Source organism: Aegilops tauschii, chromosome 2, assembly GCF_002575655.3.
Source record: "Aegilops tauschii subsp. strangulata cultivar AL8/78 chromosome 2, Aet v6.0, whole genome shotgun sequence".
NCBI classification, from domain to species: domain Eukaryota; kingdom Viridiplantae; phylum Streptophyta; class Magnoliopsida; order Poales; family Poaceae; genus Aegilops; species Aegilops tauschii.
In genome coordinates, this window is record NC_053036.3 from 601,024,390 (window position 1) to 601,096,478 (window position 72,089).

At 46.0% G+C, this 72,089-nt stretch overlaps 3 protein-coding genes across 3 annotated transcripts; 2 read left to right on the forward strand and 1 right to left on the reverse strand.

The window, feature by feature from the left end:
- The first annotated feature begins 32,060 nt into the window (after nucleotides 1-32,060).
- LOC109772246 (phosphatidylinositol/phosphatidylcholine transfer protein SFH6) lies at nucleotides 32,061-38,447 on the forward strand. Its single transcript, XM_020330932.3, has 15 exons — nucleotides 32,061-32,390; nucleotides 33,704-33,800; nucleotides 33,891-34,215; nucleotides 34,328-34,427; nucleotides 34,551-34,817; nucleotides 34,952-35,029; nucleotides 35,105-35,206; nucleotides 35,276-35,325; nucleotides 35,425-35,524; nucleotides 36,002-36,100; nucleotides 36,442-36,555; nucleotides 36,675-36,849; nucleotides 37,075-37,463; nucleotides 37,914-37,988; nucleotides 38,084-38,447. The coding sequence occupies exons 2-15, from the start codon at nucleotides 33,794-33,796 to the stop codon at nucleotides 38,102-38,104; spliced, it is 1,902 nt and encodes a 633-aa protein (XP_020186521.1). The 5' UTR covers nucleotides 32,061-32,390; nucleotides 33,704-33,793; the 3' UTR covers nucleotides 38,105-38,447.
- A 12,968-nt stretch (nucleotides 38,448-51,415) lies between these two features.
- Nucleotides 51,416-52,145, forward strand: LOC141041808 (uncharacterized). The gene has a single exon (XM_073509168.1). The coding sequence runs from the start codon at nucleotides 51,609-51,611 to the stop codon at nucleotides 51,891-51,893; it is 285 nt and encodes a 94-aa protein (XP_073365269.1). The 5' UTR covers nucleotides 51,416-51,608; the 3' UTR covers nucleotides 51,894-52,145.
- Nucleotides 52,146-55,422: 3,277 nt separating this feature from the next.
- Nucleotides 55,423-59,853, reverse strand: LOC109772247 (AP2-like ethylene-responsive transcription factor AIL5). The gene is made up of 9 exons (XM_020330933.2): nucleotides 59,643-59,853; nucleotides 59,127-59,496; nucleotides 58,730-58,812; nucleotides 58,551-58,559; nucleotides 58,377-58,465; nucleotides 58,172-58,245; nucleotides 57,939-57,989; nucleotides 57,763-57,839; nucleotides 55,423-56,664 (listed from the first exon to the last, which is right to left on the reverse strand). Exons 1-9 carry the CDS (start codon nucleotides 59,701-59,703, stop codon nucleotides 56,036-56,038), a joined length of 1,443 nt encoding a protein of 480 aa, XP_020186522.1. The 5' UTR covers nucleotides 59,704-59,853; the 3' UTR covers nucleotides 55,423-56,035.
- Between the last annotated feature and the right edge of the window lie 12,236 nt (nucleotides 59,854-72,089).

The window sequence follows — 72,089 nt, forward strand, 5'->3', positions numbered from 1 at the left end:
AAAATCTGATTTTACGGAGTACGTACCCACTAGGGTTTATAGGGCTCATCTAAAAAACATTCGTTTTTCCATTTTATAAGTCTCAATTCTACTACTAGTAGTAGTACCATCACATGCTGGATTTCGAGGTGCGTTAGATCACCCGATGCAAGTAGTGTCAAGAGAAAACTCACCAATGCATGTAGAAGTTCATGGAAATTTAGTGGTCATTCATGCATTCGTTCGAATTAATGCCTCGGTAAACATAACTTCTTGAAAAAAATGAGCGTACTAATTACTTGTGCAAACTAGGAGTATGAAATTAATTCGACCACTCACCATCTACCTTGGTTGGAGAGATTTTGAAATTGAGCCATAAACTGGAAAGGAAGGAGTAGTAACTTTTGTCTCGATTACTATTTGTGGCCTTGTATAGATGCAAAATGTATTTTTTTTATAGTGGCCTTGTATAAGTAAATGGAGGGAGTACTAAAGGATATATATATTCCAAACAATATGATAATCTCTCTAACCAAGGTAGTAGGGACGAGGAGTAAACGGAGGGAGTAGTAAAATTTTCTCCTCGTCCTACGAGCCACTGCGCGCGTAGGCGAGGGAGCGGGCGTAAGGCGTACATTACTACTACTAGTAAGCAAGCTTCACCTCATCCTGCGAGCCACCGCGCCCGTGGGCGGGGGAGACGGCATACTAAGCAAGCTTCTCCTCGTACTGCGAGTTGACGGGACACATCAAAAGTACTTCAGTGTATAGAGCCTTGCCTCTAAGGTAGGCCCCACATGGTTTGCCTCTTTTTTAACATAACGCGTCAAGTCGCAATTTGTTTGTTCACCCGTGGTAGACGATCCTCCCTCCACCAAGTGGAAAACCAGTACACATGTCAAATTACCACGTGGCCTGCCTTTTCATACAGAAATGAGCTCCACCGTGTACCTGCGCGGGTGTGGTTGGGAAAGAGACGGGAGTATGTGCGCCGTGCGTGCACCTCTTCTCTTCGTGCACGGCCCCCACCTACGTGGGTGTGTGTGAGAGAGATACAAACCTAGACATAATGCGGCGTCCATCCCCATGCCTTCGCCCAGTCCGACCACCAGTCACCACCACGCCCCACTCCTCCTCACCTTATCTCTCATCTTTCTCCCTCCATTTTTATATACAAGGCCACTATCAAAATTACAATTTGCAGATATACAAGGCCACTAACACTAATGGATGCAATATTAATGGTGTTTGCCTCGTAGTACTAGCAAAGGAGGACATTAATTATCCCTTGCATGCATGCGGGAGTGTGAGCATTGGCTTGATGTGCATGAAAGAGAAGAATACACATTAATTTACACGGCAAACAAGGAAACAAGGTGGCTTGCAACATTGACTTAGAAGACATTAATTTTTGCCTTGGTACCTGTAATATGGGTTTGTGGCCTTGTATACAAAAATGGAGTAAGATAAAATTCTCGAGATACCATTTATTCGATAAAATTCTCGAGATATCATTAGTTTTTACAAAATGGGATTACTCCTGCATGGGTCAATCACAACAGGTGTTTTGTAAAAAAATGAATCTTGATGTTCTGTGCAATGCACGGGCATCTTGCTAGTCCATGAAAACAACACATGGAAAAATTCCACGGTGAACGAGGGATTTGAATCTGTTGGGAGGGGCTGTTTGGATCTTGCCCGGGGTAGCCAAAATATTGGCGACCCTTTTGTCCACCAGTGCCTTTGCCACCGATGAACGAGGAATGGCTCGGGTGCTCATGCATCCTCTAGCGCATGTTGGAGACGAGCTCGCACGAGCTGTGTTCTTTTTGTCCCACCACGCCACCCGAGCCGCCTGCAGACCGACCGGCGACCCGCAAATTACGCCATCCAACCGTAGCGGCACACATTATGACAGCAACTCAACCAACCAGACGAAATTCACGCAAACACGGCAATATTTCATATAACCAACGACGGAAATCATATAAGATACCGGATTTTCATACAAACATGACGGATTTCATTACATTCAAATGAACTACGCGGTGCTAGTTCTGGACAGCACAGGTATATAATACCTGGCCTAAATGGTCGCCCACCGATCGATTTGTGTTCCTCATGTCCGGCAGCACGATCACCAGACTGCCGGGAGCCCCGGAGGTATATGCTTTAGCGCAAAGGACGGCTCGCTTCCCCACTGTCCAACTGATATCATTGGCTGATGCCGAAGATGATGGTGGAAGGGGGCTTCCCCGCTTCCGTGGAGCCCATGCGGGATCGACGAAGGTCCTCGCAACAAAAGGGTCCGGCAAGACACCTGCTGTGTACGCCGGCGTTGCCTCCGTGGTGGCCTTCATGGGACCCAAGCGGTGGCGGCCTCCCGTGTTCTACTTCTCCTCGATGATGGCGGCGGACGCGAAGGCGCTGGCCACCGACTCGTCGCTCTCCGCGCACCTGGCTTCTGTCGGTGCTTGCATGGTGCGGCCGCCGGCATGGGAGTCTCGGCCACAGAAACGGGAGACGCGGTACGAGGCGGCAGCGTGCATGGCAGCAACGACGCCCGTGCGCCGCTCCTCGTCGAGCTGGCCTGGAGCGGCGAGTTGCTGAACCGCGCGCCGGCTTGGGGCGGCAACTGGCTCCGTCGTCGACGGGAGGGAGGTGGATTAGCGAGCTGCATAGCTCGTATCCGGCAGGCTCGGCGGGCCACCCAGCCGGCTCGGATGCGGAATAACTACTCTTCGTAAGCCATTGTAAGAGTGGACAAAATGGTGAAGGAGGAGATAGGGGAGCGGCGGAGGTGTGCGATTCTTGGCCGGCGTTTGGCCTCGTTTAAATAGGAGATTAAATAGACGACGGACGGGAGGAGCTCGGCCGGCGTTGCGTTTAATGCCGGCCCGGTCATGAACGGACGTGTGTCCAGAGTGGGTTTCTCAGCTTCCACACGGGCCGGTTTCATGGAGGCGTTTGAATGCGGCAAGGAGGCATGTTCAGCCGGCGTGCAGCGAGTGGCGCCCTCGACTCTGACGTAGGACACCGCGCCATTCTTCCACTGACGTGTGGGCTCTTTGTGTACATGGCATGCATGTCAGTGAGCCAACGCAGGAAGCTCACAGCAGAGGAACCTTTGGTGGGCCAGGGCGGTCAGAAGCGGGCATTTCATAAACCGATGATTGTTCATTGAGTGTGACGTCATCTTTTTCATGTAGATAAGCCTACTATGTTGATAGCCCGTTCGATACGTTGTGAATCATAAAGACCGCTCCAAACATCAATGTTCTTCTTATCACAGATAAGATTGATTAATACCCATAACAATCCATGTCCTTAACAAAGGGTGCATGCACGTATAGGTTGAGCGTGTGTCTTGCGTCGTGTGCTGTGTGCATGCAGGCGTGCGAGTGTTGCGTGCGTGCAAGGGTACGTTTCAGTGTTGCATGCATGTGTGCGTACGTGCGTGTGTTCGTGAGTGCATGTGTACGTGTCAGTGTTGCACGCCTGCATGCGTGCGTGTGTTCGTCATAAACCGATGATTGTTCGTTATGCGTGTCTTGCGTGCGTGCATGTGTACATGCGGGGTGAGGCTACACGTCAGTCGACTGACTTTTTCATCTCTGGTCATTAGATTTTCCAGCCGTTGGATATGAAATCAAGGGCCTGTAGTTTATCATCAAACTCCACCCCCCTGAGCCGCCAGCCCCCACCGGCCGAACCACCGGCCCCCGCCGCCCGCCGCCGGCCCGCGCCGCCATGTCGTCCCTCCCGCCCCGAAACCACTCCCCACCGCCGGTCCGCCGCCGCACCGGCCATCCCTCTAGGCCCCCCCGAGCCAACCTTTTTCTCCGGCGATCCCCACCCCACCACCCAATCAACGCCCCCCCCCACCGCGGGGGACTGCCAACTCGAGGTCTCACGACTTCGAGTACCCACCGACCACTAATTTATTACCATTTCTGTCCTTCATATACGCGCTGACAGGTGGGCCCTATGGTAATGTGCGCTGCTGAATGTGGACCATTTGACTAGTCAATTGATCGTGTCATCGACAAATTACGGAGCTGTATGGTGAGCCAGTGACCGTATGATCACCCTAAAATGTATTTTATTAACACAGTACAGACTCAAACTACCATTTCTTTCTTTCATATACGGGCTGACAGGTGGGCCCCACGGTTACGCGCCCCGATGGTGCAATACTAGTTGCGCCACATGGAACGTTTGACTGGTCAATTGATTGTGTCATCAACAAAATACGGAGTTGTATGGGTGAGCCACTGACCATATAATCATGACATGTATTTTTTTAACACGGTACAGATGCAAGGGCTCATATATACGTGCAAGCACTCACCGCTATAAGCGCACACACGCAGACCCTACCCCTATGAGCACCTTTGAGAGAGTGAGCCAGCATATGATCTTGAGATTTTACGAAGTCACCATAGGTGCCTCGTAGTCGACTGGAACGTCTCCTCCCACTGAACGCACATCACCGAAAAATACTGAATTAACCCAGGATAAATGCGAGCACCGGGACTTTAACCCTGGTGGGCTCGAGAAACCACTGTCCTCCTAACCATCCAACCACATGTTGGTTAGCAGACAAAATGTATGTGGTGACCGTGATGAGCTTATTCTGAAGTCCAGTGACCATATCGTGCTTTCGCTTCAAATACAATGACCGTAAGTGTCGTCAACAAAATACGGAGCACGCATCAAATGCAAAGTCCGTCAGTGTCATCAAGAAAATACGGAGACGTATCATGAGCTAGATACCGTATGATCACCACGAGAATGTATACGGTGACCATAATGAGCATATTCTGAAGTCCAGTGACCGTATAGTGATTTAGCTTGAAATACAGTGACCGTCACGCGTGAATGTGTCGTGGGCATGCATACTCTTAGAGGGCCGAGAGATAGTTTGTGTGCGTACGTGAAAGTGGTGTAGAAAGAGGGGGTGTCCGGTGGAGACAAGGAGAGATATGCCCTTCGTTTCTCTTTCCCGTGACTAATGTTTTAGGAGAATATATAAACATTCACAATGCAGAACAAATATTTTTGGACGCACCATGCAATTAACTTTCATATATAACATTGTACTATTGTATATGTTTATTTTCTTAGTGGCCGATTGCGTGTGTGGTGTGGTGGGCACATCATTTCTAGTTGTGGTGGGTCAACATGAGGACTCATGGGTCGGTTCCATCCTGCGCCACATAGGTTGGACCGAGACGCGTTATACGAAGACCCATGTGGAGGACTCGGCGTACAACACGAAGCTAGCTACAAGAGTCGCGGAGGACTCTATCCCCACTGGTGATAAGCCGACTATATATGATTTGTAACCCTAGGCCCCCAGTATGTTATAGAAGGTTGGGGCTAGTTCGTCGATAGTATACACACACGCACAATGCCTGGTATTCATGTGTACTTTGTACACACCCCTATCACTAATATACAGTACCAGGAGTAGGCTTTTTCCTCAACTGCAAGGGTCCGAACTAGGGTAAAACTTTGCCTCGTATTACCATCCAGCCTAACAGTCAGGGATATCCTACCAAATGATATGATGGAATCATATCTGCCAACTACTAAGAGAGAGGTGTGTCTGGGGGGGGGGGCAATGTGTGCGAGAGAGGCCTAAAGATAATGTGCGTGTGGGAGACACGTAGGCACATATATGTGCGTATAGAGGGCTAGTAGAGACCGTGCGTGTGTATATATGCATGTGAGAGAAATAGTGTTTTCCAACTGAGATTAGTGAAAAGAGTGGTACATAGTAGTCAGAAAGAGAGAGAGAGATACATAGAGAGCATGTGCGTGAGACACCCCGACACCCCGAGAGAGAATGTGAGCATGTGTGAAAGAGAAATGCCGATGCATATAAAGTGTGTGCACTTATGCGTTAGATAGAGAGATATATAGCGCGTTTGTGAGAACGGGCCGAGACATAGTGCATCTACGTGTAAAAGCCGGTTCTACGCATTAAATTAAAATATAAATGGCATTATTATTTTTGGATGAGATCATGAATTTTGCAAATTGCGTATGGAAAAAAATCGGTCTATCACACACCCATACTCTATTGAATTCTAGCATGTGCATGTGTTTATTTCATATTATCTATCCATAGAGTGAGAGCGGTTTGAAATACAGGCAATGGATGCTTTTGCAATTCATATGTAAACATTAATTAGTGCACTCCATGTTGTTAGTGTGAAGCACTTTATACATTTGTCACTTGCATGGATACATTCCAAATTGCTAGCTACGAAATAGAATACATGTCGAATTCAACATAAAGGGGGTTTCGAAAATTCGAATTCATAGGAAGTGCATTCATCCATTTGAACCTGAGATAATGGCATTTGTAAATCAGATGTAAAAGGGGGCATCAATCTTTGTTGTGCGTTTGAACATGCTATATATATTCATACGCATGTCTAACTTTTTTTTGCAACCAAGGAGATTATATGTAGAACCATGCATGAACTGAGGTAAGTTGCATATTTTTTAATATATACTCGTGTACAATGTATATTCAAATGTACCCCCTCCATTCCAAAATAATCGTAGCTTTAGGATTTTCAAGAGTAAAGATTTGTGAAGTTTGACAAATCCTGAAAGTTCAATTCAAGAGAACCGAAAACGTTAATGCTTCTGCTCTCAAATATTGAACGAAGCGCCTAATAGGACTCTGGTCACCCGAAACCGCGCGAGACTAATGTTTGGTGGTAGGAAATTACTGTCCTGACTTTGGCCCGTGTAGCCTATCGGCCCGATGTCCAAAGGTCTAAAGGGGGGTAGGTTTGTAACTTCACCAAGACGCCAGTCTCAACCACCTCCGAGAAGCATTCATACGCCGTGGGCGCCTAAACACCCATGCGCTCGGCCGAAATCTATCCCGCCCACATTTGGGACACCTGAGATTATTGTCCTACCCCCAACCCGCAATATGTCCGAAATTTTAGATGGGGGCAAAGTTTGTAACTTTCCCCAAATTTCAAACAAGCGCGTCCCAAACCGAAATATTGTTCCCCCTTAGTTCCCCGCCTCCCTCCGTTTCCCCATTCATACTCCATGGGCGCCAAAACGCCCTCTCCACCAGCCGCGAAACCCCAGCCTCCTCTGTCCTCCACCCCATAGCGCCCAATCCACCGCCACCCTCCTCCATCACGCCGGAGCCGGTACCCTGACGTCGTCGCCCAACGTAACCGCAACCGCAACGCCCTCAAGGACTTAGCAGCTGAAGCCGAGGCAGAGCTGCCTCCACGACGCCGACGCCGACGTGCGCCGTACCAGAACCACTCCGACCACGCCGTCCTGCGCCTCACTGTTGCCACTCCACTATCGTAACCGTCCACCGCACCGGAGCTGTTCCCACTACGCCGTCGTTCGCCGCCTCGGATCTGGTTCCCCGCCGCCGACAGAGGGCCACCGCACCACACTTAACAACTTGGCCATGGGATCATCCAAGGCTCCACCGTCCTCCACAACTTCTCATTTCCAGCGAACCACAAGAAGATCATTGGAAAAACAGAAGGAGGACACAGCACTGCCAGCAGAAAGAGGTACTCCTCTTCCCTTATTCGTGCAAATCTTACGTCTCTGCTCACATTGTATTCATCCCACGAAAGAAACTAGTTGAGTGCTTCTTACTGCATCTTCTTCATGATACTAAATGCACAAGGTTTCCTCCCTTTACTATTTCACCTTTGCTATAGGTCAGTAGCCCGCTGTCGGTGTCAAAACCGGCGGATCTCAGGTAGGGGGCCCCGAACTATGCGTCTAGGATCGATGGTAACAGGAGACGAGGGACACGATGTTTACCCAGGTTTGGGCCCTCTCTATGGAGGTAATACCCTACTTCCTGCTTGATTGATCTTGATGAATATGAGTATTACAAGAGTTGATCTACCACGAGATCGTAATGGCTAAACCCTAGAGGTCTAACCTGTATGACTATGGTAATGTGTATATCCTCTCCGGGCTAACCCCTCCGGTTTATATAGACACCGGGGGGATCTAGGGTTACATAGAGTCGGTTACATAAGAAGGAATCTTCATAGTCGGTCGCCAAGCTTGCCTTCCACGCCAAGTAGAGTCCAACCCGGACACGGGTACAGTCTTCAGCCTTCATGTCTTCACAGCCCATCAGTCCGGCCCATGGATAATAGGCCGGACGCCCGAGGACCCCTTAGTCCAGGACTCCCTCGTTAGCCCCTGAACCTGGCTTCAATGGCGAGGAGTCCGGCGCGCAGATTATCTTCGGCATTGCAAGGCGGGTTCCCTTCTATCCGAACTTCAAGGTAGTCTTCGGATGCGATGATAGTATCCGGACCAGTTCACACACACCATACACAAACGCAGAGAGAATATATTTTTGCACGAGTTCCATCCGCTGACAGCTTTTTACAACGTGACATCACGTCTGTCCGGTCATAATTTCAAACCGTTTTTGCTGGTCTGTCGCCCCACATCTCAAGACATGGTTTTATTTGCATGTCTTATCCAAGCGGAGATCGTGCCTCCCTTTTTGAGGGGATTCCTGTCAACCCGGACGTGGGTAACCCAACCATCGCTTGGGTACAACTCCTTGGAAACAAGCAAGTTTTTTAGGCCTAGGAGGAGACGCTTGATATTTGCAGCCTTTATATAGGGGTACAAACCCATCTTTTTCTTCCACGCTTGCTTCTTCCTCAACCCCTGCTACCCCGAGTTCCAACACCCGGGTTCTAGTCGCCACAAGCCCCAATCATGTCCGGATCCAGCCATCAAGGCCGGTGGGTAGCTTCTTCTGTCACAGAGGAAGATATTGCAAAGCTTCGGGCGGCGAGGTACCTGACCGCAGAAATCCATCATCGGCTTCCTGCCGAGGGGCAGGTTATTCCCACCCCCAGATCCGGCGAGAGGGTCGTGTTCGTGTCCCACTTCCTCCGCGGGTTAGGGTTTGCACTTAACCCCTTTGTCCGAGGGCTCATGTTCTATTACGGGCTAGATTTTCATGATCTGGCCCCGGACTCTATTCTTCTTATCTCGGCGTTTATCATCACGTGCAAAGCCTTCCTCCGGACTCCCCCGCACTTCAGCTTGTGGCTCAAGACCTTCGATGTGAAGCCGCAAGTGGTAGAGGGGGAGCAGGCCGAGTGCGGGTGCTACAGTGAGCAAGCTTGTTAGCGCCGTTTGGCTGAAAGGATCCTTCGCCAAGTCTTCCGATCTATGGCAGCAGGGGTGGTTCTATATCACCAAGCCCCGCAGCTCCAAGTGGGCAACTGCGCCTGCATTTCGACCCAGCCCCCCAATTCAGCTTGCATCGTGGATTAATAAGGGGTTGGACTGGGGATCAACGAACGAGGTGTGAACTCTGCAAAGTCGCATCCAAAGCCTTATTGAGAAGGACATCGATATAGCCAATGTCGTTCAAGTAATGCTAGTACGTCGGACCCTGCCATGTCAACGACGGCCTCTCCGCATGTGGGAGTTTAATCCAGAAGGGCCGCGGACTCTTCAGCACTTCTTCGGCACTACGCGCGAAGGAATGTGGAGATTATTCTTCGGGAAACGAAGGCAATGGACGGACACCACCGAAGATGTCGGCCTAGACTGTAACAATCCGGATACCCCGGTAAGTACCCGTTTGCCGAATACCATTTAATCAGATACCCAGTGGCAAGATACCGACAGTATCATCCTTTTTTCAGGGCTGGATAAAGAAGGTGGAACGGATTAGCTGTCCGGCTCCCCTTCCCGAAGACCTGTGTTAACAAGGATGCTGGCCTCGGCACCATACCAGGCACCGGCGGGGGAGGGTGAGAAGACCCAAGATGACCTTGGTTCCGGAGGTAAGTCGGACACTGATTCCGGAGGAATCGGCCTTTCCTCGCCCGAAGATAGAAGCGGAAAAGGACCCAGTATCCCTTTTCCAAGCAGGAGGAAAAGGGCCGCCTCCGAAGATTGGGAGTGGCGGTCTTCCAAGAAGGGAAAGACGCCACCGTCAAGCGGCTTGGGTTTTGAAGGCGACGTCGTTGAACAGCTCCAACAAGCGGACAAGCCCTCGGCCAAACCGTAAGAGAATCCGGAGCACTTTGATAGCGTCCCACTCCGTTGCTGTTACCGAAGATATACGTAACACATTCATGCATTTTTACAAGTCAGCACAAAGTTTTTCTGGGCGATCCTTGATACGTCTCCAACGTATCTATAATTTATGAAGTATTCATGCTATTATATTATCCATCTAGGATGTTTTATATGCATTTATATGCTATTTTATATGATTTTTGGGACTAACCTATTAACCTAGAGCCCAGTGCCAGTTTCTGTTTTTTCCTTGTTTTTGAGTTTTCCAAAAAAGGAATACCAAGCGGAGTCCAATTGATGTGCCAATTTTTGATGATTTTTCTGGACCAAAAGAAGCCCCCGGAGTAAAAGAGTTGGGCTAGGAAATTCCCGGACTGCACACGAGGGTGGGGGGCGCGCCCACCCCTCCTGGGCATGGGCCCGTGCCTCGTGGACAACCCGGAGACCCCCCTGACGTGAGACCTACGCCAAAAAAATCCTATAAATACTGAAACCTCCAGAAAATAACCTAGATCGGGAGTTCCGCTGCCGCAAGCCTTTGTAGCCACCAAAAACCAATCGAGACCCTGTTCCGGCACCCTGCCTGAGGGGGGATCCCTCACCGGTGGCCATCTTCATCATCCCGGCGATCTCCATGACGAGGAGGGAGTAGCTCACCCTCGGGGCTGAGGGCATGTACCAGTAGCTATGTGTTTGATCTCTTTCTCTCTCTCGTGTTCTTGATTCGGCACGATCTTGATGTATCGCGAGTTTGCTATTATAGTTGGATCTTATGATGTTTCTCCCCCTCTACTCTCTTGTAATGGATTGAGTTTTCCCTTTGAAGTTATCTTATCGGATTGAGTCTTTAAGGATTTGAGAACACTTGATGTATGTCTTGCATGTGCTTATCTATGGTGACAATGGGATATTCACGTGATCTACTTGATGTATGTTTTGGTGATCAACTTGCGGGTTCAGTGACCTTGTGAACCTATGCATAGGGGTTGGCACACGTTTCCGTCTTGACTCTCCGGTAGAAACTTTGGGGCACTCTTTGAAGTTCTTTGTGTTGGTTGAATAGATGAATCTGAGATTGTGTGATGCATATCGTATAATCTTACCCACGGATACTCGAGGTGACATTGGAGTATCTAGGTGATATTAGGGTTTTGGTTGATTTGTGTCTTAAGGTGTTATTGTAGTACGAACTCTATGATAGATCGATCAGAAAGGATAACTTTGAGGTGGTTTCGTACCCTACAATAATCTATTCATTTGTTCTCCGCTATTAGTGACTTTGGAGTGACTCTTTGTTGCATGTTGAGGGATAGTTATATGATCCAATTATGCTATTATTGTTGAGAGAACTTGCACTAGTGAAAGTATGAACCCTAGGCCTCGTTTCCTAGCATTGCAATACCGTTTACGCTCACTTCTATCATTAGTTACCTTGCTGTTTTTATATTTTCAGATTACAAAAACCTTTATCTACCATCCATATTGCACTTGTATCACCATCTCTTCGCTAAACTAGTGCACCTATACAGTTTACCATTGTATTGGGTGTGTTGGGGACACAAGAAACTCTTTGTTATTTGGTTGCAGGGTTGTTTGAGCGAGACCATCTTCATCCTACACCTCCCACGGATGGATAAACCTTAGGTCATCCACTTGAGGGAAATTTGCTACTTTCCTACAAACCTCTGCACTTGGAGGCCCAACAACGTCTACAAGAAGATTGTGTAGTAGACATCAAGCTCTTTTCTGGCGCCGTGGCCGGGGAGGTGAGTGCTTGAAGGTATATCTTTAGATCTTGCAATCGAATCTTTTAGTTTCTTGTTTTATCACTAGTTTGGTCTATTAAAGAAAACTACAAAAAATGGAATTGAGGGTGCCTCATATGCTTCATCTTTTTAATGTATTTCGAGAAAATAAGGCTTTTGATAATTGTGCTCAATTGCTAGAGGAAGAATGCATTAGGATGTTTGGCACTAAATATTTGAATGATGAGCAGATTGCAATGTTGTTAGTATGAATTCTATGAATATCCATGATGCTAATGATATGCAAATCCACAAGCTTGGGGATGCTATGTTTGATGAAGATGATATTTTTAGTCCCCCAAGTTTTGATGTGAACATTTATTATGATGAAAGCATGCCTCCTATCTATGATGATTATTGTGATGACATGTATGCCATAAAGAGTAATGATAACCATGAAACTTGTCATCTTGATTTTAATTTTCATTTGGATTATGATTCACATGATAGTTATTTTGTTGTGTTTGCTCCCACTACTATTCATGAGAAGAAATTTGCTTATGTGGAGAGTGATAAAAATTCTATGCTTATGCATCATGAAAAGAGTGCTTTATGTGATAGTTATATTGTTGAATTCATTCATGATGCTACTGAAAGTTATTATGAGGGAGGAATATATGCTTGTAGGAATTGCAATAATATCAAGTTTCCTCTCTATGTGTTGAAAATCTTGAAGTTATGCTTGTTTTGCCTTCCTATGCTAGTTGATTATTGTTCCCATAAGTTGTTTGCTCACAAAATCCCTATGCATAGGAAGTGGGTTATACTTAAATGTGCTTGCCATGTGTTTCATGATGCTCTCTTTGTGCTTCAATTCTTATCTTTTATGTGAGCATCATTGAAATCATCATGCCTAGCTAGGGGCGTTAAACGATAGCGCTTGTTGGGAGGCAACCCAATTTTATTTTTGTTCCTTGCTTTTTGTTCCTGTTTAGTAATAAATAATCCATCTAGCCTCTGTTTAGATGTGGTTTTATGTTTTAATTAGTGTTTGTGCCAAGTGGAACCTTTAGGATAACCTGCGGTAATAGTTAATTTGATATTGCGGAAAAACAGAAACTTTTGCACGCACGAGATTAGTTTTCATAAATCACAGGAACGTGATTCTCAGTTGATTCTTTTTTCAGAATATTAATAAACAAATTGCTTAGGACTTCCTAATTTCTCGGAATTTTTGGAGTTCCAGAAGTATACGTTTGATACAGATTACTACAGACTGTTCTGTTTTTGACAGATTCTGTTTTCTATGTGTTGTTTGCTTATTTTGATTAATATATGAGTAGTATCGGAGGGTATGAACCATAGAGAAGTTGGAATACAGTAGTTATTACACCAATATGAATTTAGAATGAGTTCACAACAGTACCTAAGTGGTGATTTATTTTCTTATACTAACGGAGCTCATAAGATTTTCTGTTGAGTTTTGTGTTGTGAAGTTTTCAAGTTTTGGGTGAAGTTTCGATGGACTACGGAATAAAGAGTGGCAAGATCCTAAGCTTGGGGATGCCCAAGGCACCCCAAGGTAATATTCAAGGACAACCAAGAGCCTAAGCTTGGGGATGCCCCGGATGGCACCCCCTCTTTCGTCTTCGTTCATCGGTAACTTTACTTGGAGCTATATTTTTACTCACCAGATGATATGTGTTTTGCTTGGAGCGTAATTTTCTTTTGTTAGTATTTGCTTGCTGTTATTTAGAATAATGTTTGCATCTTTATTTTCAATAAAAATGTCAAGGATAGCTTTTACCATGCTTATTTTGCAAGTATACATGTTGCTGTTTCAAAACAGAAAGTTTACCGCTGTTGCAAAAATTCCCTAGAAAAGTCAGAATATGATAAAATGTTGAAACTTTTTGCATAATAAGCTCTGATAAATTTTCTACAGTGTGGTAGAATTTCATAATGTTTGGATTTAGGGAAGTATGATGAATCTTGCATTCTTTACAGACTGTACTATTTTGGCAGATTGTTGTTATGTTTGCAAATGTTTGCTTGTTTAATGATTCTATTTGAGGATAGGAGTATTAAATATGCAGAGACATTTAGTATGCAATGTTGAATAATAATTTTTGTGATTTGCTACAGTAGAGAATGATAAGGTTTTTGCATTGGTTTATACTAACTTATCTCACGAGTTCTTGTTGAGTTTGGTGTGGATGAAGCTTTCGAGATTTAGGAAACCGTGATATGAGAGGAATTAAGGAGACACAAAAGCTCAAGCTTGGGGATGCCCAAGGCACCTCAAGATAATATTTCAAGAAGTCTCAAGCATCTAAGCTTGGGGATGCCCCGGTAGGCATCCCACCTTTCTTCTTCAACAATTATCGGTTAGTATCGGTTGAGCCTAAGTTTTTGCTTATTCACATGATTAGTGCTATCCTTGAAATGTCGTTTTACTTTGTTTTGCTTGCTGTTTGAATAATATCCCAAGATCTGAAATTCTTAAATGAGAGAGAGTCTTCACAAAACTACATAATTATTTAACTACTCATTGATCTTCACTTATATCTTTTTGGAGTAGTTTGTCATTTACTCATGTGCTTCACTTATATCCTATGAGTAAATAGTTGAATGATTTGAATGTCATAAATCTGAAATTATATATGTTTCATATGCTTATTCCATGGGGGGTAATGACTTCACATATAAGAAGTAGAGGTGGTAAATTTATTGAAGGTTAGCAAACATTGTATTGGTCACTTGAACAATTCATGAAATAATATTGAAGGAAGAGATATTTCACATATAAATATACTATCTTGGACATCTTCTATGATTGTGAGCCCCATTAATTATTGTCAAACCTGAGCAAATTAGTTGAAGTTGGACAAGGAAGACAACATAATGAGTTATGCTTGGGTATATTTGTATAGATGTTATATTGTTATGGATCCTCTAACATGTGGTGCTTGCTATTTAGAATCCTTTGCTAGCCAAAATATCTGTACTAAGCGGGAATACTGCTTGTGCATCCAAATTCCTTGAACCAAGTTTCTTCCATGAGTGTCCACCATATCTACCTATATGCGGTATTTACCTTCCGTTCCAAGTAAATTTGCATGTGCCAAACTCTAAACCTTCAAATAATAATCTATTTTGTATGCCCAAATCGCTCATGTAGCGACTAGGGGCTGTCAGTATCTTCCATGCTAGGTGGGTTATTCTCACGATTAGTGGACTCCGCTCATCATTCACGAGAAAATGGCTGGTAACTGGGATGCCCAGTCCTATGATCAAAAGATCAAAAACAAATTCGCAAATAATTTAAACAAAACTCCCTCAGGATTGTTGAAAGTTGGACGGCACCCGTTGTTTCGGACAAGCCGTGGAGTGTGATTGTTGGTGGAGGGGGAGTAAAATCTTTACCTTTCTGTTTGGGAACCGCCTATAATGTATCTAGTACGGAAGATATTGGGAACTCTTGGTCGTTATGTTGACAATGAAAGCATACCTCTCAAAATTATTTTCATCTCTGGCACCTGCAAATCCCTGCTTCCCTCTGCGAAGGGCCTATCTTTTACTCTTATGCAAGAGTCAGTAGTATTCCTTCTCATTCCAACCTACTCTTTAGTTGGCAAGCATCATGTGATGGAATATCTAAGCATATATGGTCATTCAAATATATTTGATCATGAATTATTATTGTTGACAATTATCTATATGATAAATAAGTTGGGAGGCGAAACATTAAGCCCCTATCTTTCTCTGTGTTCGATGGATGCTATTTGTTCTAAAAATATGCTTTGAGTGGTAGAAATCATGGAAGACTATATGATAGTTGAGTATGTGGGATTTGCTAAATCAAAGCTCTTACATAGACCCTTCCTGAAAATAAGATGTATTGCAATTGTTTGATGACTGAGAATATAGTTTGTTAGTTTTCAAGAAAGTTTATGGTCTATGCTTTAACATGTGAATAGTTGTTACTTGATCATGAAAAGTTTTATGATATGAGCTACTGTTATGATATATAATGATGCTAGAAAAAGTGATTGGAACTATCATTGATCAAACTTATGCACTTGCTAGCATTCACACTTCATAAATTATTTCTTTTATCATTTACCTACTCGAGGACGAGCAGGAATTAAGCTTGGGGATGCTGATACGTCTCCAACGTATCTATAATTTATGAAGTATTCATGCTATTATATTATCCATCTAGGATGTTTTATATGCATTTATATGCTATTTTATATGATTGGGACTAACCTATTAACCTAGAGCCCAGTGCGAGTTTCTGTTTTTTCCTTGTTTTTGAGTTTTACAGAAAAGGAATACCAAGCGGAGTCCAATTGACGTGCCAATTTTTAATGATTTTTTCTGGACCAAAAGAAGCCCCCGGAGTAAAAGAGTTGGGCCAGGAGAGTCCCGGGCTGCCCACGAGGGTGGGGGACGCGCCCACCCCCCTGGGCGTGGGCCCCTGCCTCGTGGACAACCCGGAGACCCCCCTGACATGAGACCTACGCCAAAAAATCCTATAAATACTGAAACCTCCAGAAAATAACCTAGATCGGGAGTTCCGCCGCCGCAAGCCTCTGTAGCCACCAAAAACCAATCAGGACCCTGTTCTGGCACCCTGCCGGAGGGGGGATCCCTCACCGGTGGCCATCTTCATCATCCCGGCGATCTCCATGATGAGGAGGGAGTAGTTCACCCTCGGGGCTGAGGGTATGTACCAGTAGCTATGTGTTTGATCTCTCTCTCTCGTGTTCTTGATTCGGCACGATCTTGATGTATCGCGAGCTTTGCTATTATAGTTGGATCATATGATGTTTCTCCCCCTCTACTCTCTTGTAATGGATTGAGTTTTCCCTTTGAAGTTATCTTATCGGATTGAGTCTTTAAGGATTTGAGAACACTTGATGTATGGCTTGCATGTGCTTATCTGTGGTGACAATGGGATATTCACGTGATCTACTTGATGTATGTTTTGGTGATCAAGTTGCGGGTTCAGTGACCTTGTGAACTTATGCATAGGGGTTGGCACACGTTTTCGTCTTGACTCTCCGGTAGAAACTTTGGGGCACTCTTTGAAGTTCTTTGTGTTGGTTGAATAGATGAATCTGAGATTGTGTGATGCATATCGTATAATCATACCCACAGATACTCGAGGTGACATTGGAGTATCTAGGTGACATTAGGGTTTTGGTTGATTTGTGTCTTAAGGTGTTGTTCTAGTACGAACTCTATGATAGATCGATCAGAAAGGATAACTTTGAGGTGGTTTCATACCCTACAATAATCTATTCGTTTGTTCTCCGCTATTAGTGACTTTGGAGTGACTCTTTGTTGCATGTTGAGGGATAGTTATATGATCCAATTATGCTATTATTGTTGAGAGAACTTGCACTAGTGAAAGTATGAACCCTAGGCCTTGTTTCCTAGCATTGCAATACCGTTTACGCTCACTTTTATCATTAGTTACCTTGCTGTTTTTATATTTTCATATTAGAAAAACCTTTATCTACCATCCATATTGCACTTGTATCACCATCTCTTCACCGAACTAGTGCACCTATACAATTTACCATTGTATTGGGTGTGTTGGGGACACAAGAAACTCTTTGTTATTTGGTTGCAGGGTTGTTTGAGAGAGACCATCTTCATCCTACACCTCCCACGGATTGATAAACCTTAGGTCATCCACTTGAGGGAAATTTGCTACTGTCCTACAAACCTCTACACTTGGAGGCCCAACAACGTCTACAAGAAGAAGGTTGTGTAGTAGACATCAATCCTCTTCTTCGGGGAGTCTCCTCCCAGAGATGATGGAGAGCGAGACGCCTCCTCCAACCTCCTCGCCCAATAAGGCGGATGACTCTGAAGTGTCATCGGGGAGGGTCCCTTTTGACCAACAAGTTACGCAGGGGACAACAGAGGCAATATCCGAAGGTGGACCTCCGACCATCCGGGATTCCGGGGCTGATGATAACAAAGGGCCCGGACTGTCTGGTTGGCAGCCGACAGTGATTCTGGAGACGGGTGAACAGATTCCTTCAAAGGATGCCTGTGCTCCTGGAGCAGCTTCCGGAAACCCGGAGACTCCGGATATATTGCAGGACATGTTGCGGAAAGCATCTGTCTCGGGGGAACAGCGTACCCTGATGGGTACAGTGATCGAGAAGATTTCGTCCGCGAAGAGCGGATTAAATGAAGCCTTTATGAGCCTACTGAAGGGCTTCGAGGTTTGTGACATAATGTTTTCGGCTATGTTTCATTTGCAAAGATGCGCCTGTGTATAGGTAGTAGCCCCTGAGACTCGAGTTGTCTTCCCTTAGGAAGCAAACGGAGGATCAAAAAGGATCGTTTTGAGGACTAACTTGATGAACTTGAACACAGGCTGCTTCCCCCTTGGCCACTTCCCGGACTATGGAAATTGCCGAGCTGCAGCGGAAGATTGATGCGGCAGGGGATGATCTTGCATTAATCAATATGCGTCTTGATGAGTCGCAAGGTATGTATTCGGTGCAATCCCCAAAAAATTATGTGGTATAAGCATGACGCTAAAATCTGTATGCTAGAATATGCGTGGCTGCAGATGGTGCTGCCGCCGTTGAAGTTCTTCGAGCGGAGCTGGCCCAGGCCAAGGAGCAGGTCCGGCGTGGCAATGCTGCTGCCGAAAAGGCATCGGCCGAGCTGAAAGCCGAACAAGTTGCACGGCGCCAGGACGAGGAGAAGATATCCATGGTGGCGCTTGAACTGGAAAATGCCACTGGCCGCTGTGAATTTCTGGAGAAGGAGAATAAAGCCTTAACGGTTGAACTGGACAAGGCCTTACAAGAGGCGAGGGAAGCGCGATCGGAATCCAGAGCAGTCCGTGAGGAGGTTTGGCAGGCTAGGGAGATTGCGGCTGGAAAGCCATTTCTGCTGCAAACTAAGTTTGGTGACCCAAACTATGCTCAGCTTAACCAAGTGTGGAGTTCTCCGGACGAGTTCTTGGACTTGCCGAAGAGTTCTTCCGATGCAGCGCAGTATTACCAAGCGCGAGATGGGTATGCAACGGAGAAGCTTTTTTGGTGCAGTTTGGCGCATCAAAGCGCCCTCTGTTGCTCAATGAACAGCTGTCTGCCATGAAGGATGTCATAATCCGGTTGTGACCAACCGAGCCTATTCCGAATAGCTATTTTGGTTTGGTGCAGAGGCTTGTTGACGCGGTGCCGCGTATCGATGCTGTGAAGCGGTCAATGTGCATTGAGGGTGCACGGATGGCTTTTGCCCGAGTCAAGACGTTCTGGGGGAAGATGAAGGCCATCGATGTTGCGACAAAGAGTCCACCCAAAGGCAAGGACCGTCCGGAACCGGAGCATTATTTTGAAGACGTCCTGGAGGCCGCCCGCTTGATAGAGGGTCAGTGCTCGAAAGACATAATGTTCGAGTGAGATGTATGGGAATTGTAAAAGACAATTTTATAGTTAATCTATTTTTATGTTTTGCTCGAAGGCTTGAATTCCTCCTGTGCGGCCATTTTAATATAATCTGGAAGTTTTCCAGTCGTCGACTTCAGCCCCCTCGTAGGAAGTATGGGGGTGTTCGGAAAAGCATTTAATCACTCTTTATCCAACGTCTTGGTCCATGACGGAGGTGATAATGCGGCGAACCAGGCAATCGGACTACAGGGCATTAACACTTTCACTTAGCCATAGGAGTTTTATGGTGGGACTACGACATAGCCCCTGGTATGTATGCGGCATATGGTGCCTTACATATTTGATCTAGATCCTTCGTGTGACACGGAGAATCGCTAAAGATTCCAAGAAGTCGTTAAGTGGTTGACCAGCTCACGCCGCATCATGACAGCCAGTTTTCGGCTTTCTCTACTGAGGTGCTCGTCCGGTTTAGACCAGGGCACAATCGCAGTAGTTCTCCCTTTACTACCCTAGCCGATAGAGCGGAACGTAGGGTAGCAAGCATAGGATCCGGGCAACCCAACTATTGACCCAAGACAATGATTCGGAGCTGATGCATATAAGGCCAAACTTGCAACGTCGAAGTGCGCTGTAGAGCTGTTCGGACTTTTGCTGGCAACTCATTTGTTCCCATACCGAGCCCCTGGCAGGTTATGCCAAGGTATGTCTGTGAAACAACCATGGGAGCCGTTATTTTCATAGAATCCTGTAGTAATTTAGTGTGCCATGCATGTTGTAGAGCTATCATATGTCTTCCGTCATTTATTTCTCACTGACCTGCTATCTGCTACCTTTACACTGTACTAATTGTGCACACACTTCACCCATACTCACACTATTGTTTTTTATGCATGGGTATTTCAGACTTTGACGCAGTGTTGATGAATGCAGAAAAGAAAAGACAGAAGTCGCTCCAGTGTAATTCGAAGATAAGCACTAAGTGTTTCAGCGCTCTAAAGGGTGCAGTGTCAGCAGTTGGAGACAGTAAACGTAGCTCTACAGTTGATGATCTCAATTGCCACACACAACCATCCCAGGTGCTTGCTTTAACTTCGCGCTGTCAAATGTGGTTGCATGTTGCATATGGTGTCTAGCTTGTATTGCTTCCAATTTGGTTAAATTGCATCTGCTTACTTTACACATTATACCTTTGATAATGACATGCCTTCCTATTTTTGATACATACTACATATGTCTATTAACCATGTTCATACATCAAACTAATGCTCTTTTGTATCCCTCGTCAATCACTTATGATGAGACAGTCACCCCAGTGGGTTACTGTGAGATGCCCTACTTGTTTAAAGAGTGCAGTGTCATCCTCCCCACATGATTCTCAAGAAACAGCAAGGCTAAATGAAGATAGTCAACATAGCTCTCTAGTTGATGACCGCAATTCCCCCACACCACCATCGCAGGTGCTTGCTCTTACTTGGCAGTGTGATATGTGGTTGCATGTTGCATATGGTGTCTACCTTGTAATGCTTCTAATTAGGGTAAATTGCATCTGCTTAGTTAACACATTATACCTGTGAATATGACATGCCTTCCTGTTTTTGGTACATACTACGTCTTTCTATTAACCATGTTCTTACATCAAACTACTTTTCTTGTGTATCCCTCATCAATCACTTCTGACGATACACCTTCAAGTTGACAGTGTAATATTGGTTGCATCTTGCATATCATTTCAAACATGTATTGCCTCTAATTTGTTGAAGTGCCACTTGTAATGAGACACATCTAACTTGGTAGAGTGATTTTGGTTGGATCTTTCATATGGTGTCTAGATTGCATTGCTTCCAATTTGTTGAAATGCCTTCTGCTTAGCGTTTTTCATACATATTCCATCCTCGTACAATGTGGTTGCCATACATAAAAGTTGTGTTGGTCAGTATCATGCATCAACGAATTTGGAAGTGCGAATTTCATTCCTTTTTATTGTGTGTTTACTTGACAAGGCAAAATCTGAAAGGACGAAGGCACAGAATGATGGTGGTCCTCTGGAGCAACCGAAACAGATGATCTCTGCAGATTCTCCTGCTACTCGTACTACAGTGCTAGTTCCAAATCTCATCTCCCTACTCCACAACCCAAGGTGCTTGCTCTAACATGGCAGTGTGATATCTGGTTGCATGTTGCATATGGTGCCTAGCTTGTATTGCTCCTAATTTGTTAAATTGCATCTCCTTAGCTTACACATTATACATGTGAATATGACACACCTTCCTGTTTTTGGTACATACTACATCTGCCTATCACACCATGTTCTTACATCAAACTATTGTTCTTGTGTATCCTGCATCTATCGCTTATGATGAGACAGTCACGCCTGTGGGTTAATATGAGACGCGCTACTCTTATAAAGAATGCAATTTCATCCTCTCCACATGATTCTCAAGAAACAGCAAGCCTAAATGAAGATATTGAACGTAGCTCTGTACTTGAAGACCGCACTTCCCCTACACCACCATCACAGGTGCTTGCTCCAACTTCGCAGTGTGATATGTGGTTGCATGTTGCATACGGTGTCTAGCTTGTAATGCTTCTAATTAGGGTAAATTGCATCTGCTTAGTTTACACATTATACCTGTGAATATGACATGCCTTCCTATTTTTGGTACACACTACATCTATCTGTTAACCTTGTTCTTACATGAAACTACCTCTCTTCTGTATCCTGCATCAATCACTTATGATGAGTCACCTTTATTCGTTGCATATTGCATATTATTTCTAGCCTGTTGCCATGTATTGCTTCTAATTTGGTCAAATACATTTGTTAGGGCACCCTTTTAATTTGGCAGAGTGATATTGGTTTCATCTTTCATATGGTTTCTAGCTTGCATTGATTCTAACAAGTTCAAGCACCTTGTGCTTAGTTTACACTTTATACATCATACATGTCAATATGTCACGTCGTCCTGTTTTTCATACATATTCCATCCTCCTATCATGCGGCTGCCTTACATGAAAGTAGTGTTCGTCAGTATCATGCATCAATGAGTTCTGAAGAGCAAATTGTATTCCTTTTTCTTGTGGGTTTGACTTGACAAGGCAAAATCAAGAAAGAGGGAGGAAAAGAGTAAGGAAGGCGATGATGGTGGTCCTCTGCAGCAACGTAAACGAAGCATCAGTACCGATTCTCCTTGTACTGATAGTGCATTACAAGGTCCAAGTCTCCGCTCCCCTACTCCACCATCCAAGGTGCTTGCTCTAACTTGGCAGTGTGATATCTGGTTTGCATGTTGCATATGGTGTCTAGCTTGTATTGCTCCTAATTAGTGTAAACTGCATCTGCTTAGCTTACACATGATACGTGTGAATATGACACACTTTCCTGTTTTTGGTACATACTATATCTGTCTATCACATCATGTTCTTACATGAAACTACTCTTCTTGTGTATCCTGCATCAGTCACTTATGATGGGACACCTTTAAGTTGGCAGTGTGATATTGGTTTGCGTCTTGAATATGATTTCTAGCATGTATTGCTTCTAGTTTGATGAACGCCACCTATGACGAGACAGTTTTAACTTGGCAGAGTGATATTGATTGCACCTTCCATATGGTGTCTAGTTTGCAGTGCTTCTAATTTGTTGAAGTGACTTCTGCTTAGTTACCACATCATAGGTGTGAATATGTCAAGCCATCCATTTTTTCGTACATATTCCATCCTCGTATCATGACTTTGCCTTTCATCAGAGTACTGTTCGTCAATATCATGCATGAATGAGTTCTGAAGAGCGAATTATATTTCTTTTTCTTGTCGGTTTGACCTCACAATGCAAAATCAATAAAGTTGAAGGAAATTGGCAAGGCATTGGATGATGGTGGTCCTTCCGAGCAACTGAAACGGAGGTTCTCTACAGATTCTACTCCGCTATCCTCCCAGCAAGATTCGCAAGACAACACAAGGCTAGACAGTCAATGTAGCTGTGTAGATGATGAGCACATCTCCCCTACTCCACCATCACAGGTGCTTGCTCTAACTTGGCACTATTATATGTGGTTGCATGTTGCGTATGATGTCTAGCTTGTATTGATTCTAACTTTGTTGAATTGCATCTGCTTACTTTACACATAATGCCTGTGAATATGACATATGTTCCTGTTTCTACGATGTTCTTACATCAGACTACTGTTCTTGCATATCCCGCATCAGTCACTTATGATAAGGCACCTTTAAGTCGCCACTGTGATATTGGTTGTGTCTTGCATATGATTTCTAGCATGTACTGCTTCTAATTTGTTGAAACGCCATACAGTTTGAACTTGGCAGAGTGATATTGGTTGCATCTTTCATATGGTGTCTAGCTTGCAGTGCTTCTAATTTGTTGAAATGCCTTCTGCTTAGTTACCACATCATAGGTGTGAATATGTCACGCCATCCTGTTTTTCATACATATTCCATCCTCGCATCATGTGTTTGCCTTTCATCCGAGTAGTGTTCGTCAGTATCATGCATGAATGAGTTCTGAAGAGCGAATTTTATTCCTTTTTCTTATGGGTTTGACTTCACAATGCAAAATCATTACAGCTGAAGGAAATTAGTCCGGCAGTGGATGATGGTGGTCCTTCGGAGCAACTCAAACAGGGGGTCTCTACAGATTCTACTCCGCCATCCTCCCAATAAGATTCGCAAGACAACACAAGGCTGGGCAGTCAACGTAGCTGTGTAGATGATGAGCACATCTCCCCTACTCCACCATCACAGGTGCTTGCTCTAACTTGGCACTATTATATGTGGTTGCATGTTGCGTATGATGTCTAGCTTGTATTGCTTCTAACTTTGTTGAATTGCATATGCTTACTTTACACATAATGCCTGTGAATATGACACGTGTTCCTGTTTCTAGAACATACGTGTACATGATGAGCACATCTCCCCTACTCCACCATCACAGGTGCTTGCTCTAACTTGAAACTGTTATATGTGGTTGCGTTTTCCGTATGATGTCTAGTTTGTATTGCTTCTGATTATGTTAAACTGCATCTGCGTAGCTTACAACTTATACCTGCAACGATCACTTACCCATAAGACACATTTAACTTGGGACTGTGATGTAGGTTGCATCTTGCATTGTCTTCTAGCTTGTACTGCTTCTAATTTCTTTAAATGGCACTTACAACGAGACAGTTTTTACCTGATAGAGTGATATTGGTTGCATGTTCATATGGTGGCTAGCTTTCATTTCTTCTAATTTTGTTGAAATGCCTTCCGCTTACTGTTTTTTCATACATATTCCATCCTCCCATCGTACGTGTGAATATGAAACGCTGTCTTTTTTTGTATATATTCCATCCTCCTATCCTGCGCTTGCCTTACATCAAAGTAGTGTTTGTCTGTATCATGCATCAACCAGTTATGCAGAGCTAATTTTATTCATCTTCTTGTGGTTTTGACTTCATAAGGCAATATCAGAAAATAGGAAGGAAAAGAGTAAGTTAGGGGATGTTGGTGGTCCTCCGCACCGACGCAAACAGAGACTCTCTAGATTTGCCACTGCTACTGCTAATGAAGTTGAAGTCCCAAGTCTACATGATGAGTTCATCTCCCGTACTCCACCATCGCAGGTGCTTGCTCTAAGTTGACAGTGTGATAATTGGTTTCATGTTGCATATGTTGTCTAGCCTGTATTTCTTCTATTTTGATTAAATTGCACCTGCTGAGTTTATACGTTACACATGTGCATATGACATGGCTTTCTGTGTCTAGAATACACTGCATCTATCTATCATACCATGTTCTTACATCAAAGTACTGCTGTTGTGTATCCCGCGTCAGTCACTCATGATTGGACGCTTTTAACATGGCAGTTTGATAGTGGTTGCATCTTGCATTGATTTCTACGTTGTACTGCTTCTAATTTTTTGAATTGCCACTTATGACAAGACACTTTTAACTTGGCAGAGTAATATTGGTTGCATCTTTCATATGGTGTCTAGCTTGCATTACTTCTATTTTCTTGAAAATCCTTCTGCTTAGTTTACACATCGTAGCTGTGAATATGTCATGTCGTCCTGTTTTTCTACATATTCCATCCTCATATGGTTGTCTTACATCAAAGTATTGCTTGTCTGTATCATGCATCAATGAGTTCTGAAGAGCGATTTTATTCTTTTGTGTTGTGGGTACGGCTTGACATGGCAAAGTCAAAAAAGAGCAAGGAAAATAATATAGTAGGGAGTGGTGTTACTCGTCGGGTGAAACGGAAAAGGATCTGCCATCGAGATTCTGCTGGTACTTATAGTGCAGTAGAAGGTCCAAGTCCACCGGCTAAATCTACAAACACAGTATCACCTGCTCCACCAGCTGCAGCATCCGCTTCAACTGTACCAGCATCTCAACGAGTTACTCGTTCGTTTGCTCCGGAACTGGCCAGTTCTCAAGCTGCCTTCACACCTAACACTACTTCCGAAGCACTGCTGACACAACAGGACTTGGCAAGATCAGATGAACCTCATGAGCATCAACACCAAGACGGTACCTGACCGAGTCAAGTTGCAGTTGCATGCTCCTTTATATGTACTCTCACAGTTTGATGTACACTAACACTTTCCATATTCGTTGTTGAACTAGCACCACGGCGCAAGCGGAAACAGACATCAGGGATAATGCTTGACAGATTAACAAAATCTAAAGGAGGACCAATGGAGATCCATTTTGAGGCAGGTTTAAAAAGGCCACGTGATGCTACAGAGTCAGCCAAGTTTGTATCAGAGGCAGCCATTGCCGTTAGGTGTCATGCACGTATCCTCCCAACGTGGATCCAGTACATGAATGAGAAAGACAATACCTAGTTTAACACCTTCCTTGACCATTTATCCGTAAGTAATGTTATTCATCGCAATTAGTAATATTGTCTTGCTCTGTCCCATACTTTCTAGCTTCCTCCTAATAAGACTCACATTCTTTTTTCAACAGATGAGGTTCAAGTTGGATCCGAAAGATGATGCAACTAAACAAGCATGCACTCACGTTTTTCAGTCTGCTCTGCGGCAGTATCGGTACCACCTTAGAAAATCTCACTTTGAAGGCAAGGCTAACAATGAAATCGCCCAAACATCTCCAGTGGAATATATTACAGATGAAGACTGGACAGCCCTCGTTAAACACTGGTCTGATCCAAAGTATCAGGTAGGCTATATGTATTTGATCAGACCACATATTGAACTTGTATTTATGTATGTGCCTTACAAATGTATCTTCTTCTAGGCTACCTGTTTGAAGAACAAGACCAACCGTTCTAAAGTGAAATTCCAACATACAACAGGATCTCGTAGCTATATTGTACACTGCGAGGCTCTTGTAAATAGCTGCTACTTCCTTCTTTTTTCTGTGCCATATTATCATATCTATATTGACTTGTTCCAAATACAGAGGAAAGCCCGTGCGGACCAAAAAGAACCTGAACCGAATGCAGTGCAAACCTTCAAGGATTGCCACACCAGCAAGATGAAGGGCACGAGCACACCAGTTCAAGCCGCTGTTGTAAGTCCTTACTCCTCCTTCCTTTGAACTGACTGGTACTGTGATGTGTTCATTTAACTACTTGGTTTGCAGCCAATGTCAGTTACTCTGTTCACTTTTATACACAGTTGTCTTAACGTATCAATTCACCTTACATGGTTTAAAAGAGATGAAGGATATTCTTTTGGTCTTGATCTGTAATCTTTGTTATGTTCACGTGCGCACACAATGATAAAATAGCATGTTTGTTTTATATCTGTTTGCCCATGATATGAATGATGTCATACTATGTTCATACTACTTTAAACCATGTCTCTTTATCCTTAGATGTCAATGAATGTGAGGAAATAGACTAGGCATGCTACATGGACATATGTTCCGAAAGTGATTTTATTATGTAGTTGGCACTACAATACATGCTAATGTATTACAGTAGTTCGCCAAAATAAGTTATGTATAAACGTGTAACCTACTTTGTTTGTTTTTGTCTCATTAGTAACTTATCTGGTACACTAATCTACAAGTTCAAACTTTCAGGAAGCTATGGAACAAATGATTGAACAGCCACAACCACCTGAAGGTGACGAGGCTACCACAGGCACAATGTCACCTCTTGCTGCAGTGCGTCAGTATCTCTCCACTAACAGTGCAAAAAGCACCTTCCTGCGTAATTCTGGGTTGGTTGTCAAGGTAACCTCATCCAAATCGCCTACTGAACAAAATCTTCCTGCTAGACAGAGTGATATATCTGTGCTCCAGACACAAGTCCAGTCCCTAATGGACGTCGTTTCGGAAACAAGAATAGTGGTTGACAAATGTCGTCAAGATATGAATGGTTTTGAAGCCAGACTATCAGACATTCGCTTCGTTGTTCAAGAGCAATGGCGGAAAAAGGTGAAGATCGTGCTGCTCCATCAGATTCTACAGCCTGAAACATTAGCACTCAGGTCAAATGATCTGTGCTTCTATACATCTGATGGTGCTTTTATCTGCAAGGACTGTAAACTTTATGCCAACAGGCCTTTTGTTGTATGGTTGGAATTTATTTTGTTGTGATACAGCATTTATGATGCTGCCAAAGGCTGCAATAATTACGACGCTATTTTTGTATAGTGTAGGTTTATCTTAGTAATGTATTCGGCCGAAAGCTTCGTAGGAGTCCAACATGCCAACATTCGTCGGGCCCATTCCAATTGGGCTAAAAACGATTATGGGCCGAAATTTGCATGTAGCCCACTAAAAATATCTGGGCCTAAATCAGCATAAGCTTCCATATTTTTCTGGTAGGCCTGTGCCCATAGTGGGCCTTTAACAGGCCTAAACATAATTTGGGCCCTCGGTAACAATAGGCTGTTTACAGGTGTAAATATCTTGAACCCATAAAAAACATGGGCCTTTAATAGACCGAAAGTGAGATTGGGCCCTGATTGTGCCAAATAACCCACTGGTCTTAGCAGGACGAAATGGTGGCCCATTTACGATGTGGATCTTTCACAGGCCGAAATTCAGACGGGCAGTAAATGCGCCGACCTAATACACGGGCCTTTAACAGGCTGGAAGTTCGGTCGGGCTAGATTATCGTCATTTTTATATGGGCCGTTAATGGGCCCAATGTGACATTGGGCCACATATAGCCCATGGATTTCGTCCGACTTAACAGACCGAAAATCACAACAGGCCGAAAGTGGCCCAAATCTATAGTGGGCCTCTAACAGGCCGAATGTCAGACATGGCCGAATATGACCCAAATCCTTCACGGTCGTTTATGGGCCGAAAGTTTCAATGGCCAGTAAATGGGCCCAAATGAAGCAGGACCTTTAGCAGGCCAGAAATACACCGGGCCATAATTCGGCCCATATACTTAGTGGACTGTTAACGGGCCAGAAGTGACCATGGGCCGCGATGATGACAAGTTTAGGACAGGCCGTTGACGGGCCGATTTGACACTGGCCGTACGGGCCTTAACTGAGAATGTTGGGCCTTTAGCTGGGCCGGCCCATTATAGTCTGCAAAATCTTGTGTGCTTTTAGCTGGGCTGGCCCATTGTGGTCCGCTAAATCTTGTGGGCCTTTAGCTGGGCCGGCCCATTATGGTCTGCAAAATCTTGTGGGCCTTTAGCTGGGACGGCCCATTATGGTCTGCTAAATCTTGTGGGCCTTTAGTTGGGCCGGCCCATTTAAACTTTATGGGCCACTTTTGGGCCCGTCCATGTGTCAACATATCATAGGCCCATCTCGACCGTTGGATGAGTGACACCTGTGCCAACGCGGAGCTGACGCGTGGTTCCGTCGGCCAATGAGAATTTTACACGTGGAAAATCGGCATTGGTCGTGGCTGTTAGCGGGTTATCGGATCCAAAACCGGACCCGATAGCTTAACGGCGTCCCGTTACGGTGGATGCCACGTGTCGGTCACCCTTGACGAAAGCACTTCTATGACGCGTGATTTATCGTCATGGAAGTGGACACTTCCGTGATGATAATTTTGGTAATGTCATGGAACACTTCTACGACAGCACAGGTATGACTATCTTGATTCTGTCATAAAATCATCATGGATGTACATGCATGACAAAAAACGCGACCTACTGTGACAAACACGTATCATCACGGAAGTGTATTTTTTTGTAGTGAAGGTCACTGAACCCGCAAGTTGATCACCAAAACATACATCAAGTAGATCACGTGAATATCCCATTGTCACCACAGATAAGCACATGCAAGACATACATCAAGTGTTCTCAAATCCTTAAAGACTCAATCAGATAAGATAACTTCAAAGGGAAAACTCAATCCATTACAAGAGAGTAGAGGGGGAGAAACATTATAAGATCCAACTATAATAGCAAAGCTCGCGGTACATCAAGATCGTGCCAAATCAAGAACACGAGAGAGAGAGAGAGATCAAACACATAGCTACTGGTACATACCCTCAGCCCCGAGGGTGAACTACTCCCTCCTCGTCATGGAGAGCGCCGGGATGATGAAGATGGCCACCGGTGAGGGATCCCCCCTCCGGCAGGGTGCCGGAACAGGGTCCCGATTGGTTTTTGGTGGCTACAGAGGCTTGCGGCGGCGGAACTCCCGATCTAGGTTATGTCCTGGAGGTTTCTGTATTTATAGGAATTTTTGGCATCGGTCTCACGTCAGGGGGGTCTCCGAGTCGTCCACGAGATAGGGGGACGCGCCCAGGGGGGTAGGGCGCGCCCTCCACCTTCGTGGGCGGCTCGGGACTCTTCTGGCCCAACTCTTTTACTCCAGAGGCTTCTTTTGGTCCATAAAAAATCCACAAAAATTGGCAGGTCAATTGGACTCCGTTTGGTATTCCTTTTCTGTAACACTCAAAAACAAGGAGAAAACAGAAATTGACACTGGGCTCTAGGTTAATAGGTTAGTCCCAAAAATCATATAAAATAGCATATAAATGCATATAAAACATCCTAGATGGATAATATAATAGCATGGAACAATAAAAAATTATAGATACGTTGGAGACGTATCAACTGACTTGGGCTTGTGTAACCGTACCCCTCATTCACCTATATAAGGGGAGGTAGGGGCCACCCATGTTAGCATCCAACATATGGTTCCCACGTATGAGGCACATCAATACAATGACATGCAGGATATAGGGTATTATTTTACCACGAGGGCTTGAAGCTGGGTAAATTCTTGTCCCCATGTGTACCTATTTGGATTCTCTATGTGCGCTCCACCCAACCCTATGCTGGGATTTGCCCGTTTTCTGCATTGACATGCGTCCTCGTTGGTCGGCGCACAGATCGAGGTGGACGACCACCTCCTTCCACACTTCCTATTAGGGGTCTCCCTCAAGCCTCCATCAACTCCTTCTACCTCGCGACGCGGTGTTCTCATGAGTATCACATCACAAATCTCGACTGGATCCATACATGATCATTACTTCTCAAGGAGGAGGATTGGACGGCCAGTCTTTGGGCAACCGATGGGAGATGGTCTCTCGAGATTTGTTCAACTGATTTGGCAGGTGACCTAATTTTTTTTGTGATATGAGAAGTCATGGGGAATAGGAACCATGGATCTAGCATGGTTCCATGGTTGACACTTCTTTGTAGGAAAAACTTTCAATCCATTCATCATTTGGTATGCCAGTACAAAGGACACCAAAAAATAGAAATTACAACCATCTTCGTAGACCATCTAATGGCGACTACAAGCATTGGAGCAAGCCGAAGGCGCGCTACCGTCATCGCCTCTCTCTCGCCGGTTCCCGGCAAACCTTGTTTAGTAGACATGTGGAAAGTCATCATGCTGAAGCCTTGAAGGACCAGTGTGCCAGAACAACAACCATAGTCGATAAAGAGAAGTTCAGATCGGAAGGGTCCTACTTGACGCCACATGATCAAGACTGGATCCAAACCGATCCATCGAACACCAGCACCAATCGAACCCCATGAGATCCGTCAGAGACACGACTCCACACGCCTCCGACAACTCTAGATGCACCACCGGGACGGGGGCTGGGCCGGAGGGGGTTTATTCTATCGTCAGGCCGCCACCGCCGCCGCCTATCATAAACCCTAACTGAACAGAAAAATGTCACTAAAGCCCGGAGCAGGAGCCCTCCCGCCGGCAAGGGTCAGGGTCCACCGTGCCTCCATGACCCTAAGGTCATCAGAGACAAAGAAACCCTAACCGACTTTCATCTATTCAAAGAAACCAATGTCAGCTGGTCTGCACTTTAAGCAAGCACAATTTGAACAGGAACTAGTATGTAGCATGAGAGGTCATGGGGAATAGGACATAATTTGAACAAGAACTAGTATGTAGCATGAGAGGTCACGAGGAATAGGAACCATGGTTCCATGGTCGGCACTTTAGCCAAACATAATGTGAACAGGAACTACATGTAGCACCAGGCTTTTGCCGTACCCCTAGAAAACAAGGAAATGGATGGACCAGGTCGCATTTTCTTTCGAACCAGACATAGTTTTGCATAACCCGGTTTTGTTAAAAAAAATCAGCTAAAAACTCTTTTTTGTAAGACCCAACGCTACAGTCTGCTATTCTATCCAAAGGCGTGTTTACGGAGAGAGAGAGAGAGAGAGAGAGAGAGAGAGAGAGAGAGAGAGAGAGAGAGAGAGAGAGAGAGAGCTGAAAAATGGGAGACACGGTGCGCCATCCAAGGGGAAGAGGGCAGCACGCCAGCAAAGCGAAAGCGCCCCACCATCAAATCAAAGGCTTTATTCCGGGGTCGGCACTTTAAGCTAAAGCCGGTCCGCCATGGCCCGCGTCGACGAATGAATGTTTAGACCAGCACCACACCACTTGGCGACCAAGAAGAAATTAGCGCCTCCTCCTGCTAGTGCATAGTTTTATCTCCTCTCGGTTAGGTAGGGCGAAAGCAAGAAGCTTCTCTTCTCTTCTCCCCTTGGGCGTCCGTCGCTATCTACCCCGCCAGTCAGCAGGTTGGTTAGAAGCAAACATCCCACAGCTACCAACCTGTCTGCCCCCTCCTCCACCTTCCTCCAATCATACGAGCTCCTCCTCCTCCTCTGTTTTGTCTGCGCGCGCGGGGGGAGGCGGGTATCGCAGATTCCTCGGTTGCCGCTGCGGTCCAAGAACCGGGATTCCGCCCTTGGTTCCACCCCCACCCCAAGGTCAGGCGATCCTTCTTCTTGTTTGTCGCCATGGTCTCATCTCCTCCCCTTCTCTCTCTCTGGCGGAAAATGGAATGAAATCGCCCGGACGCGCTATGTTTCCAAGTTCCGTCAATCGGGGAGCATAATCGCGGGGATTCGGCGAGCAGTTTGCGGTCCAAAGCGTGACAAGAGAACCAACCACCGCCAAACCAATGCGGCTTGTTTCCTAATTTGATTTTCATCCGCCATGCGGGCCTTCTTGTTTTTATGTTCCCTCTGAGCTGCGTAGAACTGAATCTGTCTGTCTGTCTGTCTGTCTCTCGAGTCCCGGCTATGAGAGCTCTCGGACGAAACCAGTTTGATTCAGTTCCTGGTTTTTCCTCTCAACCTCTTGGTCATCTGTTGGCCACCAGAGTTCAGTTTAATTCTGATTTGTGTTGTCACCTATAGACGTACGTCGATTTTTCAGTCCGTGGAGGATTGTTCTGCTGTTGATTAGTGGATCCCCTGCATCCAAGTTCAGAGCAGAGCAGCTATTTGTTTTGTTGGGGCTTCCATGCAAATCTTGCTGCAGTTTTCTTCTTCCTTCAGTTTGGCCAAAGGCAGGGTAGCCATCTCTAAATATATCTTTCTGCAGTTTACAGCATAGAATTTGTTTAGATGGTTAGTAGGCAAGAACCAATAGTATTCGCTGGTGTTTTTGAGTCATCTCCTCCTTCAGAGATGCTCTAAGTGGCAACTTGTTTACCCCATCATACAGATTCAGTCGATTTTGCTATGGATTTTTTAGTACTCAAAATTACTTGTTAAAAACGTAGTCAATGGAGTAACAAGTACTCACATTATTAACATGGCTAAATGTGAATGGTTTAATTTGCGCTGAGCAGTTTCGGTGATTAACTCTGGTCAAAAGCTGCTTGTTAACCTGACAGGCATGTGCACACATTTTGATGATTCTTTCTCCCCTTTGCAAGCAATTTTTATGGTTCTTTAATCTGTAGTTACTAGTACAACCTGTAACCATCATTGTACCTACCGATTCCTTTCACCTTAATGGCGATGTTTCGTTTTCCTGCAATGCCTTGCTTTGGTAGCGTCAGAATAAAAGTTCTCCCTCCCAGTCATGTTGTACCAAGAACATTAATTTTATGCCAAAGAAGGCCTTTATGCAAGGAAATTTTAGATAGTGTTGTTGTGTACTCTAAAGTCTGACAGGCATATGTTCTCATGATACATTTATGCAAAGACGTTTAGATAGTGTTGTTGTGTACTCTAAAGTCTGACAGGCATATGTTCTCATGATACTCTGCTCGATGTCTACTCCATTCCAGGTGCATTTGTGTGGATGAAGATGGCAATCCAATAATTGCCTAACAGAAGCCACCCAACCTGTAAATTCAGTCTTCTCTGCTTCCAGCAAAATGTCAGGTATAGTCTTTCTTAGAAAAAAAAAAGTATGCATATCGTCTTGCATTTCTGATCTGTTTGCTAATTTGTAATGACGTGTTCCGCATGAAGTGCGGCGACGGTCGGAGAGCACGGAGGGTCTGTTCTTATTCGACGAGCGAAAAGACCGGAGGTCAGACGTGGAGAACTCAGAGGATGAGAGGAGAAGGCTGTCCATTGGCGGGTCACTTAAGAAGAAAGCGCTGAATGCATCAAGCAAGCTCACACATTCGCTCAAGAAGCGGGGGAAGAGGAAGGTGGAGCATCGGGCTTCTTCCTTCACCATTGAAGACGTCAGAGATGAGGAGGAGGAACGCGCCGTGTTCACATTTCAGCAAGAGCTTTTGAGCAGGAACTTGCTATGCGACAAGCAAAATGACTATCACATGTTGCTGAGGTTGGTGCTCCAACATAACTCAGCAGCAGAGAAAGAGCTACCGAAGCATGGATAGAGAATTTCTTGCTTTGTTTACAAGTCTAAAACTTCCCTGCCTCTATATATACTGTAGGTTTTTGAAGGCAAGGAAATTTGACACTGAGAAAGCCATTCATATGTGGGCTGAGATGCTCCAATGGAGAAAAGAATTCGGTGCGGATACAATACTCGAGGTGAGTGAGACTAATGATGCATGCTGGCCTATAGATGGAAAATTATCTTTAATCTATAACTAGATTTGTACCTCTCCTCAACAATATAGCCAACACTTGCCATCTTGCAACTGAATCCTGTAGGATTTCGTTTTTGAAGAGCTAGACGAGGTGCTTTCCTACTATCCTCAGGGTTACCATGGAGTTGACAGGCAAGGAAGACCAGTATACATCGAGAGATTAGGGAAAGTTGATCCAAATAAACTGATGAACATCACTACTGTTGACCGCTACATCAAGTACCATGTGCAAGAGTTTGAGAGAGCCTTCTTGGACAAGTTTCCAGCATGCTCTATCGCGGCAAAAAGGCATATTGGTTCTACAACCACTATACTAGATGTTGAAGGCGTGGTATGATGGTTCTTCCCATATTCGCAGGATCTTATCTCTATGTAGAAGACTAACTTTGCCAATTTTTATTTTGGGACCCAAAATAGTTAGCATAAAGATCACGTGCTGACATTTCCCACTCTATTATGCTGCAGGGTTTCAAGAACTTCAGCAAAACAGCAAGGGAAATGTTAACTAGAATGCAAAAGATAGACAGTGATTATTATCCTGAGGTATGCCTAGGTTCTGTTTCTTATCTTGATGAATACTTGGTGCCACTTTGTTTAACACTTTAAATGTATGCTCAGACACTGCATCAGATGTTTGTTGTAAATGCTGGCGGTGGTTTCAAGCTACTATGGAATTCAGTGAAAGGTTTTCTTGACCCTAAAACAGTCTCAAAGATACATGTGAGCATGAGTCTGCTGTTATTTTCCTCTTTTTTCAAATAAACAATTCTGATCGATCCTCAAATTTAGGTTTTGGGAACAAAATTCCAAAGCAAACTTCTTGAAGTAATAGATGGAAGGTGCACTTCTCATTTACAACAATTTGGTATAATGTTATTGATCAGAAAGCTTTCTCCTGCTACCTTTGACTGACTGAAGACTTCTTTTTCTATTTGCAGCCAACTTCCTGAATTTTTGGGTGGAACATGCACTTGTGCTGGTGAGGGAGGATGCCTGAAGTCTAACAAAGGTCCATGGAATGATCCTAACATTATGAAGGTGAACTTAGTTTATTTTCTCTTGCGTTATATGTGCTTCTCTTTCATTGTTTTTCTAAAAGCAGAGATTTTCAGTTCAGTTTTTGAATATTAAGAACTTGACAATGCCATGTTGACAAAGATTACCATAAATATATGAAATCCCACAAATAGCTTTGTAGTGGCATGCTTCAAGTCGAGATACCATGAATATATGAAATGCCAAAAATAGCTTTGTATTGGGCATACTTCGTGGCAATGTACTTCTCAACTGCTGGACAAGTTTGTGAAGTAGTCTTCTTCTTCTTCTTCAAAAGGATACTACTGCACGCAATTCACGGTGACCTGTCCAGCTAAACATACCACTAACTTTGAAACTCCTCATATGCTTTATTTAGATTTCTTTCAAAGTTCTTTGTCCTCACAATTTCAGTATCACTTTTTTCATACATGATATACAACAGCATTCTCAACTGCAGTACCATGTGTTTGCTTTTAGGTTGCACATAACAAGGAAGCAAAATTTTCAAGGCATACAAGACGCTTATCTGAGATCGAGCAACGAAGGGGTTCATTTGCTAGGCTACATCTTTTGAAGGCAAGTTTAATACTTCGAACCACTAGTTGTTACTCATCATATGATCAAAACCCTTTGTTTCAGTTAAAACACCATTAGCAACTTACCAGTTCTCTGGACCTATCGGTTTAAAGAAGCCGACTGTAAGGTACACGCCACATGTTGGAGTGTTTACCCTATCCTCGTAGTTAATCGCAATCCATGCACTTGTTTGCATAGTGATATTCAGTTTCCACACACAAAAGAGAGTAATGCGCATTGATTGTGCCTCTTAAAATTGGAACCCTTTGTGGTTTCATCAGCAATGTTTATCTTAGCGTCCATAATAATTTGTCCTTTTTTTCTCTCGTTGCAAATAACAGGGTAGAAACAGTGACACGTCAACAGCTGAGTCAGGATCAGATGTTGATGATCTGGGTTCTCCTATGATGAGAAGCACATTAGGGTGCAGTCGATTAGCTCCAGTTCGTGAAGAAGTGAGCTTTTCCTCCTGAATCTTAACCTTTGTCCTCAAAATATACAAATGATTGATGTGTGCATACTGAATCTCCTAAGTTTCTACCTCAAAATACTGAATCTCCTGCGTTTTACACAGATGCAGATGAGAGCACGAGAGTCTGCAGCTTACTACAGTTGCGATGATCACTTTGTTGTGGTGGACAAAACAGTCGATTATGGCAGAGGAGGATCAGTGCCAGATAAAACCTGTGCCTCAGAAGTAAGAGTTCAAGCCCGGCATTTAGGCACCGACACAACACAAAGCATTCCAGGTATTTTTACTTGTGGTCTTCTGAGGTCACTTTATGCAAATATAAAGTGATCAACTATTTTTCACTCTTTCTCCGTAAATATTTGCTGAGTTTGTTAATTCTTACTGAAGATCTTACTATTAGTATTGAAATGAACAGATAGTGCAATGAACTAAGAGCACATTTTGAAAATAAATATTCAAGATTTTCTCATGTTTGTTCATAATTTTTTTTTACTCTCTTTAGATTCTTCAAGAAACAGCCGTGGTATACTAGTACCCAAAGAGATGCCGGAGGAAGGGAAATTCTATCGATTTCTCAGATTACTGCTGGTTCTGGTTGTTAGAGTTTTTACCTTCTTACGCACAGTATGCAGTCAGCCAGAGATAACGATGGTCAACAACCCACTACCTCCAGCTCCTGAGTTTGAACCCATCTCTGGTGAGCATCCCGCACTGGAAGCATTCAGTGTGGACTGTGTCAGGCCTGTCATTGAGCGCCTTCAGAAGCTCGAGGGTCGGGTTGATGAGCTCGGAAGCAAGCCCCCAGAGATTCCCCTGGAAAAAGAACGCTCCCTCTTGGACTCATGGGATAGGATCAAATGTATCGAATCTGACCTCGAAAGGACAAAGAAAGTAAGCGTTCGTTAACACCATTGTTTTTCTTATGAATAGATATCGACAAAGTTAAGGAAATACACTGTATTCTAAATGTTGGAAATGGTCAAGCAACAAGAATGCCGAGATCAAGAACTTGAAAGACAACTTGAACATTTTTGTTAGGAAATATTTTAATAAGAAAATACACTGCATTCAAAATGTTGTGAATGATCAAGCAACAAGAATGTCTCAAGAATTTGAAAGACAACTTGAACATTCTTGTTGGGAAAGAGAGGGGAGTGAATAGGCTTTTTTCTTAACAGCACTTTCAGCTAAGGGGCTCCATTATTACTTGGTACCAAGAACTGGCACAATCATCATGCATCCTTTGGAAATTATCTTTATTTTCATATAGGGAATTACCAAATATATCTTGCTGCCAATCTCAGATGTAATATGAAAAAAATATCCCCTTCCATGAATCAGGTTCTGCAGGCTACTGTGATGAAGCAACTAGAAATTGCAGACTCAGTAGAGGAAGTTATCTTGTCAAAGCTGCACGTAAGATCAACTGCTTCTCTCTCTTTTCGCTTGGATTGGCTTATCACTGCATTGCCAGCCTCACCATTTTACTGCTTCTTAATTTGTTTATGCAGAGGCGAAGATTTTGTGCGTAATAGACCATCATAACTCCTTAACAATACGCACCATGGGGGTAATTAAACTTGAGACAACATTTGGGTGGACAAATTTGGCGGGACAAGTTATGCATAAGACGGAGCCAACGAGTGCCGGATGTAATTTCAGTTCAGATTGGCTCAAATAATGGGTGTTGGTCGGTCATAGTGAAATCACTCTGTTTCATCTTTTTATCTTCTACTCCCTCTGTAACGAAATATAAGACGTTTTTTGGTGTAGTTGACTACAATAAAACGTCCTACATTTTGTTAAAGAGGTTGTAACTCCCAAGAATCTGTTTTTCATGTTTGCAAAGAGGATAATGGATGGACGCCATAAAAATGCTTTACGTATGTGGTACGTCAAAATATAGTTAGGCCATGTACACTGGATTGATGTTAGTTTTTTTTCACGGTAAGGTCGAAGGCCATATATCAAACAAAAGTAGCCATTACAAGACCTTCCTTATAAGAATACGAAATTACAAGCAAATCCTTCTGCATCCAAGGGGGGCGCTTGTTGGAACTCAAAAGCTTGTAGAAGCAGTGGTTGGGAAGTCTTGTAGATAAGAAGCCAGATACAATGTTCTGTATAGATCGCCATCCCGGAGAAGCTGACACATTGGAGGGCAAGAAGATACTGCTAGACAAAGGAGGGTGACACAAATCTCACAAGTTCCCTAACGGAACGGCATATGGCTGAGCTTCATTGGACGGAGAGGAACTAGAGAACTAAGACACGTCAGAATGCACAAACACTGACCACGCTAGACTGAATGCCTGACGGTGGACACCATCCTTTGACTCATTGAGGTCACTGAGAGGAAGGGCATCGACATGGGGAGAGCTCAGGAACCGTTATTCACATTGCCGCCACTACCTAAACTTCACCGCGACAAAGCCGACGAAGAACTTGGAGAGACTACCAAGCACACAAATCCGTGGTTCCCCTACCCTCACGTCGTTGTAGAACGTCATTGATGTGTTTGCGTCGAATGCCATGTCCATGCCCAGGAGCACATATGTTTAGAAACATGTTTATTAATATAGTTAAAAATAACTTTGATTATTATTTGGAACATTGCGAAAAATATGAGCATATAATTGTTTGTGTGTACGAAATGAAATATCCGTCATGTATTAAAAAAAATGTCCCTAGTAATCGTAAAAAAGTGGGCTTTTTAGTGCTGGGCCTAGCAAAAGAAAAATCGGCGTATATTGGGCCCTCCAGCTTCTTAAGAGGTTTATCTAAAAGACTCGCGATATAACTAGGAAGGCCTTTCAAATACCACACATGAGTCATGGGATATGTTCATGTATACAACAAATATATTCATGTATTATTTTGTACGTATTCAAAAAAACATGATTTTTAAAAAAAGGTCATACAGGTGTGAATATATGCTTCATATACTGCAAAAGGTTATCTAAAAATAAAAAATAAGCAGAAATCAAAAGGAAAATAAAAATGGATACAGATAGAAATATAGTAAACTAAAAAAAGAAAGAGAAACCTATTTGTACCGGGAATGGGCCATGCGCGCGCATGTGAGCGCTGATGCAGTGAGCGTCAAATAGGGATTGTGGGTCAAGTAGCTGATCAACACTGATCGCAAAAAAAAAAAAAAAAAAAACTGATCAACACTGTTTTCTGTCAACAGTTTTGCGAGCCTTTGACCATGACCAGTCTTCCTTTCACAACAATAATTTCCATTTTTCTGTCAAACAATTCTGCGAGCAAGGATTAGGAAACTCCCGCCTGATGAACGAGAACGTGCCGTGCAATCTCTGAGCTGACTAATACTGATTCGTGTACGCGTCTAAGACTTATCCGACCCCCTTTTCAATTCGCTCGTATGACAACGCACGGTCTAGCTTGCCCCGAAACCATTTCAGGTCAAAACAGTTGTACTACAATGCCAAAGCGGACGTGTTTACAACAACCAGCAATAGGTGATCGACAGGGTAACGAACTGGAATTTCAAGAGGCAATAACCAGTTGACATTTCCAGCTTGTTGTACTTGTGCATCTCCCAGTCCCAGGGCTTTAAATACCGGTACAGGGGCCGGCCTTTCCAAACCAAAGCTCTAGGAGCTCAAGCCGCAACGATGGTTAGGATGCTGGATCTTGCTGCGGCCAAAGGCCTCTCCGAGCCTGGCAATGTTGTGGGCCTAGCTTTCGTCTTCGTGGCCGTCGTCGCGGTCGTGGCTATCGCCGTGTTCAGCTGCGCCGATGGCCCGGACAGGTCCGGTGTGAAGCCTAGACGTCGCCGGCGTCATTGGGGTGGCGGTGGCGGGGGAGGAGGGGGAGGCTGCGGAGGAGGCGGCGGCTGCGGGGGTGGAGGCTGTTAAGGAAGCGCGTCGTGCAGAGCAGTCCTCACATATATATGGGGACTGTGCGTTACAATCTGTTATATAACTATTGCACCACCGTCATATTTGTGTGCCTATGGAAATTTCATCCATATTTTGACTTGTTGTGAATATATTTGTACCACGTACCATGTATATATTTGTTTCTTGATACCATTTGGCTTGTCGCCTGTTGCCCCCGTTTTGATGTGCTACCGAGGTTCCGAGCACTATCTGTACAAATACTATGCATATATGTGCTCGTAACTTTTCTTTATTCGTAATTTTGAGTACTTGTTCCGGCCATGAACATGTAGGCGGCATCGCCAAGTGCCAAGTGTTAAGTTGGACGTCGCGTGCTCGGTCTATGGTAAGGTGTTGCTTCAGCAAATGCCCTTTTGGGCTAGGGCCAACGACGGCGAGTCCCTCCAGTGCCGTTTACCTTGGTGGCTAGATAAAATTGTTTGTGCCCTGTTAAACATTGTATTCTCTGTGTATAGACACGGTATTTGTATAAACCATGTATATCATGTCGTAGGCCTGTGTGTATCTTGTGTGTTGGTTAGGCAGGTAGGATCGATCTCTCTTAACGTTGTAGTTATCCTGTAGATAGATGAGATCGATCCTAACCTCCCGAAACCTCTCTCTGTAATCTCGCTGGCCTCGTGCCTTATTTAACACGCACGCGTCCCTGCCTAGGGCATGCGCTTAACCCATCGTTTCACATGGTATACAGAGCCCTTTCTCTTCATCTCATCTAGCCATGTCGAGCTCCTCCTTCTCCGCCATAGCCATGGCCGCGCCCTCCATTGCTTCCCTTGGCCACACCATAACCGAGAAACTCACCCGCAAAAACTTCCTTGTATGGAAGGCACAAGTCCTGCCGCACATCAAGGCGGCAGGGATGACCGGCTTCATCGACGGCTCCGTCAAGGAGCCCCCCGCTATGATCGTCACGGAGAAGGACGTCGCCGGCAAGAAGGAGCCTACCTCCGCGCCCAACCCCGAGCATGCAATATGGGTCACCCAGGATCAGCAGGTTCTCACCTTTCTGATCGCATCTCCATCTCGAGAAGTCTTGATGCAGGTCAGTACGTGCACCACGTCCGCGACTCTCTGGGCAGCGCTGTTGTAGAGCTTCTCGTCGCAGTCCAGGGCAAGGGTGATCCAACTCCGCTCACAACTCGAGCACACCCGCAAGGGTGATCTCTCCGTTGCGTCCTACTTCACCAAGATGAAGGGCATCGCCGACGAGCTTGCAGCCGCCGGCAAGCCACTCGATGAGGACGACGTCGTCGACCACATCCTGCAAGGACTCCTGCACGAACCCGACTACAATGGGTTTGTTTCTGCAATCTCCACCCGCACGGCTACCGAGCAGCCGATCGGCCTCAACGAGCTCTTCTCGCTGCTGCTATCGGCAGAAGCCCGCATCGCCGCCCAGACTGCGTCCTACTCTGCCAACCTCGCGGCCAGGGGCAGTGATCGTGATGGTGGCAACTACAACAACCGCCCCGGTGGCGGCAACGGCGGCGGCGGCGGTGGTGGCGCCCGCGGCTTCAACAATAACAACAACGCGGGCGGCTACAACCCGGGCGGCGGCGGTGCGCCGCAGCAAGGAGGTGGTGGCCGCGGTGACCGCGAGAAGTGCCAGATCTGCAAACTGGAAGGACATGGAGCGTGGCGCTGCAAGAAACGCTTCGACCGCGGCTTCAACAACAACGTTCGCAACCCTGCGGGCAGAGGAGGTGGAGGTGGAAACCGCTCGGCCAATGTTGTTCACTCCTATGGGGTGGACACAAACTGGTACCTTGACACTGGTGCAACCGACCATGTGACCGGAGAGTTGGAGAAACTCGCCGTTCGCGACCGCTACACCGGCACAGATCAAATCCACACTGCAAGTGGACAAGGTATGGACATTGCTCACATTGGTCATTCGGTTCTCACCACCCCTCATGGCTCCTTAAAGCTTAACAATATCATTCATGCTCCACAATCTGATCAGAGTCTTCTTTCTGCCTACAAACTTATTAGAGATAACAATGCTTTTCTCGAAGTTTACCCTGAAATTTGTTAAGGACCGAGCCACCCGGAGAACTGTTCTTCAAAGCAAGAGTAGAGGTCGCCTATTTCCTGTGTCTGGCCGCCATGATGCACCTACCCGACAAGCTCTCAGTGTGGTCAAGCCATCTACATCAAGATGGCACAAACGCCTAGGGCACCCTGCTCTCCCGGTGGTCCAGAAAATTCTTCGAGATTTTAGTCTTCCAGTGTCCAATAAAAAAGATCACCTCCTTGTGTGTGATTCATGTCAAATGGCCAAGAGCCATCAGCTTCCTTATGCTCGTTCCACTAGTGAGTCAAAAGCTCCTTTAGAGCTAGTTTTTTCAGATGTTTGGGGTCTTGGACCCGTCTCTGGCAAAAATACTATGTTAGCTTTATTGATGATTTTAGTAAGTTCAGTTGGATGTACTTGCTTAAGAATAAATCTGATGTTTTTGCGAAGTTTCATATCTTTCAGCAACATGTTGAACGTCTTTTTGATCGCAAAATCCTTGCTATGCAAACGGACTGGGGTGGTGAATACCAAAAACTCCATTCGTTCTTTGAGCGCATAGGCATCACGCACCATGTGTCGTGCCCCCATGCACACCAGCAGAACGGATCCGCTGAACGCAAACATAGGCACATAGTGGAGGTTGGCCTTTCCTTGCTCGCTCATGCCTATATGCCTCTCAAGTTTTGGGACGAGGCTTTCCTCACGGCAGTCTATCTTATCAATCGTGTCCCTAGTCGAGTCATTCATAATTAAACTCCACTAGAGCGTTTGTTCGGCACAAAACCAAACTACACTTTCCTTCGTATTTTTGGTTGTGCCGTTTGGCCAAACCTACGTCCTTTCAACAAATACAAGCTCGAGTTTCGCTCTAAGCAATGTGTATTCATAGGGTATAGTAGTCTTCATAAGGGCTACAAATGTTTGGACGTGTCTACTGGCCGTGTGTATGTCTCTAGAGATGTGGTGTTCGATGAACACGTTTTTCCTTTTGCACAACTTCACCCAAACGCCGGCGCCCAACTCCGAAAAGAGCTTGTTCTTCTTCCCTCCCACCTTCTCCCATCTCCACAATTTGTTCCTGGGGGTGCAGAAGAACCTAATGATCATGTGTCCATGTCGCATAATGCCTCTGCTGAGAGTGTGCAGGAAAGTATGGAATCAATAGGTGAAACCGGCTATGATTTTATGCTGGACTCGGACTCCACAGGGGCAGCCACAGATGATCCCGGCTCCGATCCCCGTGTGGATCCAGGCGGGCGAATCCCCTCGGGATCGGCCGTGTCAGGCGCAGGCGGATCGCCTGCGGGATCCGCGCCCGTCTCCGATTCGTCGCCCAGGCTGGACGACCTCGCGGCGGGGCCAGGTGGGCCTCCCGCACGTGGCTCTGGTCGGGCGCTGGACGCCCCGGCTCCGCGGGCCGCTCCCGCGGTCGGGCCAGGCGGGCCCCCTGCACTTGGCTCTGGTCGGGCGCCGCTGCAGGAGGGCGCAGCTGGGTCCCCTTCGCGTGGCCCAGGTGGGGCCGTGTCCTCCGATGCGTCCCTGGATGCGCCAATTGGCAGCGTGGGAGAGGCGGCTGGCTGCGCCGGCGCATCTCTACAGGAGTTGCATCCCAGCGGATCTTCTACGGCTGCTGGATCTGATGTGTCATCTTCATCCAATCGGCTTCAACAACACCTTTCTCGCCCGGCTTCGCCGCCTCCTGAACGCTCCCGCACCAGGTCACAGAGTGCTATAATTAAACCCAAACTTTACAATGATGGTTGTGTACGTTGGGGCTCCTTTTGTGCCACAGGTGAACCGCAAAGTGTGAGTGAAGCCCTTGGTGAACCACGATGGAAGGAGGCCATGGATGAGGAATTTGCTGCCCTTATCAAAAACAGGACTTGGCATCTTGTTCCACCAGCTAGAGGGAGGAACATTATTGACTGTAAGTGGGTCTATAAAATAAAAAGAAAATCTGATGGTACTGTTGACAGGTACAAGGCACGCCTAGTAGCCAAAGGGTTCAAGCAAAGGTATGGAATTGATTACGAGGACACATTTAGTCCTGTAGTAAAGGCTGCTACTATTCGGTTGATTCTTTCAGTTGCAGTGTCTAGAAACTGGTGCATTCGACAGCTAGATGTTAAGAACGCGTTCTTGCATGGTGTTCTCGAAGAGGAAGTGTTTATAAGACAACCTCCTGGGTATGAAAATCACAAATTTCCACGTCATGTTTGTAAGCTTGATAAGGCACTGTATGGACTGAAACAAGCACCTAGAGCTTGGTACTCACGCCTGTCATTGAAGTTGCAGTCACTAGGTTTCCTTCCTTCCAAGGGTGATACATCATTATTCTATTACCATCGCCATGGGATTACTATTTTTATGCTCATTTATGTTGATGACATTGTTGTTACAAGTTCATCACCTAAAGCAGTTGAGGCCCTTCTCAAGGATTTGAATAAGGAGTTTGCTCTCAAAGACTTGGGTACTCTTCATTTCTTTCTCGGGATTGAGGTGAAGATTGTGCCAAATGGTATTGTGCTTTCACAAGGGAAGTATGTGCAAGAAATTCTTCAGAGGATGGGGATGAAAGGTTGCAAACCGTCGTCCACGCCATTGTCCACCTCTGAAAAATTGTCTCTTCATGATGGGGAGGTACTTAGCGCCGAGGATGCCACCAGGTATAGGAGCATTGTAGGAGCTTTACAATATTTGACATTGACTCGACCAGACATTTCTTATTCAGTCAATAAAGTTTGTCAGTTCTTACATGCCCCTACTACTGTACATTGGACTACAGTAAAAAGGATCCTCAGGTATTTGCAAGGAACTAAGGATCATGGACTCAGACTTGGCAAATCGGATTCAATGCTTGTAAGTGCCTTTTCAGATGCAGATTGGGCAGGTTGTCCTGATGACAGAAGGTCCACAGGGGGGTTTGCAGTCTTTCTTGGCAGTAACTTGATTTCGTGGAGTGCTCGTAAGCAACCCACTGTCTCTAGATCCAGCACACAGGCAGAGTATAAGGCCTTAGCTAATGCAACTGCTGAAGTAATCTGGGTTCAGAACTTGTTGACAGAATTGGGTATTCATCATCCCAAGGCAGCCTCACTTTGGTGTGATAATCTTGGTGCTACATATCTATCTGCCAATCCTATTTTTCATGCCCGGACGAGCATATCGAGATTGATTATCATTGTGTCCGTGAACGGGTGGCTGACAAGCTGTTGAATATCAGGTTTATTCCTACTGGTGATCAGGTAGCAGATGGTTTTACCAGCCACTCACTCTGCGGCAGTTAGAAGCTTTCAGGCACAATCTCAACTTGGATAGTTGTGATTGAGGGGGAGTGTTAAACATTGTATTCTCTGTGTATATACATGGTATTTGTATAAACCGTGTATATCACGTCGTAGGCGTGCGTGTATCTTGGGTGTTGGTTAGGCAGGTAGGATCGATCTCTCTTAACGTTGTAGTTATCCTGTAGATAGATGAGATCGATCCTAACCTCCCGAAACCTCTCTCTATAATCTCGCTGGCCTCATGCCTTATTTAACACGCACGCGTCCCTGCCTAGGTCATACGCTTAACCCATCCTTTCACATGCCCATCACCTTATTGTATGCGTGTTCTGCTCCTATTTGATCGACCAAATAGGAGCAAAAGATGAATTTATACATATTTAAAATTCAAGTAGGAAACATAGAAACCCAACAACAAATAACATCCAATAGAAACAATTTACTCACAGTGAAGTGTGTTTCCAACAGAAGAAATCTTTAGTGATGGTATGAACTAATTGCCGTCCTAGAGCATCATCCTAAACATAGTGCGGTGGTTCAGTTATCTCGTCTATGGATACCACAACCAGAAGTCTGGCTTGTAGATAATGTTGATGGTGCTATTGATACAATAAATTGGTGTCTGGTTCACGCAATGTCATCCGAAATTATGAAGGAACCTTTCATAAGACTGTTCTTCACAGCATTGGGGTATTGAGATCTTTCAAAAAAAACGTAAGGGTATTGAGGGCTCTTTCGTAGTGGAATTACTTGCTTGCTGGGATGAAGTGGAGGCGGTGAACACAAGAAGTTATAAGAATGCCATTCTACATATTGATTGCTCAAACATTTCACAGTTATGGCATGATGAAAGGAGGATGTCCATGGTTCCGCAATTGATCATTGAACGGAAGGAGTTCCAGTCATGTCTATACTTTATCCGAAATCATGTCTATACACGCTTAAGGGCCATTCATCTGTCGAGTACTAGATGGGTTAGGAGCTTCAGAGAAAATCGCTGAAAAAGATTAGAATATGTTGAAATTGTTTGGGAGAGAGAACTGGAGAAGTTTTTTAGTGAAAACCTGAGAACCAAAAAAGTTCCGGGACATCCTAAAAACTCACGGGATGGTTCAAGAAGGTTCCTCAACCCTCCTGAAGTTTCTAGAGGAGCCCATGGGGCTGCTGATGGGAATAATTGCATGGAAAACAAAAAAATCCTACGAGACAACGAATTCACCCAAGATCTAATCTACTTCTCCCTCCGTCCCATAATATAAGAGCGTTTTTTACACTACATTAGTGTCAAATACGCTCTTATATTATGTGACGGAGGGAGTAGATGCTAGCACGAGTGCGGAAAGTCTACATGCCCTTGTAGAACGAAAGCGCAAACGTTCTAATGAACGTGGTTGGGGTAATCATACTTTCCTCGTGATCCAATGCGATCCAGCACCATACGAACAGCACCTCCGAGATATGCACACGTACGACTTGGTGACGTCTCCTTCTTCTTGATCCAGCAAGCGTGAGGGAAAGGTAGATGGGATCTAGGTCGGCACCACGACGACGTGGTGGTGGAATTTATGTTGGAACTCCGGCAGGGTTTCGCCAAGCGTCTGCGGAGGAGGAGGGAGGAGTCATCCAAAGCATCTCTGAAATTGTCCATCACGGCCTAGGGTCGAGCCATACCTCCCTCCTTCTCATAAAACAACAATATTTCATTAAAATCTCCCGCCGTCAGCCAAGGCTTCTTACAATGATTTTTTAAGATCCCTAAAAGGCACCACGTCACCTCCTTCCACTAGTAGAAAATAGGGCTTTGGTCCACTCTCAATGTACACATTAGTCCCGGTTGCATTACGAACTGGTTTGAGACCTTTAGTCCCGGTTTGAGACACGAACCGGGACTAAAGGACTAAAGGGTGCGATGCCCTTTAGTCCTGGTTCGTGTCTCAAACCGGGACTAAAGGGGTTCTGAAATTTGTTTTTTGTTTTTCCATTTGTTTTTTGTTTTTAGTTTCAGTTTCAAATTGCTTATATCTTTTAGGATATTCGATGTTTTTGAGTGATTCTTTTTGCATTAGATTCAAATTTTTGTCTAGTTTGCACAATGCCATTTGTTTTCAGATTTGAATGATTTAAATATGAATTTGTTCAAATTTGCTTCAAACACTAGATTGTGAATAATTTGAGTTTAAAATAGTTTTTAATTTAATTCTTTTTGCTCCTAGTCACATGTCAGATTGTTGTCACAGTAAGATTTATTTGGTTATTTTTAAAATAATGTAAATTAGGATTTTAATTAAAACAGTAATGCTTTGCTTATATAGTTGTTTTAGTCCTTTAATTGTTGTTTTCAATTATTTTTAGTTAGTTCTTTCTATAGATTTTAACATGTTGTAGTATGCTTCTGTTAGACAACAGTAGATAAAGTTTTATAGTTAATTAATATTAATTTTGCTACTGTTTTGTATTAACAGTTGTTTAGCCTATAATAATAGTTGATGGTTAGTTTTCCTATATTAAAAAGTAATTCTTTTTGACACTTTAATAGAACGTGACTCTGGCTTGGTTAACCTTAGTTGTGACTCTTGTTGGGACGGTGCTAGCAGATGTAGTCGACGGTAGGATTGGATGGACACCATCCCGGACTAAAGGGGTTCAAACTCTACCCCCCCCCCCCCTAGTGTATCGCCATTTCAGTTTTGAAAAAAAAAAGAAAATGGTAAAATCTTCAAAAATTAGAATCCTTCGAGATGTAGTTATATTACTACATCTACTAGTTAGGAAAATTAAAAAATATAATTTTGGACATGTTTTGCAAAAAAGTGTGATGAAAAAGTAAAAAAAACTATATCTTTTGCATACGATGTCGAAAAAAAGTATAATATATCAAAATGTTCAGCATGAAAAGGAAAAAAGTTATGCTCAAATTTCAGTTTTTTTGAATTTTGGTTAAATCTGGTCAAACTTTGGGCAAACTACTTATTCAAGAAATATTAGTGTTACTAAATAATTGTTCAAGAATATTAGTGTTACTAAATAATTATTTTAGTTTTTTAATTTTGGTCAAACTGTGGTCAAACTACTTATTTAAGAAATATTAGTGTTACTAAATAATTATTGGTTTTAAGAATAATAGTTTCAAACTCAAACAGTGTAATGTGTGACTTCATGCTCAACTTCAACTCCTAAGGGTTAATAGGATTGACATCTTAGTATTGTCAGGAAAACAACAAGTACAGACTTGCAAACAAGGGGGAATAGAACTCGAAAGTTAAGCGTGCTCAGGCTGGAGTAGTGAGAGGATGGGTGACCAGTCGGGAAGTTAGACGATTTGGAATGATGAGGGATGATTAGAGATTAGAGATTAAATTGAGCAGTGATGAAGGGTGATTAGAGATTAAATACAAATAATTAAAAAAAATTGAAAATCGAGAAAAAATTCCAAAAAAATTGAAAAAATTGAAAAAAAATCCTTTAGTACCAACCAGAACTAAAGGTCGAGCTCTATGCAGCGGCCACGTGGAAGGCCTTTAGTCCAGAGGGGAACCGGGACTAAAGGGTCCGTCTTCTACTAGTGTTCTCGTTCATTTTTTACTCTCTATAGACCCTCTAAAACCCCACCCAAAACCATCCTCCTCCTTTATTATCATGCCAATGTGGTACATCTAGCACCACCCATCCTTGCAAACATTCCCTCAAAACACAGCAAGTCCGTCACTCTGACCATTAGTTTTCTGAATCAACATGTTAGGGAGGCCTAATTTCACCTCAGCCACTCCAACCCTTCTCCTAGGCATCGGGTCCTCCTTCTTCGGGACATCCCGGAGACCTCGAATTTGTTGAGCCATTCCCCAAACACCGGCAATTCCATGCCACTAGCCAGGGGCAACATGGACCCCTAAATCCTAAGACTGTGTGTGTGAGATACATAAACAAATCTATCTAACTTCATTTGCATAATATTAGGAGTAACCTTTTAACCATACACCTTTAGTTTAAGATGTTTATAATAATTGTACATCAGAACCTAATCATGTGCACTAAAATACAAAGAATTAAAATTAGGTATGTACATCAGAACCATAATCATGTACACTGAAATTTTAGATGCCAAAAGAGAATACAAAGAATTAAAACTTTATACATCATAACAATAATCATGTACAATGAAAATGGAGATGAAGGGCCTGTTCGGTTTCTCTCCACTCCTGCGACTCAGCTCCCGAAGTGGAGCAAGCTTCGGCAGCTTTTTATGGAGCAGCTCAAACCGAGCTCCTCAGCTCCGCGCAGTTGAGCGGAGTGGAGAGAAATCGAACGGTACCGAAATCCCTACATACCCCCTCCGTTCCAAAATAGATGACCCAATCTTATACTAACTTTAGTACCTGTGAAAAACTCTGTGAAAGACTAGACGAATTCACAATCATGGTCTGACGGATAGCTAGATGTGAGGGCCAACCGGCCAAGGCAGGCGCGCAATGGCAGCACGCTGGGTCGCAAACACGAAAACATGGCGAACGTCCCAAGACTATGGACCAGGCTGCCCCGCATAGCGGCATCAAGAACAAGAATCCCGAGCGGCATACCAAGTATAAAGACGGCCTACCAGATCATGGGTCCCTCCCAGGCCGGGGCCCTGGCCAGGGCCGGCCCTGCCACTAGCCTCATTGATGATTGATCCCTGCAGGGCTGGTCCGTCAAGCAAAGGCTTACTAGTGAGTAATAAGTACTCCATCTGTTCATAAATATAAGATGTTCTAATAACTTTTGTTGTCTGAATTAGATGTATATAAACACGTTTTACCGTGTTTGTTCATTCATTTCAGTCCATATATACTTTTATTTACATGGTAATACGTGTCTCATTCATATCATAAAGAACAAAGTACAAGTCACGTAAAGACCGACATGATAAAACTGAAATGATAGCAGAACATCTCTGAGCTTGACACCAACGTCCGTCACCAGCCTCCGGCACCACCACAGCAGCCACCGAAGAAAAGAATGACGAATCACCTCCTCACCCGAACTCGACGCGGCTCCATCGCTGATATGTAGCTTTGCGGACCTCCAAGGTGGCTCACCAAAAGTGAAGCCCTTACCGTTGAACGAATCAGACCGGGACAACGGACACGCCATCGAACTCCAGATCTGGCACCCAACCACGACTAAAACGCCGAAGGAGGAAACCATATCTGCCATCCACGAACCACGAGCCCAGCACATGCTCCGTCTTCCAGATGTCGTCGATGCAGACCACAATCTGCATCCACTCCTGGACTACCTCCCAAGCTCCACGCCGACGCTGGAGCAAACGCCGTCGCAACGGCGGAGCCCGAGGACACAGGTCCACCACGATGATGCCGCCGCCGCCACGCCATCCTTGCTTGAACAGACTGGTTTCCAAATCCATCCCCAACCATTGGACCGATGGCCTCATCAGGGAAGGGTCCGAAGAATCTTTATTCAGCATTGTCATCGTCGCCGCCGAAGCAAAGACGATGAACAACCTAAAAACCTAGACTACGAGAGAGTAAAAGCGATCCACACGCAAGATATTTGTCAACGAAGGGAGTGGTATACAGCGTCAAGCGTACGTGTTAACGCCAGTTGCTGCTGCTGCTGTTGCTGTTGGCAACGAACTGCAGCACGGATCGATCCCGTTCCAGCGTAATTTAAACGCGTCGGACGATACACGAGACGCGTGGATTCGTGACGGTAGGAATAGGATCAGTCAACACCCTCGGCCCTTCAACTAGGCGGTATCGGCACTCCCAGCTGGGTCGCACAAAAGGCGGAGCCTCCAGCAGCTCAAATGGTGAGGGCGTTGGATCTCGCCGCGGCGAGAGGCTTCGCCGCCGCCGCAGCCGACTCCGTGCAGCGCGCGCCCGGCGCCGTCGTGGGTCTGCTCTTTGTCCTCGTGGCCGCGGTCGCCGTCGTGGCCATCGCGGCGTTCGGCTGCGCCGACGACGGGAGGGCCAAGCGACGCCGCCGCGAGCGCTGGGGCAGCGGCAGCGGCGCCGGCTACGGAGGCGACGGGGCCGGCGGCGGCGGCTGCGGCGGCGGAGGCGGTCACGGAGGCGGCGGGGGCGGCGGTTGAGGAGCTGAGCGCGCCACGCGAGGGGGTGGCTCCATCCTGTCTACCTGACCCTGACGGACGGCTCGGCTTACTCTGCTTCTCTTTAGAATTTCATCGTCTCGTTGAATGTATCTGCGCTTCTGCAGTATAGATCGGGTGTAAGATACTTGTATGCTTATGGACGCCATTTTGCTATGTCATAGTGGCTGTTTCGATTGTTCTACTGAGTACTGAGCTAGAGACAATCTGTATGGAAACTTTGCTCTTTCTTGATCGTTGTGTTCATCATGACCTCTTCGATCGGCGGCGAGAACCACTGGCTAGCACCGTCCCGGAGGCCGCGATGGGTGAACGGCCGGATCAGGAATTCTTCGGTGGCGGCACGGGCGGCGACGCCGGTCAAGGAACGCTGGTGATGCATTTTGTCCAGCTATATGCATGTTTGTGAAGATCATTTTGCTGTTCCATGGTGGAAGATTCACTTGTTCTAATGAGTACTGAGGCTACCACCGATGGAGGCAATCTCTACTGTCAAACTCTGATCTTTTATCCTTCTGATCGTTGTGTGTGTTCATCATCGTACCCGCTACGGCGAGCACTACTAGCTGCCACCGTCCCGGAGGCGGGGGGATTCGGCGGTGGCGGCATGGGAGATGTCCGATCAGGAACTCGCTACTCATGCTTTTTTGTCCAGCACCAGCAGTCTCAGTCTCCGAGATGCCTCAGATCCACACCAAAAAAGCCTGTGGACGTCCCTCCAGAAGAGCAGCCATCGAGGAGCGAACGGAACATGTGGTGCTAGCACTAGGCACTGCTCATGCCGTCGGTGAGACCTGGCCGGGCCGTGTGGCTGGAGGCGACTAGCCAGTCTGGGCCGTCGGTGAGAAGACGACGGGAGGAGGCCCAAACATGGCACGCGCCGAGGCCGCCACGCCCACGCATGGCAGCGGGTACCGCGCGCTACGCGACACCGGGCCTCGGAGGCGTGCATGGCCGACACAAAGAGAAAAGGAGAGGAGAGGTCTGGAGATGGTCCTAGTGCTACTGTAATACCATGGAGCGAGTGCACAGCAAAAGAATGTTTGCTGACGCGCATGGTCAAGCATGCGCACGATGATTGCATTTGCATCCGGGGAGCAACTTGGGTCACGAGGGTAATCTGGCACTGTCACCTGTTCTATTTACATCAAGCACTCGGAAGCAACTTCAACGCGCCGGCCCATTTCATCCGTGCGTGTGTGTTTGAATCGTGTGTGTGTCCGTCTGCATTAAAACGGACACAAAAGTCTATTCAACACGGCGACCCAAACGGGCACGCGTCCGCTTTTCGTCCGCGGGCGACCCATTCCAGCCCAAATTAGAGTCTTGTTTACGTCAGTGCGGACATGAGGCGGACGCGCACGACGCGTGCCTACTCCTCCCCTGGCCCGCCAGTCGGTGGCACATAGGCCATTCTCTTCCTCCCATCGACAGCATGCACACCCGGCCACCTCACCTCGTCGCCGCCGTCCCTCGGTTCCGGTGCCCAGACTAGCCGTCCGCACCCGCATACCTTTCCCGCAGCATGCCACCTTACAACGTCGCCGCCACTGCTCAGTAGCAGTGCCCAGGCCGGCCGTCCGCACCCACATACCTCCCCCGCAGCACGCCACCTTACAACGTCGCCGCCACCATAGCCTTGTCGCACCGCCACCGCAGCTTCCCCTACGTTGCCACCAGCACCACCTCGCCCGCGCGCCGACCCTGCCTGAAGCGGACAAAGGACGACGACCTCGCTCGTCGGACGCCGACAACGCCTGCTACCAGGTCCATGGGAGGCGCGAGACTCTTCTCCGGCCATCTTTAGACAACACCAACAAGCTATTCAACGGTTTGCCCGCAAGGTACAAATGGACTCCGCTGGCGAGTTCTTTTTCCACAATTTCATTTGCAAGTCGGATTATTCTTCATCCGACGATGAGGAGCTTGTGGCTGCTATGTTGGTCGCCCACGACCACCTTAGTATGCAGCGGCCGATGTGCCGGGGCTCCATCCCAAGGCACACTCCGGCGTTGAATCACAACCGAGAGAGCGGTCATTTCCTACTCTGGAAGGACTACTTCGAGACACCCAACCTGCTCTTCAAACATCACCTATTCTGGCGTCGTTTCTGTATGGCTAGGCATGTTTTCAACGGTATCTGGGAGGGGGTGGTGTCATACAATAAGTATTTCGAGTGCAAGGAGGATGCCCTTGGAAAGATTGGCTTCTCCACTTATCAGAAATGCACTGCGGCTATTCAGATGCTTGCATACGGAGTTCCCGGTGATCTCATTGATGAGTATGTTCGTATGAGCGAATCCACGTGCCTAGAGTCCATGTATAGGTTCTGTAAGGCTGTGATAGCAGTGTTTAGCCCTGAGTAGTTGAGCGAGCCAAATGCTGTAGATACAGCCCGCTTGTTGGCGATGAATGCGAGCAGGAGCTTTCCGGGGATGCTTGGTAGTATAGATTGTATGCACTCGGAGTGGAGGAACTGCCCTTTTGCATGGCAGGGGCAGTATAGGGGCCATGTCAAAGCTTGCACCGTCATACTCAAGGTCGTGGCATCACAAAATCTCTGGATTTGGCACTCTTTCTTCGGCATGGCCGGACCTCACAATGATATCAACGTGCTTCAACGCTCTCCGGTGTTTGCAATGCTTGCTGAAGGCAACTGCCCGGAGGTCAATGTTAACATCGATGGCCACAACTACAATAAAGAATACTACCTAGCTGACGGTATCTATCCTCAGTGGACTACTCTTGTGAAGACAATCTCCAACCCTGTAGGAGAGAAGAGGAAGAGATTTACCCAAGAGCAAGAGAATGCTAGGACGGATGTGCAGCGTGCCTTTGTTGTTCTGCAATCTCGATGGGGCATCGTTCAGTATCCTACTATAACTTGAAGCATCAAGAAGCTGTGGGAGTTGATGACTGATTGTGTGATCATGCATAATATAATCGTAGAGTTTCAGTTTCTATGACCAAGGGTTTCAGTTTCAGGGTGACAATATTGTGTCTAGCATGGAGGAGCGACAATGTTAGCACCGTTCATCCATTTTGAACATCAAATGCGTGATTGCGAAACTCACATTCAGCTGCAAAATAATTTGGTTAAACATATGTGGATTCACGTTGGCAGATAATAGATGTATCTTTTTAAATGTATTTAAGGCAATTTAATTTTTATTTGGCTTGTAAACTATAATATATTTATTTGGCTTGTAAACTATGAATAAGCTATGATATATTTGTTCGGTTGTAAACTATGATATATTTGTTTGATTGTGAAACTATATAAGATGTTTGATGTTTGTATCTTGTTTGAAAAAACACGGCAGGCCAGCCTCAAGGACGAAAATGCGTCCGTGTGTTGAGTGCACGACCGACCGAAACACAAAAGAGATCGGACGGCCGACCCAGATGAAAAAAAGCGCGTCCGGACACAGATGCATAACATTTCTCAAGAAGTTATTGCCAATAAGCTAAGAATTCATAGTTACGGATACAATGGTACTACTCCACTGAGTGACTGTAAACAAGAACCTTGGAATTTATATATATCATCTCTGACTAACCCTGGAGCGACCATGCCGGCCCAGGAGTACATGCAGGGGGGGCACTACCCCTAATTTAAAGCGATCGACCTAGAAAAAAAAGGCGCAAAAGAGCAAAGCTACAAAGATGTCGCTGCTCTGCTTCCATTCTACAGGCCTGGCTGGCTAAACTATGATGGCTCCAGCAGAATCATGTCAGTAGGAGGGCAGCAAACAAACAACAAAGCCCAGCCAGCCATCACAAAAGCATAGTGGCCAAAGCTACGAAAGGGAAAAGAAACTTCAGAAAACAGAGACTAAAAGAGACTCTCTAAAATAAAAGCTACCCAGCTTGCTTGCTTGCGTTGAGACCCATTTTGTTGTTAGCACAGCGGTCGTCTTCTACCCTGCGTCTGACCTGTCAGCGTCTCGTCCATGCATGCTGCTTCCTATGTTTGCACCATGCCATCATGCCCTACCCTACCCCCCCACCTCCTCTTTTACCTCTTTGTTGTGTTGTGTGGCTTCTGAGAACTATGTCAGTCTTGATCTCATCACATCGCATCCATCAGGGCCAGGGCCACCTTCATTCTCCACCGCCCCGAATCATTCCATTCCAAAGATCGGCGTCTGAAAGGCTGCCACATTTGGGTAGTATCCAAAGGACCCTGCCGTCACCGAGCTTTCGTAGGCCCCGCCGCTGCTGAAAGCCGCCATGGGCGTCGACGCGCCGAACCCCATGGACTGATGCTGATCATGCTGCTGCTGCTCCTGCCCCTCCCCCTCCTGCTGCTGCTGATCGTGTTGCTGAAGATGCAAGTCGACGCCGTTGCTGCCGTAGCAGTGAGGCGCCATAGCGCCGCCGGCGTTGGCGAAGTCGAGGTTGACGCCGGAGCTGTAGAGCCCGTAGCCGAGCCCCTGCAGGTTGCCCTGCTGGTGGTGCTGCAGGGCCAGGAACGACAGGTAGTCCTGCTGCTGCTGGTCGTACTTCATCGGCAGCGCCGTGAACGCCAGCGAGTGCGGCGCTTCCACGGGCAATGCGGCGGCTTCCGGAGAGCTGGACTCCAGGGCCTTGCTGCCCCGGCCTGCGCCGCCGGACATGTTGCCGATCGGGAGGTTGCTGCTGATGATGCTCTCCACGTTGTACCGCCCGATCTCGAAGTTGGTCACGGCGTTCAGGCCCCGGAACTTGATCGCCGCGATGTCGTAGGCCTCCGCGGCTTCCTCCTCCGTGCCTACGTAAACAGAATCTCAGTTGTTTGATTTTCTCAAAATCTCAGTTGCTTGAGAGCAAGTGGCATTCTTAATATTTTGCAGTAAAATCAACATACATACATTTGTCACTACCACAAAAAAGAAGATAACACATGCATGAAACATTTCACTTGAAAATAAACACACATATGAAACATACGGTACAAGGACATAGCTAGAGTGCTAGACAAAGTATGCAGAAGAATGCCCATGGATTTCCAGCTCCTAGACAGCAATGCACGTTGTATCATCAAGACTTTTGACTAATTAGCTGCAACTACTGACAAGCCCATGAGTGCAATGAGCTTACTTAAACCGAGTGCAATAATGACCGTCTCAGTAACGTACACTCCTAACATAATCACCGGTCAGACGCTTTGTGGAAAGCTGGCCGTGAAAACAGCAACTATATTCCAAGTTCTAAATACAGGTTGCTACATGCAGTGCAGGAAGAAAGTGCTCAGTCTCCCATCTGAGCATTACATACACATCAGAGGCATGCATGCATGGCCACGGTTTCTTCTTTTTCCAAAGCCCCAAAACCATGATAAAAGATGACAAATGGGAATCAAATGTGGGCGTCCATGCCTGTAGATACACGTGGTCCATGGGTGCATCTGGTCAAACTGGATGGTTTTTGACCTCGATAAAAAATATGTCGACGAATCTAGCTACAAGACCTGTACGAACAGACTGTAAATTAAGATGAACCTACGTGCACGGCAACAGTATTGTAATGTGGTTGTTAATGGAAAGATGCGACTAATGCCCGCTTCGAGGGGAGGGCTAACACGTGCTCCCCTCCTACTTGAGATTTCATTACCCAACTAAGTTAAGACAAGATTGTACTCTCACTTAACTCTTGGTTAATTTAGCCACATATCTCGTTCTCCTTTTGGGAACAAAAGAGATAATGTAAGCTACTAGCAAAGATATATCCTGGTTTCGTAAAAAAAGAAGACGAGATGTCCTGGTTTAGTAACCAATGGTTGCAGTGCGAGGAAGTAGACGAACATGCATTATCTTCATCCAACTAAGTACAGGAAATAGAGTTTTTGTACAAGGACGTATATACTTACTGAATGTTCCGAGGTATAGATCCTTGTTGCCAGCAACCCGTCCGATCCTCGCCTGCCATCGACCATGCTGGTGATGTCTAGATGGTAGAATGCAAAACAAACATTTTTAGATGACACCACATGCAAGACGGCAAATATGGTTAACATACACGCAAATCATGGAGGAGAATATGAACCTTGTGACACCCCTGTATATGGAAGCGCCACGGGAGAACCCACTACTCTTCCTGCACCATATTACATGTTTTTTCCACATCAAAATTACTTGAACAACATAGCAATGCTAAAGTATATGTGATGGAGCATACAGAATGGCCATGCGCGTGCATGTCATGTGAGCATGCATACAATGCTACAAGATTAGAATGGTCATGATTAGTAGCCTATATGTATGTATGTATGTATGTACCTCCTAAGTGAAGCTACAAACTCCTGGCGTGTCATGTGCTTCATCTCCTCCACCTCCTTTTCATAGTCGGCAACCTAGAAAAGAACACTTGCCGCATAAAGATACACATCCGGCCAGCACATCGATAGATATGCCCATGCTTTGCTGCACATTCTTGCATATATCCAGGAGTTTTTGCAATCATGCAATCTATCTAGCATCTTACCGGGAAGTTGGTGGTGGTGCTAGACCCCCAGTACTTCAGCGCGGCGAGATCGTACGCCCTTGCCGCCTTCTCCTCCTTATCATAGCCACCTGTTCCATGCAGCACCAACACTTTAGCATCACCCACACAGATACACTTTTTAAATGCAAGAACTGGAAGGCTCTCGTTTCTTACCGAGGTAGACTGGAGGGAGAAGACACCGGAAATAACAGCCATGAAGGGGAAACACATCAAGTTGACATGTTAAGAACATCCAGAAGCTTAAGTTAGAAACAGAAAATGATGAATGGATTTGATGTTTTGCGGAAGTGTATTGTATGCATGGTAAGCACAGAGTAGTATAGCGTGGTCACCTTGGCGGCCCTTGCGGCTCTGGCCTTCACGCCGGCAGCTGTTGTCCCACAGATGCGCCTCGTACCTTCCCGTCCAACGGTGCCTATAAATCACCCAAAATGGACAGTAGAATGAGATGAGTGGCCCAAAACTTGATCGAGCATAGGAAAAGAACACCTTATTACCCCGAATCAACAACTTAACTAGTTCTATCATCTCTGTTCTTTATGTAGTTACTGATTAATTTGTGTGGATATGTATTTATGTGATATTTGCATCTAGACGAATATCGGCCGGGTATTTACATGCAAGCAGCAGAGAGCTCAAGAAGACAAGAACCCAAAACAGGGACGTTTCTTGGCCAAATAGCTAGAAGGATCAGTCGATGGATCGGCGCCATGCATAGAGCTGGCTTACCGCGTGACGCCACGGTAGATGGAGGTCCTCTGGCCGAAGGAGTCGACGGCCTTCTTCTGCTCCGGCGCCGGGGCCGGCATCTTCGGGTCGGCCTGCTCCTGAGGAGCGGCCGCCGGGGAGATAGTGGGTGCCGTGGTTCCAGTAGCGCCGCTCAGGAATCCGGCGGCCAAGAACTTGAGCTCCGAGTCGTACATCTCGGCGGTCGCTGCAGACACAACCTGGTCGCCGCTACCGGCGTCACTATTATTCCTCCCGTTGTGGTTGCCGTTGGCGCCGCCCCCGAGGAAGTCCTCGAGCTTGGGCGGCGGCCCGGCCCCGGCGATGGCGGCCAGCTCGGCGGCCGCTCCCCGCTCCTCCTCCTCCATCTCACCTGCACATGCACACACATACGCATCAGCACAACGGGCGGATGGATCGATATCGGCAGACCGACGACCACAAGAAGGTAACTGAGCAAGAGAGGAAGGAGATCGATCGAGGCTAATAGTGGCGGAGTAGTTGAGTAGTAGTACTCACAGTGGTGAGCGAGGGAGAAGTTGAGCCACGGGTAGTGGCCATGCGCGGCGTCCATGTCCATGCTCAGAACGATGATGAGTAGCAAACTCCTCGATGCGAGCGAGCGAGAGTTGTTTCGCTTCTCGAGGGAGGGAGGGAGAGGCGGGGAGAGGGAAGGAGCAAGGCTATTGGTTTTGTGGGGCGGTGAAGAATGGGCGGTGGACTGGACTTGGGGGGCGTTAAAATAGAGGAGGCAGACGACACGGTGCCAGCCGCGGTATATTTCTATGTGGGTTCCGAGGCGGTGAGAGATGCTTTTTACCCCCGCCCCTCCGTGCCCTTGGCCTTGGCTTTTTGCTCAAGCGTCGGGCCGGTCACCGTGCCAGCGGCGTAGGTGAGGTGGTGTTTTACAGGTGGAGGCGCGGTAGGGGTGGCCCGGGAGGCGGTATCTTGACCGCCTTCCAAGCAAAGGAGGCCCATGCATGCCATGGCGTGCCCTGCGCTGAACGGATAGGCTCGATCGGCCTCTTGCTGCCGCTCTGCTATGGCTTGGCTCGTTTCTCTTCTACCGGTCCTCTTCATTCTACGTGCCGATCGATCGACCTGATCGTGTCCATGGCTCCATGCCGGTCAGCTCGGTCGGCCAACGGAAGGTGACAAACGCACCGTGCTCCAGAGACGCGTCGCTGCAGGCAGAAAAGCTCCATGCGAATTTGCATGTCCTCGGTCGTGTCGTGTGTACGCTCGTGGACTCTGCGGCGCATGCAGATAGCGTCCATGCATGCATGCGCGCGCGTGCGTCAGGTCGATGGATGTCCGGCGGGACGAACCGTGGTACTACCGGCCGGCAGCAAGACATCACGGTCAACGGGTCAAACGTGTCCGGGAATAAAGGCGCGGCGATCGCAAAGTGGCCAAAGGGAAAAAGGCGAGCGCGGCATGGTCCTTCCTTGCTCGCAACGGACACCGGAATTATGGAGGTGCTGATGATTTTGTGTCACCGGACATTCCAAAGTACCGGACAACAGCTAGCTCCAACTACAGTAAAAAAAAATTCTTTAGCTCAAAATAGTAGTGCACACACCTGCTCGACCTGGGCCAGTATACAAGGTCCCATTGTACTTAGGTCTAATTTTAACCACTGATGAGATACTACCCCCGTTCCAAAATACTTGAAACTCTAGGTTTATTCTAAGTCAAACTTCATTATGTTTGATCAACTTTTCAGAAGAAAGAAAAATGCTAAAATCCACAAGATCAGATATATATGGGGCCTGCTACGCGTCCGCCGGCTGATCCTTTTAAAAGATCGGCCGGGCCGCGAGCCGTCCGATTTGTGTATGCACGAGCCGATCAGTTTCTCTTCTTTAATTTCTGCAACAATGCTCTTGTTGCAAAAGTTCATCTTCTTTAATTTCTGCAACAAGGCCCTTGTTGAAAACCTTTCCTTCTCTAATTTTCTGCAACAAAACCTCTGTTGCACAACCTCTTCTTTCTAATTTTCTGCAACAAGACTCTTGTTGCAAAAATTACAAAAGCATGTCCAGCCGCATCACAAACTAGCATAGTCGTCGTTTGTTGTCGTCGTTCCGCAACAATGTCGTTGTTGCCGAAACTTGTTTCATAGGTGATGTTGCGAACAACAATGGAGGGCCGAGCGCGGGGTGGGCGTGGACATACGGCGCAGTGCTGTGGCATGCCGGATCCGTCGATCCGCTCGACGGGGAGGCGTTTGGCGCGGCAGAGAGCTGAAGGAAATATGCCCTAGAGGCAATAATAAAGTTGTTATTTTATATTTCTTTATTCATGATAAAGGTTTATTATTCACGCTAGGATTATATTGAACGGAAACTTAAATACATGTGTGAATACTTAAACAAACACCGTGTCCCTAGTGAGCATCTACTAGACTAGCTCGTTGATCAAAGATGGTTAAGGTTCCCTAACCATGGACATGAGTTGTCATTTGATAACGGGATCACATCATTAGGAGAATGATGTGATGGACAAGACTCATCTGTTAGCTTAGCATAATGATCGTTCAGTTTTTATTGCTATTGTTTTCTTCATTTCAAATACATATTCCTTGACTATGAGATTATTCAACTCCCGGATACCGGAGGAATACCTTGTGTGCTATCAAACGTCACAACGTAACTAGGTGATTATAAAGATGCTCTACAGGTATCTTCGAAGGTGTTTGTTGAGTTGGCATAGATCGAGATGAGGTATGTCTGGGCCCTCTCGGTAATACACATCATAAGCTTGCAAGCAAACGACTAAGGAGTTAGTCATAAGGTGATGTATTACGGAACGAATAAAGAGACTTGCCGGTAACGAGATTGAACTAGGTACGAAGATACCGACGATCGAATCTCGGGCAAGTAACATACCGATGGACAAAGGGAATTATGTATGTTGTCATAACGGTTCGACCGATAAAGATTTTCGTAGAATATGTAGGAGACAATATGGGCATCCAGGTTCCGCTATTGGTTATTGACCAGAGAGGCGTCTCGGTCATGTCTACATAGTTCTCGAACCCGTAGGTTCCGCACGCTTAATGTTCGTTGATGATATAGTATTATACGAGTTATGTGATTTGGTGACCGAATGTTGTTCAGAGTCGCGGATCAGATCACGGACATGACGAGGAGTCTCGAAATGGTCGAGAGGTAAAGATTGATATATAGGACGATGGTATTCGGACACCGGAAGTGTTCCGAAGGATACCGGGTACTTATCGGGTCACCGGAAAGGAGTTTCGGGCACCCCCGGCAAAGATATGGGCCTTATGGGTCAAGTGAGGGAACACACTAGCCCAGGTGCGACCCTATAGAGGCCAGCCCTATGAGGAGGAGAAGGAAAGAAGGGAGGGCAAGTAAAGTGAGGATTAGGATTCCTACTTCCTTCCCCTCCCCCCTCTTTCCTTCCCCCTCCCCCCTCTTTCCTTCCCCCTCGGTTATATATGGCAGGGGGGACGCACGGCTTGGGAGGGACTCCAAGTAGGATTCCTCCTACTTGGGCGCCTCATATGGCTGCTCCTCCCTCCATCCCACCTATATATATGAGGAGGGGGCACCTAGCACACACCAGGCAATTGTCTAGCCATGTGCAGCGCCCCCCTCCACAGTTTACAACCCCGGTCATATTCTCGCGATGCTTAGGCGAAGCCCTGTGAGGATCATTTCACCATCACTGTCACCACACCGTCGCGCTGATGGAACTCATCTACTCCCTCGACACCTTGCTGGATCAAGAAGACGAGGGACGTCACCGAGCTGAACGTGTGCAGAATTCGGAGGTGCCGTACGTTCGGTACTTGATCGGTCGGAGCTAGAAGAAGTTCGACTACATCAACCGCGTTGTTAAATGCTTCCGCTTTCGGTCTACGAGGGTACGTAGACACACTCTCCCCCTCGTTGCTATGCATCTCCATGGATAGATCATTGCGTGTGCGTATAAAATTTTTTGTTTTCCATGCAACGATTCCCAACAAGAGCAAACATGGATGTGCTCGGTAACGGCGACCTACAGACGGCGGAGCTCGGCTGTTGGGACTGCATCCTCCATGGCTGTAGCACGCCAACGACGACACCGCTACACTCCCTAGCCTGCAGGGATGGAAAAAGGGTACCAGATTCCTACTTGGTTGTGTAGTCTGTCCGCAACAGGTGCTGAGTTGCAGAAACGCTTCTGAAACAGGGGTGGAGTTGCAAGAACATTAAGTAGGTGAGGGTGACACTTGACCGTCTGATCAAGAACAGATCAAACGCCCGCGGAGGTGGTGGACGCGCACGGAAAGATCAGTCGGATGAAGACTAGTGTTTTCCAATATATATAGTATGAAAATATATGTTAGCTAACTTGGTATTTTATACGTTGGTATATCTGTTGGAAATATGCCCTAGAGGCAATAATAAATAGGTTATTATTATATTTCCTTGTTCATGATAATCGTTTATTATCCATGCTAGAATTGTATTGATAGGAAACTCAGATGCATGTGTGGATACATAGACAACACCATGTCCCTAGTAAGCCTCTAGTTGACTGGCTCGTTGATCAATAGATGGTTACGGTTTCCTGACCATGGACATTGGATGTCGTTGATAACGGGATCACATCATTAGGAGAGTGATGTGATGGACAAGACCCAATCCTAAGCCTAGCACAAGATCGTGTAGTTCGTTTGCTCAGAGCTTTTCTAATGTCAAGTATCATTTCCTTAGACCATGAGATTGTGCAACTCCCGGATACCGTAGGAATGCTTTGGGTGTGCCAAACGTCACAACGTAACTGGGTGGCTATAAAGGTGCACTACGGGTATCTCCGAAAGTGTCTGTTGGGTTGGCACGAATCGAGATTGGGATTTGTCACTCCGTGTAAACGGAGAGGTATCTCTGGGCCCACTCGGTAGGACATCATCATAATGTGCACAATGTGACCAAGGAGTTGATCATGGGATGATGTGAGTTACGGAACGAGTAAAGAGACTTGCCGGTAACGAGATTGAACAAGGTATAGGGATACCGACGATCGAATCTCGGGCAAGTAACATACCGATAGACGAAGGGAATTGCATACGGGATTGATTGAATCCCCGACATCGTGGTTCATCCGATGAGATCATCGTGGAACATGTGGGAGCCAACATGGGTATCCAGATCCCGCTGTTGGTTATTGACCGGAGAATGTCTCGGTCATGTCTGCATGGTTCCCGAACCCGTAGGGTCTACACGCTTAAGGTTCGATGACGCTAGGGTTATAGGGAAAGTATGTACGTGGTTACCGAATGTTGTTCGGAGTCCCGGATGAGATCCCGGACGTCATGAGGAGTTTCGAAATGGTCCGGAGGTAAAGATTTATATATGGGAAGTCCTGTTTTGGTCACCGGAAAAGTTTCGGGTGAAATCGGTAATGTACCGGGACCACCGGGAGGGTCCCGGGGGTCCACCAAGTGGGGCCACCAGCCCCAGAAGGCTGCGTGGGCCATGTGTGGGAGGGGACCAGCCCCAGGTGGGCTGGTGCGCCCCCCCCACCAAGGCCCAAGGCGCATGGGAGAGTGGGAGGGGGCAAACCCTAGGTCCAGATGGGCCTTAGGGCCCATCTAGTGGGGCGCCCCCCCTCTCCTCCCCTTGGCCGCCCCCCTTGATGGGATCTAGGGCTGGCCGCCTCCTCTTGGGGGTGGAAACCCTAAGGGGGGCGCAGCCCCCTTCCCCCCTATATATAGTTGAGGTTTGGGCTGCCCAAGACACACGAGAACGTCTCTCTTTCGGTGCAGCCCTACCCCTCTCCCTCCTCCTCCTCTCTCGCGGTGCTTGGCGAAGCCCTGCGGGATTGCCACACTCCTCCACCACCACCACGCCGTCGTGCTGTTGCTGGATGGAGTCTTCCCCAACCTCTCCCTCTCTCCTTGCTGGATCAACCCGAAAGTTGTTCAGAGTCCCGGATGAGATCCCGGACGTCACGAGGAGTTCCGGAATGGTCCGGAGGTAAAGATTTATATATGGGAAGTCTTGTTTTGGTCGCCGGAAAAGTTTCGCACTTTATCGGTATTGTACCGGGAGTGCCGAAAGGGGTCCGGGGGTCCACCAAGGGGGTCCACCAGCCCCGGGGGGCCACATGGGCTGTAGGGGGTGCGCCTTGGCCTATATGGGCCAAGGGCACCAGCCCCAAGAGGCCATGCGCCAAGAGATAAGAAAAACGGAGAGTCCTAAAAGGGGAAGGCACCTCCGAGGTGCCTTGGGGAGGAAGGACTCCTCCCTGGCCGCACCCTTCCTTGGAGGAAGGGCCAAGGCTGCGCCCCCCCTCTCCCTTGGCCCTATATATAGTGGGGGGGAGGGAGGGCAGCAATACCTAAGCCCTGGCGCCTCCCTCTCCCTCCCGTGACACCTCTTCCTCCCCGCTTGCGCTTGGCGAAGCCCTGCCGGGATCCCGCTACTTCCACCACCACGCCGTCGTGCTGCTGGATCTCCATCAACCTCTCCTCCCCCTTTCTGGATCAAGAAGGAGGAGACATCGCTGCTCCGTACATGTGTTGAACGCGGAGGTGCCGTCCGTTCGGCGCTAGGATCATCGGTGATTTGGATCACGACGAGTACGACTCCATCAACCCCGTTCTCTTGAACGCTTCCGCTCGCGATCTACAAGGGTATGTAGATGCACTCCTTCCCTCTTGTTGCTAGTAAACTCCATAGATTGATCTTGGTGATGCGTAGAAAATTTTGAATTTCTGCTACGTTCCCCAACAGTGGCATCATGAGCTAGGTCTATGCGTAGTTTCTATGCACGAGTAGAACACAAAGTAGTTGTGGGCGTCGATTTTGTCAATTTACTTGCCGTTACTAGTCTTATCTTGATTCGGCGGCATTGTGGGATGAAGCGGCCCGGACCGACTTTACACGTACACTTACGTGAGACAGGTTCCACCGACTGACATGCACTAGTTGCATAAGGTGGCTAGCGGGTGTCTGTCTCTCCCACTTTAGTCGGATCGGATTCGATGAAAAGGGTCCTTATGAAGGGTAAATAGAAATTGGCATATCACGTTGTGGCTTTTGCGTAGGTAAGAAACGTTCTTGCTAGAAACCCATAGCAGCCACGTAAAACATGCAACAACAATTAGAAGACGTCTAACTTGTTTTTGCAGGGAATGATATATGTGATGTGATATGGCCAAAAGGATGTGATGAATGATATATGTGATGTATGAGATTGATCATGTTCTTGTAATAGGAATCACGACTTGCATGTCGATGAGTATGACAACCGGCAGGAGCCATAGGAGTTGTCTTAATTTATTGTATGACCTGCGTGTCAATGAAAACGCCATGTAATTACTTTACTTTATTGCTAACCGTTAGCCATAGTAGTAGAACTAATAGTTGGCGAGACAACTTCATGAAGACACGATGATGGAGATCATGATGATGGAGATCATGGTGTCATGTCGGTGACAAAGGTGATCATGCCGCGCCTCGAAGATAGAGATCAAAAGGCGAAAGATGATATTGGCCATATCATGTCACTTTATGATTTGCATGTGATGTTTATCATGTTTACATCTTATTTGCTTAGAACGACGGTAGCATAAATAAGATGATCCCTCACTAAAATTTCAAGAGAGGTGTTCCCCCTAACTGTGCACCGTTGCGAAGGTTCGTTGTTTCGAAGCACTACGTGATGATCGGGTGTGATAGATTCTAACGTTCGAATACAACGGGTGTTGACGAGCCTAGCATGTACAGACATGGCCTCGGAACACATGCGAAACACTTAGGTTGACTTGACGAGTCTAGCATGTACAGACATGGCCTCGGAACACAAGAGATCGAAAGGTCGAACAAGAGTCGTATAGTAGATACGATCAACATGGAGATGTTCACCGATGATGACTAGTCCGTCTCACGTGATGATCGGACACGGCCTAGTTTGACTCGGATCATGTATCACTTAGATGACTAGAGGGATGTCTATCTGAGTGGGAGTTCATTAATTAATCAGATGAACTTCATTATCATGAACATAGTCAAAAGGTCTTTGCAAATTATGTCATACGCTTTAGTTCTACTGTTTAAGATATGTTCCTAGAGAAAATTTAGTTGAAAGTTGGTAGTAGCAATTATGCGGACTGGGTCCGTAAACTGAGGATTGTCCTCATTGCTGCACAGAAGGCTTATGTCCTTAATGCACCGCTCGGTGTGCTGAACCTCAGCGTCGTCTGTAGATGTTGCGAAACATCTGACATACACGTTTTTGATGACTACGTGATAGTTCAGTGCGTAATGCTAACGGTTTAGAATTGTGGCACCAAAGACGTTTTGAAACGTCGCAGAACATATGAGATGTTCCGAAGACTGAAATTGGGATTTCAGATTAGTGCCCACGTCAAGAGGTATGAGACCTCTGACAAGTTTCTTAAGCCTGCAGACTAAGGGAGAAAAGCTCAATCGTTGAGCATGTGCTCAGATTGTCTGAGTGCCACAATCGCTTGAATCGAGTGGGAGTTAATCTTCCAGATAAGATAGTGATGGTTCTCCATAGTCACTGCCACCAAGCTATTAGAGCTTCGTGATGAACTATAACATATCAGGGATAGATATGATGATCCTTGAGCAACTCGCGATGTTTGACACCGCGAAAGTAGAAATCAAGAAGGAGCATCAATTGTTGATGGTTAGTAAAACCACTAGTTTCTAGAAGGGCAAGGGCAAAAGGGATACTTCATGAAACAACAAATCGTTTGCTGCTCTAGTGAAGAATCCCAAGGTTGAACCCAAACCCGAGACTAAGTGCTTCTGTAATGAGGGGAACGGTCACTGAAGCAGTACTACCCTAGATACTTGGTAGATGAGGAGGCAGGCAAGGTCGACTGAAGTATATTGGATATACGTTATATGAATGTGTACTTTACTAGTACTCCTAGCAGCACCAGGGTATTAGATACCGGTTCGGTTGCTAAGTGTTAGTAACTCGAAATAAAAGCTGCGGAATAAACGGAGACTAGCTAAAGGTGAGATGACGATATGTGTTGGAAGTGTTTCCAAGGTTGATGTGATCAAGCATCGCATGCTCCCTCTACCATCGAGATTTGGTGTTTGCGTTGAGCATGATTGGATTATGTTTATCGCAATACGGTTATTCATTTAAGGAGAATAATGGTTACTCTGTTTATTTGAATAATACCTTCAATGGTCTTGCACCTAAAATGAATCTCGATCGTAGTGATACACATGTTCGTGCCAAAAGATATAAAATAGTAATGATAGTACCACATACTTGTGGCACTGCCATTTGAGTCATATTGGTATAGAACGCATGAAGAAGCTCCATGTAGATGGATCTTTGGACTCACTCGTTTTTGAAAAGATTGAGACATGCGAACCATGTCTATTGGTATATATGCATGAAGAAACTCCATGCAGATGGATCGTTTGGACTCACTTGATTTTGAATCACTTGAGACATGCAAATCATACCACATGGGCAAGATGACTGAAAGGCCTCGTTTTCTGTAAGATGGAACAAGATACCAACTTGTTGGAAGTAATACATTTGATGTGTGCAGTCCAATGAGTGCTGAGGCATGCAGTGGATATCGTTATGTTCTTACTTCACAGATGATTTGAGTAGATGCTGAGTGTATTTACTCGATGAAACACAAGTCTGAATCATTGAAAGGTTCAAGTAATTTCAGAGTGAAGTTGAAGATCGTCGTGACAAGAGGATAAAATGTCTGTGATGTGATCATAGAGATGAGTATCTGAGTTACGAGTTTGGCACACAATTAAGACATGGTGGAAATTGTTTCACGACTAATACCGCCTGGAACACCATAGTGTGATGGTGTGTCCGAACATCATAAATGCACCCTATTGGACATGGTGCATACCATGATGTCTCTTATCGAATTACCACTATCGTTTATGGGTTAGGCATTAGAGACAACCGCATTCACTTTAAAAGGGGCACCACGCAATTCCGTTGAGACGACACCGTTTAGAGAAACCTATGTCGTTTCTTAAAAGTCTGGGGCTGCGATGCTTATGTGAAAAAGTTTCAGGCTGATAAGCTCGAACCCAAAGCGGATAAATGCGTCTTCATAGAATACCCAAACAGTTGGGTATACCTCCTATTTCAGATCTGGAAGCAAAAGTAATTGCTTCTAGAAACGAGTCCTTTCTCGAGGAAAAGTTTCTCTCGAAAGAATTGAGTGGGAGGATGGTGGAGACTTGATAAGGTTATTGAACCATAACTTCAACTAGTGTGTAGCAGGGCACAGGAAGTTGTTCCTGTGGCACCTACACCAATTGAAGTGGAAGCTTATGATAGTGATCATGAAACTTCGGATCAAGTCACTACCAAACCTCGTAGGACGACGAGGATGCGTGCTACTTCAGAGTGGTACGTGATCCTGTCTAGGATATCATGTTGTTGGACAATACTGAACCTACGAGCTATGGAGAAGCGATGGTGGGCCCATATTCCGACAAATGGTTAGAAGCCATGAAATCCGAGATAAATGGAACTTTGAGAAGAAGACGGACGTGGACGGTAATGTTACCGTCTATGAAGCTCGACTTGTGGCAAAGAGTATTTCCACAAGTTCAAGGAGTTGACTACGATGAGATTTTCCCATCCGTAGCGATGCTTAAGTCCGTCGGAATCATGTTAGCATTAGCTGCATTTATGAAATCTGGCAGATGGATGTCAAAACAAGTTTCCTTACCAGTTTTCGTAAGGAAAGGTTGTATGTGATACAATCAGAAAAGTTTTGTCGATCCTAAGGATGGTAAAAGGTATGCTAGCTCCAGCGATCCTTCTAAGGACTGGAGTAAGCATCTCGGAGTTGGAATGTACGCTTTGATGAGATGATCAAAGATTTTGGGTTTATACAAAGTTTATGAGAAACTTGTATTTCCAATAAAGTGAGTGGGAGCGCTACAACATTTCTGATAAGTATATGTGAATGACATATTGTTGATCCGAAATGATGTATAATTTTTGGAAAGCATAAAAGGTTCTTTGAAAGGAGTTTTTCAAAGGAAGACCTGGATAAAAGCTGCTTACATATTGGGTATCAAGATCTATAGAGATAGATCAAGACGCCCGATGTTACTTTCAAAGAACACACACCTTGACATGAGTTTGAAAGAGTTCAAAATAGATCAGCAAAGAAGGAGTTCTTGGCTGTGTTACAAGGTGTGAGTATTGAGTAAGACTCAAGACCTGACCACATCAGAAGAGAGAGAAAGGACGAAGGTCGTCCCCTATGCTTCAGACATAGGCTCTACAGTATGCTATGCTGTGTACCGCACATGGAGTGTGCCTTGCCATGAGTTGGTCAAGGGGTACAATAGTGATCCGGGAAAGGATCACATGACAGCGGTCGAATTTATCCTTAGTATCTAGTGGACTAAGGAATTTTCTCGATTATGGAGGTGAAAAGGAGTTCGTCGTAAAGGGTTACGTCGATGCGAACTTTGACACTAATCCGGATGACTCTGAGTAGTAAACCGGATTCGTATAGTAGAGCAATTATTTGAAATGGCTCCAAATAGCGCGTGGTAGCATCCACAAGATGACATAGATATTCGTAAAGCACACACGGATCTGAAAGGTTCAGACCCGTTGACTAATAACCTCTCTCACAAGCATAACATGATCAAACCAGAACTCATTGAGTGTTAATCACATAGTGATGTGAACTAGATTGATTGACTCTAGTAAACTCTTTGGATGTTGGTCAGATGGTGATGTGACCTATGAGTGTTAATCACATGGTGATGTGGACTAGATTATTGACTCTAGTGCAAGTGGGAGACTGTTGGAAATATGCCCTAGAGGCAATAATAAATAGGTTATTATTATATTTCCTTGTTCATGATAATCGTTTATTATCCATGCTAGAATTGTATTGATAGGAAACTCAGATGCATGTGTGGATACATAGACAACACCATGTCCCTAGTAAGCCTCTAGTTGACTGGCTCGTTGATCAATAGATGGTTACGGTTTTCTGACCATGGACATTGGATGTCGTTGATAACGGGATCACATCATTAGGAGAATGATGTGATGGACAAGACCCAATCCTAAGCCTAGCACAAGATCGTGTAGTTCGTTTGCTCAGAGCTTTTCTAATGTCAAGTATCATTTCCTTAGACCATGAGATTGTGCAACTCCCGGATACCGTAGGAATGCTTTGGGTGTACCAAACGTCACAACGTAACTAGGTGGCTATAAAGGTACACTACAGGTATCTCCGAAAGTGTCTGTTGGGTTGGCACGAATCGAGACTGGGATTTGTCACTCCGTGTAAACGGAGAGGTATCTCTGGGCCCACTCGGTAGGACATCATCATAATGTGCACAATGTGACCAAGGAGTTGATCACGGGATGATGTGAGTTACGGAACGAGTAAAGAGACTTGCCGGTAACGAGATTGAACAAGGTATAGGGATACCGACGATCGAATCTCGGGCAAGTAACATATCGATAGACAAAGGGAATTGCATACGGGATTGATTGAATCCTCGACATCGTGGTTCAACCGATGAGATCATCGAGGAGCATGTGGGAGCCAACATGGGTATCCAGATCCCGTTGTTGGTTATTGACCGGAGAGTCGTCTCGGTCATGTCTGCATGTCTCCCGAACCCGTAGGGTCTACACACTTAAGGTTCGGTGACGCTAGGGTTATAGAGATATTAGTATGCGGTAACCCGAAAATTGTTCGGAGTCCCGGATGAGATCCCGGACGTCACGAGGAGTTCCGGAATGGTCCGGAGGTAAAGATTTATATATGGGAAGTCTTGTTTTGGTCGCCGGAAAAGTTTCGCACTTTATCGGTATTGTACCGGGAGTGCCGAAAGGGGTCCGGGGGTCCACCACGGGGGTCCACCAGCCCCGGGGGGCCACATGGGCTGTAGGGGGTGCGCCTTGGCCTATATGGGCCAAGGGCAC

What these genes read in the sequence shown, in the direction of transcription:
- LOC109772247 (XM_020330933.2), bottom strand. Translation starts at nt 59,703, where the DNA reads ATGGACATGGACGCCGCGCATGGCCACTACCCGTGGCTCAACTTCTCC. An exon ending in ATATACAGGGGTGTCACAAG is followed by an intron (nt 57,840 to 57,938) that starts GTTCATATTCTC and finishes TCTACCATCTAG; the next exon opens with ACATCACCAGCATGGTCGAT. An exon ending in TCTATACCTCGGAACATTCA is followed by an intron (nt 56,665 to 57,762) that starts GTAAGTATATAC and finishes CTGTTTACGTAG; the next exon opens with GCACGGAGGAGGAAGCCGCG.
- LOC109772246 (XM_020330932.3), top strand. An exon ending in TACTAGATGTTGAAGGCGTG is followed by an intron (nt 34,818 to 34,951) that starts GTATGATGGTTC and finishes ATTATGCTGCAG; the next exon opens with GGTTTCAAGAACTTCAGCAA. An exon ending in ACAGTGATTATTATCCTGAG is followed by an intron (nt 35,030 to 35,104) that starts GTATGCCTAGGT and finishes ATGTATGCTCAG; the next exon opens with ACACTGCATCAGATGTTTGT.
- LOC141041808 (XM_073509168.1), top strand. Translation starts at nt 51,609, where the DNA reads ATGGTGAGGGCGTTGGATCTCGCCGCGGCGAGAGGCTTCGCCGCCGCC.